The sequence below is a fragment of the Convolutriloba macropyga genome, chromosome 4 (assembly GCF_964194025.1).
Source record: "Convolutriloba macropyga chromosome 4, txConMacr16.3, whole genome shotgun sequence".
Taxonomy (NCBI): domain Eukaryota; kingdom Metazoa; phylum Xenacoelomorpha; order Acoela; family Convolutidae; genus Convolutriloba; species Convolutriloba macropyga.
In genome coordinates this window covers 12281756-12341121 of record NC_134471.1, presented here as the reverse complement: position 1 = coordinate 12341121, position 59366 = coordinate 12281756, and the positions used below count along the sequence as shown (strand labels likewise).

The 59366-nt window shown below is 35.9% G+C and overlaps 5 protein-coding genes across 5 annotated transcripts; 4 read left to right on the top strand and 1 right to left on the bottom strand.

Annotated features, from left to right (window-relative positions):
* Positions 1-3227: 3227 nt before the first annotated feature.
* LOC142338260 (uncharacterized) lies at positions 3228-10162 on the top strand. The gene is made up of 4 exons (XM_075387932.1): positions 3228-3330; positions 3736-3894; positions 4747-4913; positions 9800-10162. The coding sequence occupies exons 2-4, from the start codon at positions 3744-3746 to the stop codon at positions 10004-10006; spliced, it is 525 nt and encodes a 174-aa protein (XP_075244047.1). The 5' UTR covers positions 3228-3330; positions 3736-3743; the 3' UTR covers positions 10007-10162.
* Positions 10163-25368: 15206 nt separating this feature from the next.
* Positions 25369-37642, bottom strand: LOC142338259 (sodium-dependent glucose transporter 1-like). The gene is made up of 6 exons (XM_075387931.1): positions 36841-37642; positions 34967-35096; positions 34020-34175; positions 33776-33904; positions 32214-32327; positions 25369-25686 (listed from the first exon to the last, which is right to left on the bottom strand). Exons 1-6 carry the CDS (start codon positions 37096-37098, stop codon positions 25499-25501), a joined length of 975 nt encoding a protein of 324 aa, XP_075244046.1. The 5' UTR covers positions 37099-37642; the 3' UTR covers positions 25369-25498.
* A 14463-nt stretch (positions 37643-52105) lies between these two features.
* On the top strand, positions 52106-53749 carry LOC142337977 (uncharacterized). The gene is made up of 2 exons (XM_075387611.1): positions 52106-52878; positions 52966-53749. The coding sequence occupies exons 1-2, from the start codon at positions 52106-52108 to the stop codon at positions 53747-53749; spliced, it is 1557 nt and encodes a 518-aa protein (XP_075243726.1).
* Positions 53750-53902: 153 nt separating this feature from the next.
* LOC142337976 (uncharacterized) lies at positions 53903-55030 on the top strand. The gene has a single exon (XM_075387610.1). It carries the CDS (start codon positions 53903-53905, stop codon positions 55028-55030), a length of 1128 nt encoding a protein of 375 aa, XP_075243725.1.
* Positions 55031-55105: 75 nt separating this feature from the next.
* On the top strand, positions 55106-55669 carry LOC142337975 (uncharacterized). The gene has a single exon (XM_075387609.1). It carries the CDS (start codon positions 55106-55108, stop codon positions 55667-55669), a length of 564 nt encoding a protein of 187 aa, XP_075243724.1.
* The last annotated feature ends 3697 nt before the right edge of the window (positions 55670-59366 follow it).

The window sequence follows — 59366 nt, the reverse complement described above, 5'->3', positions numbered from 1 at the left end:
CTTGGCTAGCATTTAAGCTAAATTTGTCAAAATTCAGACTTTTTTCATCATAAATGGAAACAAACCTGTTTTCCTCAGCACAATTTTTCTTGAATTTTCCGGAATTAGACACTTTAAAACTGCAATCACATTCTTTGTTAGCTTAACAAAAGCGCCACTTGTACTTCCACTGGCTTTACAAGTCTTCTGGAATTATAGATTCACATATTTTCACAAATTTAAACTCAATAATTCACTAAAATGCATTATTGTTTTTGATACTTTGTTGTAAAATTGATATATTTTGCAACTATTTGAACAGTTGATTGTTTCATTCGACGCCTGGCAATATCAGGACTGATCCTGATCTCTACATGGATCCTTAAAAATAAAAATAAAAAAATAAAAGTTTTAAAAGCAAATCAATTTTTGACAGATACAATTAGCAAAAAATGGGATCCAATTAATATAAATTTTGGTTTCAGAGGTATGCTCATGTTTTTTATAGCTCTGGTCGTTGGTTTTTATAAATATTTATGGACTTCTTATGTTCTGCTTTCAATTGTTATGCTTTTTGTAGTCCAATGACTCATTCTCCTCAATCAAAGATCCAATTAGCTTTACTAGAAGGTATCAACGAACCTCGACAATGCTTTCAGTTGTTAACTAATGTCTTTTATCTCATTGAATATATATTTGTTTTTAAGAAAACATAGGTGAATGTGAATTTTTGAACTTTGCCACTATTTTATCTTTTTCCTCTCAACTTCTGACGTAGTCTCAGTAAAACCAGGCAAGAATTCAGTTCTTGTGAGTTATAAATTAATGTTTGTTATCTTTTTGTTTTTAAAAAATGGTTTCCTGATTTGAAATTATTTTTGAATTTTGGCATAGTTGCAGATTTTTTTTTGGTTCAATTTGATTCCTTGTCGAATTATAACATTATTGACTGGTCCAATTTAAGGTAAGCAAAGTTGGGAAAACGCACAAAGAAGCAAAAAAGCATATCTCAAATTGTTAATTGTTTTTGTTGATTAGTTTATGCTTTTTGGGCTCAGACACAGTTCTCTCGCAAAATTTAGTGGATTTTTTTAAACAAAATTTGCGTATGTTTTTCTTTCTTTTGTTTTTTACCACATATAGCTGATACTGGTAGGTCTCAATTGCTTTCCCAGGACGCTTAACTGAACCTATTTAAAGACTTCAGTTTAAAACTATTTGTTTTAGTGACTTTCAATTAAGCTTTTTAAAAAAAATACCAACTGTCTTCTTTTTGCTATCATTTTGGTCACCATGTAACTCAATCTCAATGATAAAAAGCCTCAGCTACTTTCATTGGTTCATACATTATGATCTCTGTTGCTTATATGTGTTGAATAATGGCTTAAACCATTTAATTTCATAAAAAAATTTCCAGATTTCTCTACTGTCCAATTTTTAAGTTTCTTTTCTGTCATTCTACGGAGTTTTTTTGTAAGGAAGATCTATTGATGTTCAGATGAGTGTACTCATAGTAAAGATATTGTACTCATAGTACCTTGAACACTGTTTGTCTTAGAATTTTTTTTTGAAGTTCTTTCTTCTGCCTGTATTTGTTGTTATTTCGTAGTCTCATTAAGAACAGGCGCAATGAACATCTTGAGGTGCTGCAACTTAATCCACCTCTTTTTTGAAATCTTATGCTTTTCGAAAATATTTGTTTTCGAAAACACATTTGGTGTTTTGCGCTTCGCTGTTTTATCAAATCGTTTTTTGGTCGATTTGTAGCCTAATCTCTGTAAAGACATGTCACAATCAGTTTCGATTGAACTATAATTTTATTGTTAGAACGGTATTAGCTTCCATCGTCTGTTTCTCGGCTTTGTTACTGCTGTTACTAGGAGATTTCATAAAATGTTTGCGATTTTTGTAAATTTGTTTTTTTAAACTATTTTTGTTTTCTTTTTAAATTATAACATTAATGGTAGTTCCCAATAGCTTTTAACTTTTGCACAACTTAACATTTTGAAAGCTGTGAGTGACAAGTGCATAGGTTAACGGATTCACTGCCATTTTGCGCAAATTTTATTTGAACTTTTTAATTTCGCTCGTGTTTGTTCTTCTTTTTGTACTCTTCGAAAGTGTATTTGTGATCTTTGCACCTTTTTGAATTTTTTGTCGACCTGTTACCTAGTAGCATTGAGGACAGGTAACTTTTCTTATGAAGTATAGGTTAATTTGTTTTGTTTAGGTTTTATCTGATGCGAGTTTGATTTCGTTATGATTTTTTTAATATAGACATCGAGTTCTGGTCATAATAATGTTTTTTTTATTTTCTTTTTTGTATTTTCTGTTAGACCTACATTCAACAAGTTTCATCGGTCCTCTAGCGTGGCAGTATTGTATTACATTGGTGCTTTAATGAACGATGCGTATGTTTTTAAAAGTTTTTTTATCTCTTCATCATTTGTTAGCCATTTAATTCGAGAATGTGGATGAGCGGAGTCGGAACATTATGTGCGTACGCACATTACCGAGCCTCCTCGTCTTAATTAGTTTGTTTCACTTTAATAAAAATCCTAATAAAAATAAATAATGAATTTTATGAGTACGTATTATTGCCATATGGAGAAAATAAAATATCTAAATTGCCAAAGTTGATTGTGTGGGTTTTTCTAAAAGGGATTATGCGGAAATTTTACAAAATGTGGATTTTTAGTCTATTAAATTGCAGATTACAAACTTTTATGAGTATTTTCCAGGATTTTCAAAATCAACGACTGCGAATACTACTCACAATAATGACAACATCTGCGACAAACTGTCGCTTATAAATTTACAGAAACTAACTAACTGAAATCCGGAATCCGCATGTATCTGATTTATCCCGTGTATTAAAATAGCGCGCTTATATTTCTAACAATTGGTGGAAAATTATCCCTTTGCAATTTGGTACTGGTTCTGCGCACTAATGTTTGAACAATGTCAACAACTGGTTTTTTATCTTTTAACCCTGATAAAAAACTTTCTCTGCTCAATAATCTCATTACTGCAATGCTCACTAATTTAAGAACCGATTGTGCTTATTTAAAACTTTTTAACTAATTCAGAAAGCTTTTTAATTTTTTCGCAGGCTCGAAATTGGGAACCTTTACTTCACACCGTTATAGTTCTTTTCACAAGCCAGAAATTTATAGAAGTCAAGACTTTATTTTTTTAATCATGAGTTGAACAATGAAGAAGCAACTTATTCACTATAAAATCAGAGTCAGTATGGAGAAATCCGAAGTGCAGACCTTTGGCGGTTCCATGTTGAGGACGGATGGTCGGCAGGCTACGATTCCGCCAAAATATTCCCTTTTGAGCCAAAAGGTCAGACGTAATTCACTCATTTTGTTCAACATAAAGCCCTAGCTGGGAGGTAGTCGTCACTAAATGACAAAAAGTCGAAGTTGGAATCGTTTCCAACCTTGACTATAGAGTCGACGAGACTCGTAACTATCAAAAGTCAAAAGTCTTTTCAGAAACCAGCCAATGGTATTTCGGATCTTTTCTGTTTGTGCCCCCAGCTTTGTGAGTGCATTTTTTTTTATTTTTTAACAAAAATATTTAGTATGTAAATTTATAAATGCAAGCAATGAAATAAACTCGAGAACTAAATTATTATTATTATTATTATTATTATTATTATTTATTATAACGGCACGTGCTCCGTGCATAACGTACTCGGGGGGGGGGGGGGGGGGGGGGGTTAATGTTTGATTGATAACTGTTTAGAGCCACAAATGGTGTTAGCTCTGGTGTTCCTCACATTAGCCTCTTTCACTCCTTTACTTCAAGTGGCTCTCTTATCCTGTCAACTGTTGGGCAATGCAAGCTCACCCTCATACAATCGAAATGTTGATTTGGTTCAACTTTGGGTTTCTATATTTACAGGTAAGTTTAAATTCTGCAGTAAATCGTTACAAAATTAAAAAGCAAAGAATAAATAGGAAAATTAAATAGACAAAAAAATTGACGGGTGCACGGGTTGACCGCACCATAAAGCTATATATGGATTCTATGCATGCTAACTTGGCAATCAAATTTCTGACCAAGAAAAAAAACTAATTATCGCTGGAAACACTCAATCACTCGAAAGGTTAATATCGCTCGAAAACGCTCAATATCTATGTTATTTTGGCAACAATAGCAAGATCACATGAGAAATTTTTGTATGGCCTGTATGGAACCATACATTGTTCCTGGATATGGTTCCCAGGAAGGGTAAACCCGGGTACCTTTAACATGCAAGTTATACAGCACCAGAATTTTCATGAAACTGATAATTAAAGGTTTTTAATTTGACATTTTTTCATGTACGTTTTTATGTACCTGACGGTTATGCTTTTAATTTGAGCGCCCCCCCCCACCAAAAAAAAACAAGCCCAACCCCCCCCCCCCCACAAAAAAATTAACGGTCAAGGACAGGGGGAAAAGTTGGTATTAGTAAAGACTAGTTTCTCTCCTAGTGCCCTGTCATTGACCTTTGATTTTTTTGGAGGGGGACACTCAAACTGAAAGCATAACCGTTAGGTTAAATAATTACCCGTAAAAAAATCAAATTAAAAACCTGTAATTATCAGTTGTATGAAAAATATAAAATGGAAAAAATACTATGTGGAAACAAGAAAAACCATGCAAACGGTTGATAATAAATTGCTAAAAAAACGGCTCATTACAAGAGGGAATTTACTCCAAATAAATTTCCTTGAGTCGTATTAGAGCCAAAGATAGATTTTGTTTCAGTTCTTTTCAACTCAATTGGGACTGGAGTTCTGTTTGACTATCTGAAACAGTCCTTCTCATTTGAGACTTACGGACCATCATCTTATCTCATATTCGTCTGCATTGGGTTATCAGCTTTCGTTCTACTCTTTTCGGCAGTCAGAATATCCACATCCAAACCTCAAAAGGAATAGAGCCAGATATAGTTTTCCTTCAATATATGTATGCTGAAAGACTCCTGATTCGATAGAGTGCGGGGGGGGGGGGGGGGTTCGGTGACATGAGTTTGCAAATAGCGATCCAATAGCTCTTTGAAAAACTCACACTCAATGTTTCAATCTTAAAGTTTGAAAAATGATATAAAAATATAATAATAATAATAATAAATTGTTTTCGGAACAGACAAACAAAAAAATGTATAAATTTTTACACTTTATGTATACACACTTACTGAACCGAGAGAACACCAAAAGGCAGTGTTGCCTCGTCATGTGGTGACTCATTAAGCAGAAAATTTAGCGTCTTGATTTATTTCAATCATTTGGTTCGGAAAAACATGAAGAGGAAAAAAACTCAGTAGAAACCTTCTAGCAAATCAGCACTGCCTAATATAAAGTTATCACGGAACCGATGAGCAAAATCTTTACAACCTATTACAGACAGTTTCACTATTTCTTCAATGAAACGAGGTTGAAATTTTAGTATTTTTACCAACAGTTTTCTGGCTCTTGTTGAAATGATCTTTATGTTAATTGGTCCTTCACACAAAAATTTTAAGTGTTTACGCATATTCTCTGTGTTTTAATTTTGTTCAAATCGTTCGTTCCCAAAAAAGCATTTTTTGGACTATGTTCATTTAACTCCCTTATTTTTTTAATAACTAATTTCAATAGCTCATATAAATGTAACTCTTCTATGTTATAAATTTTTGCTGCAATTCTGAAGTTTTCAATTGACTCAAATTGACGTTTCCCATATATAATTCTCACTAGATGTTTGCTTTGTTATTAAGTTTCCTGATGTCACTCTTTGCAGCTGTGCCATAGATTAAAACTCCATACTGTAAAAACGGTTGCACATAAGTCTTGTACGCAAAAATCAGTTGATTTTTGTGTAAGACAGTTCTCGGCTTATAGAATGTAGCACAAACAACATTCATTTTATGTCATCGGCGTAAAGGGTCATTGTTAGGTTCACTGTAGCCTCCGGAAGATCGTTTACATACAAGATAAACATTAATGGTCCCAAAATTGAGCCTTGAGATACACCTATTCTTAAAGGTAAAAATGAGGATTCAGTATCTCCGCAACGTATTTTTTGTTTTCTGTTTGTTAGATAGCTTTTTAGTAAGGTATTGATAGGTCCACGGAATCCCATTCTCCACAACCTTTCTACGGGAATTGAATGATCTACTGTATCAAATGCCTTTTTTAAGTCCAGAAAGATTGCATGTGTTGAAATTGCTGGTTTGTTCAAATTGTATCTGATTGAATCTACAACTGATACCAAGGCATCTATGGTGCCCAGTTTTTATCGAAAACCAAATTGATTGTTGTCCAGTTGATTTGTATGTTTGAGAAACCTGGTCAATCTTATGTAGATAATCTTTTCGAAGACTTTCGATATGGCAGGTAATAACGAAATGGGTCTGTAATTATTAGCTTCAGAAACATTTCCAGACTTAAAAATTGGGACATCAACTGCCCTCTTCAAGCATTCTGAGAATGTTTGTGCTTTCAGTGCTTTTTTAATAAGAAATGTCAGTGTGTCTAAAATCCCGAATATTAAAGACTGTATTACGAAAACACTTATCTCAAAACAGTCACTTGTGTATTTTGTTATTAGGGACATTACAATTTCTTCAACCTCATCGTTAGTAACATTTGGAAGATACATTGAGCAGCGCACTTGCAGAATTTTGTCAGGATTCCAATTGCCCTTACATTTTTTGTTCATTTTCTCTACGACAGAAGTAAAAAACTGACTAAATTCCAGGCACTGCTCGACAGTCAAATTTGGCTTTGATCCAGATTCTTTCCCGGTTAGAAGATTAAATTTTTCGAAAAAAGATTTATTATTTGACTTGCTTTCGGCAGCAATTAGTGTTTGAAAATGTAATTGTTTTTTTTGTCGATAATTTTTCTTAGCCGTCTTTTAACAGCGCAATAACGCTCCCAATTTTCAGTGAACTCTCAATTTTTCAATTTTGTATTTTTTATACAAAAGATGTTTTTTGTTAGACAAATTTTTGATTTGGATGTCAGCCCAATTTTAATTTTGTCCTGGTGTTTTAATTTTTTCTGGAATAAATTTATTCATCATTTCCTGTACTTTTAAGTTAAAGTCTTCAAAGCATGAGTGTATATCCTTCGTTTCAAATAATTTTTTGGACTTTTGTAGCTCAATAAGCGTTAGAAAATTCAGTTTTTCTTTCGATTCGCGGTTTTTCAGCAAATTCCAGTTTCGATAACGGGTATTTTTCCTATCTTCCTGTGTTCCGATTGCAACTCTCGGTACCGTTAGAGTATGATGGTCAGTTATTGATGTCTCTAAAATCTCTACTTGGAATTTTTTATTAGAGTAGACGACACCAATAACGGAACTATTCTGCTCAGTTTCTCTCGTTGGTTTATTTGAGTTCAAACATTGCAAACCAAAACAGCTAAGACTATTTTGTAGATTAGTTTTTCTGCTCGATTCCCTGATGTGATCAATGTTAACGTTACCACATAGAATAATTATGTCATATATTACGACAGAATTTGAGAGAACAACTTTCAAGCAAAAAAATAGTTCTACTTTTTGCCTGAAAATTTTAGCAGCTATTATTGATCTGCTAATCTGATTGAAGACTTCGCTTATTCATCCATTGCATGTCCGAAATCTTGCAAAGCCTTATCAGTGAAATCAAAATTGTCTCCGAAGCACTCTCAGAATCTTAAAAACTAGCTCGAAAATCGAAAAAAAAATTATTGAGTAAAACCTTCAAAAGCATGCGCGTCGAAATGAAAACTATGAAAACAACTGAAATCATGTGAATCGGTTCACATATATCTTTATGATTTTAAATTTTTATCCCTGTTTTCGAGCACCCCTAGATTGCTGGTTTGTTGGTGTTCGGATGTAAACAGAAATTACTTTTAAAAAAGGCAGTTCTTATCCATAGATGTTTCACAATAATAAAATCGTAGCAATAAAAAGATCTTTATGACCAAAACTTTGGAATCTAATTTTTGCTGGAAACCAAGCACTAGAAATAATACATCTAATTAAACTCAAGCAATATGCAAAATTACAACCAGATATTAAAATTTCGTAAGCTGTAGCCTCTAAATGTTGCTTAACTAACTTGCTTAACTAACTAGTTCATAAAAAATGATAAACGTTGCTGACAGACTTCGCAAAAGTTCAAGCAATGGGCGGAACCTTTCGTTTAAATTGAGAAAAAAAACACTCTCTGTAAAAACCTTGTAAACATCTAAAACATTTAAGACAAAAAAGCCACCATAAGCCTAGATTTTATGTTTGTGCCTCTCATTTGTGTTCTCATCAATTACCCTCTATCATTACCACAATAACTGCCTGTTCCCTAATTGGAAATTGCACAATTTTGGATGTAATTTTTGACAGTGATTTCTACATCTATTCATCCGAGAATCATCTGAAAAAAATATCATCGCTTTAACGTAATACTTCGTTGAGGTTACATTCGATGGCGGCAAAACAAATTAGGGAAAGATTTGAATTAGGGGAATTTTCCTTGGTTCTTTGATATAGTCATATTTTATTATTTGACCGATCGAAATAGAGTTAAAAATTTTTGCTCCAACTATAATGGATATAAAATTGAATTTTTCAAAAGTCTAAAAATACTGTCCAGATAAATCTTTTAAAAATTTACTTTATTTTCAGAAAACAGCATGCAGATATTTAGTCTTTCTGTTTGTGTATTTTGAGCAAAAAATTGATGGTTTTTATTCCAGGGATCATTACTCGAAATAGAAAATTATCATTCATGACTAATGGCAGCATCACGGTAGAAACAAGCACAGGCAGTTTTATTTTATAGTAAAAACGCTACCAGAATAAAATTAAGAGATGTTTATTATCACATATAAACAAATCCTGAAATTCTTGTAAAATTTTCCTCAGCCCCTCTTTTTAGAACCTTATTACATTATCAAATGTTTATTGTCCAAATGAACACATTTATTAAAAAGTAGTTGTTCTAATTTATTTTTTCCTGTTTCACAAGATGCTCAGTCTATTAATGCCCTTTAGCAATTTTGAGACTTCTTCGTCTTTTATGAAGTCATTAACATCGGGATATTTCGATAACTCACTGATTATTTGATCCAAAACATCAAAAAATACCCGTGTCTTAACACTGAGCCTCTTTTTTCTCTCGATAGTTGCCCTTGAAAACCTGCCTCTTTTTTTGAAGCTTCAAGTTGTTTGCCTTCTTCAAAAATTCCAATAGGATTAACTTTGGGTTTTTGAAAATCTGCACCAGGAATTTGCTTTAAACAATTGTTCTGTTTTTATAATCAACGTTTCTATATGAGAATGAAACCAAAATATACAGCAAAAAGAGAGATTCGCATACACTTTTAAAATATTGGAACAAAAATTTGAAGCTGAAAAAAAATTTTCCAACTTTCTAAACGTAAAATTGATGATGCAAAAAAGCAAAGAGCAGGTTTAGCTGTTACTCTTTGGCCAGCTTCGCAATAACTATCCGCTTCTAACCCCCAAAAAAGTTTTAGTATAGGTCCTTATGGAATTGTTAAATTTGAGACAAACCAAATGATCAGCTTTCAATATTTTTGCCTTGCGAGGACACTTTTTTTATCTAACGTCGTGGAAATTGGTTTATATTGATAGCAATCTATAAAACATAGCAGTCAATAATTTCTCTCAGAAGCTAGCATTTCTCAGAATCAGTACTTCTGAAATGATTGCACCGGCTTGAACTTTCAAGATCTCATCAAGAAATACAAATCCCCTTTTTGTAGAAATTAGCAGCTTTAAAAAAGCATAAAGGGAAAACTGACATCAAATTGTTGGATGAAAGAAATCTCCTCAGATTCGAAGACAAGCTCAACATGGAGGAAGCTCAATCAGTATGACGTCACGACCCAATTCTGCCAATGGACACAACAGCAGGTCTGGCACATTGGATAGCAGACGAGGAGGGGGAGTGGGAGGAGGGGGAGAAAACAATCAGAATAAGGTGCTTTACCAACAGATGCCAGGACACCCCAAAAATTATTTCACCTGATTAGATAGACATTGAATTAGGAAATATTGCGCATTTAATAATTTTTCTGTTCGCAACATTTACGCCATACTGATTTGAAGTGATTTTTGAAAGTCATTATCTCGTAGCAAGAAAAGTCTACTAAATAATATATTGAACATCTTCTCAATTTAAAAAGTTTTCTCAAAAGTAGTATTGCTGACAAAAACTCAATCGAAAGAGTTATTCAAATCTAATATCATCGTTCAGATACAGCAAAAGGAAATGAGCAAACCACATCAAATCTAGCTTTGTCTTCCAAAGTCTTTGTTTAAATTTAAGGTTGGCAACCGATGTAGTTTAATTCTTTAAAAATTTGAAAAAAAGTGGTCTTCGTGAGCTATTTATCAACCGATTTTTTTTCTCAAATTAAACAAAAAAATCAGCTTTGCCATTTTTCTATAATAATACAAACATTTTGCAAACGTAATCCATAATCTCGTAGTTTAATCATATATAAATAATGATAAAATACTATTGATTAGTAATAGGTTACATTTGTTGATTAGATTTAATGTTTTTTTGGGAGGAAGAGCGACGATAAAAAAAAATTGGTGTCCCAAAATATAACAATTGAGGGTATAAATAAAACATCAAGAATTTCAAAAAGAACATAATGAGGGTCTTTAATAACACTTGTTTGCCTAAACAGAATCCATTGTCATTAAAGAATTTCATTTTTAATAACATTCTGAGGGTCAGATGAAGATGTAGGTGAAAACATATCATTGTTTTAGATGGCTTTTACAGTTGTTGCGTAAAATATATCGAAACGATTTGTTAATATTTTAAATCATTACGTTCAATACTTTACTGTTCCGGTCCGCTTTAGTGGGGGAGGAACTATATACTCAAATGGGTTTTTTTTGTTCAGTAAGGTATGGCCGATCGGTATATTCATCGGAGAGAGTTGAGACTGGTATTATTAGAAAGCCCGTTCAGCGTAAAATATGGAAATAAAAAGATTTTTTGAATTTCTTATTATAAAGGGAGTTATTGAGATTTGAGGTTTTGTGAATAATAGACGGATTTCCGTTGTTTTCATTCACATTATCTTGAATTTTTGCCTATATTTTTTGTCAATTTTGCTAGAATATGCTAAGAAAATGTTCTAAAAAAGTGTTTCTAGGTATATTTTCAAAAGATAGAAAGGTGTTGATGAAATTTTCATCTAGTTTTTTGGCTCAAACTGACGCTGCATATTTCAAAAAATGAGACTTTTATCAGCGAAAATTGAAAGATATAAGCTTCTTTAGTCCACTTTGCTTAAATTTGACGGAAGTGAATACCATAAAAGTGCTGACAGTTTTCTTTAACTCAAGATAGGGCTAGTTTTTTTTTCTGCTCTCCTTCTTGGTTTTGAAATTTTGCCGATTTTAGCTAATATAACTCGATAATTATAAAAAAAACAGCATCATTTTTCTTTTATATATGATTTTTTGTCAAATTTTCTATATCCATTACATTGGGCACAATTACATGTTCGTAATGAACGAACAATAACAGCAAGGCTTGTTTTGGTCTGATTGTGGAATTCTAAAATCCAAAAATAATCCTAATTGTAGTCTCCGGCTTTCTTTACTTTTAAGCAAATTATCGATTTTTTGTGTTCATCGCGGAATAGAACAAAAATTATCAAAGCTAACCACTGACAGGGTCATTTGGCTTCAAAAACGATTATCAGTTATTGTTTTTACATTTTTACTCAAAAGCTTTTTGTCGTATTGACTTTTAAAGTCATTTGTTTTGAAATGAACAATGGATTATACAGATTTGCCTCTGTTGTTCCAATAGTTTTGTCAACTTCTAGCTTAGTTTCGGCTAAGACAGACTATATGATCTACTTAATTAAATTAAAATCTCCTTTAATGCTTCACGCTTTAATTAATTGTTTTCTGGCTTTGATGCCACTAGTTTCACAAATAATTTTGATTTTTAGACATTTGCGCAATTTTCAGCCTGTTTTTGCTATTTTGTCAAATTACCAAACTATTAAAGGGTCATTTATCAATTTAATGATTTTCAGAACGTAGGCACAACTGAACATACTTTTTCTTGACGCATAGGCTACGGTTTTAACGGCATTAACACATTTTTCTAGAAGAAGTTGATTGATTTCTTTTTCAACATGTCTTTAGTTGCCTTTCGCATTGTACTCGTTTGAGATTAACTGAAAAACAAGAGGTCTCAATGGCTTTTCAACAAGAAACAAATGAGCCGGTTTACTGACTTTAGTTGTTAGTTGATGGTTTTTATGACTTTAAATATAATTTTTTCAAGAAAAGTAAAAATAATATTTTTTAATTTATCTTCTTCTGTTGCTTTTTGTTCTTTTTCTTACATATTCTCATTGAAAAAGGTCACATATCACGTTGCTGACATTGCAAAATTACACATATCTTTAGTTTTATGTGAATTCTTTATGCTGTTAACGGCTTCGATGCTGCTTTTTTAAACAAAGTTCATGTTGATTCTTATTATTTTCGTCTGTATTTGACGTTTTCTTTGCAAACGTAGGACATATTCTGATCAAAGAGTTATAGAAAAGACCTTTTTAATGCAATTTATAGTTGAAGATTTTCAGAACCCTTAAACTAATCGATTTCGAATAAAAAGAAAGCTGTCGTTGTTTTTAACATTGTTTATTTCTTCTCTACTTGTTACCTAGTTGCATTAATGATTGGTCAAATGTCACTTTATTAGCTTTCACAAACAACTGCAACTAAACACTTCTTTTATTTAGGGAAAAGATTATGGTAATAACGGCTTCCACGCCGTTTTCTCACAAAATTTATTTGAGATTGAGTTCTTTTCTAAAACTGTTGTTTTTTTTGCAGTCGTATGAGCAAAAACATAAAAATGACAGGACCCAATGTTTTATCTTATGCAGTTATAATTGATCCTATACAATGTATTTAATGATTTCAGTTCATATCGAATGGATTTCATTACTTTGGAACCAATTGCTTTAAAAGAAGAGCGTAATTTTTAAGTTAGCCGCTTTTGAAGTTTTTTGTCTACTTGTCTTTGAATCTCATTAGGTACTGATTGCAAATTTTTACCGGTGATAAACTGGTTATTTCGTTAAGTTTATGTTTTATCTGAGAGTATTTAAAATTTGTTATTTTCTTTCTGTACAAACAGACATCGAGTTTTGGATGTTATTAATGTTTGTTGTTGTTGTTCGATTTTGTTGTTTGTCTTGTCTTGAATCCTTACTAATGACAAATATCCGAGCCCGCTAAGGCAATGGCGCTTTTTTTAGTCTGCTGAATTATTTGAGTTGGACACCATTTTTGATTCTTACACCATTTTTTTGAAGAATACTTGAATTTTTGAAAGTTTTCTATCCCTCCTCCTTTTGGTAGACAATTAATCTGAAGAAGTGGATGAGAGGGGTCGGAGCTTTATGTGCAAACGCACATTAGCGAGCCTCCTTGTGTTTAAGCCTAATTTAACAATTTCTCTAATTGTCCTCAACAGAAAACTGTTACTCTTAAACAACTGTAGCTACTTAAACTGTATTTATGCTGAATCTTTATAAATTAAAGCTGAAAAATAAGATTGCCCGTGAACTGAAATTTTAAAATTTGGCCAGAAATTAGTTTGTAATGTTAATTCCAAAATAAATGATCAAATAATTACCGGTAAATTTTTTTTCAACATTCATCTTCTAAGAACAAAACTTGTTCCTTTTTTATTTGTTTTCAGTATCATAGCGCTTCAACTTCTCTTACCACTTTATAATAAAAACCATTACCCAAATTTTCATCGCCGCTTTAATTTTTTAGAATTTTTATGATAAGTTCTTTTCTATGCGACAGCATTGAGTAGCTTAAAAAAACAGCAAGGTTTATCTAATTCCACAAAACGGAACTCACTCTATGAACTGTTGCAGAGGAGATAAAGTGAAAATTGTTGATATTAATGCATTATTGAACATGTTATAAGACATACAGTTGTCCGCAGAAATAGACCGTTTTTCTGGAAAAACCATTTATTGCAAAAATAAAGCCATTTAATAAATTACTATTTTGTATTGAATAAAGAGACTCGTTAATGTACATTCAAGTATACCGCTCCGATCCCGCTCATCCAGATTTGTAGTTTAATTGTCTAACAAATGAGGAGACAGAAATCTTTTTTCAAAATTTCATGTATTTTTCGAAAATAGTTGGCGTACGAATAAAAAAAGGAAGATTTTAAATCAAATTTCTTTATAATTTTAGGACTACGAAACAAGACAAAAAAGATAAATAAAAACAAATAGTATTGACATCCAAAACTCAATCGCAACTTTTCATAAAAATACCTGAGAAAAGACAAAATAGCATCAGGTAGAACCTAAACTAAGAAAATACGAGACCATTACCAAAAGTAGACAAAACTAACAAAAAGGGCAAAGTTTAAAAATACTCATACGTTTTTCGAAAACAATTTGTTTGGATATCAAAAAACATAAGCTATCAATAAAAAATATTCAATAGATTCATTTGTCTCTCTTGTTATTTCCTCATGGGAGGCCATTGATAAATGCCATAAAGTAAAAAAACAGCATTCTTTCAACGCCAGCACTGACATTAACGAAACTAGGAAACAAGTACAGAAACAAAGAACAAATTTAAAAATAATACTGCTTTCTATCTTTAAGAAATAGTAAGATCTAGACCAAAATCAACAAAAAGGCAAAGCTATTAAATACGTTTATTTCTTTGAAATCAATTAATACTAATGTCATGAAAACACTAGCTATCAACAGAAATTGATAAATAGATTCATTATCTCCTCCTTAAGAAGACACTGAGAACTGTCATAATCCAAAATGTGTCATAGGACTACAAAAAGAACGATTAGTACAGCCGAAAATCCAAAAGTCATTAAATTCTTTGAGAAGATCTCGTCGAAGCCGTCAAAATCATAAACCATTTACTAAAGGATCCGATTTTTTTTAGCGCCACGGGACATTTTACCTGTCAATACTGTGATAAAAATGCAAGACATGACACAGAGCATCAAAGATCGGCAAATTTACAAAAAAAGAATAAATTTCTGAGAAGACTCAAAGTGTCATAGTTTAAAATCAAAACTTTGCAAATGAATCCACACAAAAATATATAAAGTCGGTAGAAAGAGTAAGCGACATGTTTTTGACGTTAAGCTAGAATTTGACCAAAGTAAGAGAAAAAGTTTGCTAAAGTGAAGTAATCTATTCTTTTTCATTGTAAAAATATTTCTTAAAGTTAAAACCTCCAAAAGCTTTTGACTAAAAAATACCAGATAGATTAAATTGTACTTCCCTACAAAACCAATTGACGCTTTCATGAGTGCGATAATTGTAGCAAGATAACAATGAACTCAGGCAAAACAAAAATCTAGAGACCTTTACCTAAACTCAGTGTACAAGCCATAAAAACCATGAGATACTCACTGAAAAATCTTATGTGTTCATTGAGCCCATTGGCACATAAATGGGATCTGTCATAAATTGCGCCTTGGTTTGAATTATTCTGGTTTGCAATCAACATTAAAAAGACAAAAAGCAAAGATTTTTGGAAAATGACAGAGCCCGATTACAATCCAAATTTCTGCTGGATTGTAAAGATCCACGATTAGACTCAATCCAGGCTTCACACTGTTGCTTCTCTATTAGGAACGCAGATTGTTCTATATCTTATGGATAAATTAAGTTTGATAGAGAAGCCAAAATACCAAAAATAAATAACGCATTTCGGCTAAATATAGAGTTAAATTAGCAAAAAACTGTAATTTCACTCAAGAGCACTCTCAAAGGCAGCGCAAGTAAAACAAGCCCTCATTGGTGTTTAAAAAAGTCAGCAATTTTAAGGTATTTTAATCCGGAAAATTGAAACAAAATTATAAAGTGGACTAATGAAATTCATTTCGTACCAGTTTTGATGAAAAAAAATGCTGAATTTTGGAAAAATCAGCAAAAACTTTAGCCTAAAAATTGAATCAAGCAAATCATCAGCACTCATGCATTTTTAGAGTTTAAACTAATGAAACTATCCTTAACAATTTTGACATGTTTTTTTAAAGCAAAATTGGAAAAAATTGCGTAGAAATATGGAAAACGTGAAAAGATACAATGGAATTCAGTCAAACGCTCACAAAATTTAAATCCTCGAAAACTCCGTGAAAAAAAACGAAAATCAAAGAAATTTTTTTAATTAAAACTTCTAAGCTGGACGGGAGTCCTAATGATGCCACTCAAAACCCTCTACAGTGAATAAATCGATCGGTCAAAATTGACTGTACAAAAAACAAAAATATAATTAAGAGATTTTTGAATTTCGTTTTTTTTTTCACGGAGCATATCTCCGACTAAAAAGTCACAGAAAGTTATGAAACAAGTCGTCGATCAGACAAAAAAATTTCGTACGAAAAATTGCATAAAAAGACTTGCAGGACCAAAATAATTAGAGCAGAACGACTAAGGTTTCAGAACAAATAGCAACACATTTCGTCTGAGAGCAATGAATTAATATCGGTTTTTGAGAACGGCTGTCGGATTCTCAGCGATTTGAATATGAGTTCGATCGTTTAATTTTTACTTTATCTCTTTCAAACTTCCTATACAATCAATGAGATTCGAATCTTCTGATCGTCTTATATCAATACATGCATGGTCATATCAGCCAAAAACTGTTGCAAAAGACGAGGCAACAATTTGAACCCCAGAACTTACAATTTAGAAGTCAAACTGTCAAGATAGAAGTTGAACTCACCTTGAAAACTTGTCGACTGAAGGATACTTGGCAAGTAGCTCGAAGGAAAAGAAAGAATATGATCAATATTTGATTAATTTTTTATTAATTAGTTATTCTAACCAGCCAATTGAATCTGTCAAAGTCAGCAGAGCCTAACCTGAAATAGATAGATTGACACCAACCTTACAATAGCAGAGCTGTTTTCTGCCCCGGGACTGCCCCAAAATGTACACAATAACACAAATCAGCACAGATAAATGGGTTTGTCATGGAACATGGAATGGCAGTGGAGTCTTGTAGAGGTTATCAGGAATTAGATGGGGCTGATGATTTTGAATAAATAATCAAGCTTAGCTTCATTTATTTGCCCTGATTTTTGCAGCTACCTTCTTCATACAATTGGCTGCCCAAATTTAATAAATACTTGTCGAGGCTTGACTATCAGAAACTGAAAACCCACAACCGCGTTAAGATACATATCTTAGCTGAAATATATTAGGCACTATTGTTTTCTAAATTTTTGCAAAATAAAGATTAATTTCTGCTGAGGTCAAGTGCAATGCTAAAATTTTCAGCTGCCGCGGTCAAGAAAAACTAACTAGTTAAAATATGAACTAGTTTTAATTCAATATTTTTGTTATAAATTTGATATCCAATTAATCAAATAAAAAGTGAACAAATAAGTCAAAACTCGCAACCCTGTTACATTATCCCACCAATTAGGAATGTGAACAGTTTTTTCAACAGTTTTTTAAAAGAAAAAATTTAATTCACTTGTTATATAAAAGGTGCATAAAAGCTAAAACGTGAAATGCATTAACGTGAACCCAAATAGCGTTAATTAAACGCTAAAGACGTAAATGTCTTGCAAGGAAGATTTTCGGGGCGGGTTATTGTCTTCAAATTTCCATTTTCATTGAACTCTGGAAAAGACCCCTACTGAGCTTTACAATTTTGTCCCCCTCGCCCCTACAACCAATTTTTGCCCGCCAAGGTCGCAAAATGTCACAAAAATACTAAGCCATTAAATCGTGTTCGACTAAAAATCTTTTCGGCTAAGGTGTCCACAAAAATTGAATTTGATAAAATATCAAGAAATCACTACTTGATAATGGAAAAAGAAAATTGGGCTTCAAATAAACTTGATTTGAAAACACAGCTCAGATTGGGAGGATTTTTGCAATAACGACAGAAATTATTAACATTTTTGTTCACACGGGTATTGTGAACCAGAGCATAAAAAGGCAAGGTTAGATGAAAAGTTGACGTGAAACAAAAATGCCAATAAATTGCTCACTTTTTGCAAGCTTGATAGGTTTACAAACATCCACAGGGCAAAATTGGTTAATGTCAAAAAAAATAAACGTAGGAAATTATTGAATTCGGCTCTTATTAAGACGACCGTGTGAGGAAATAAGATTGATCGACTCCGTAAGCGTGCGCGCGTGAAAAATTCAACTCCTTCCAGAACCAACTGCTGAAATTTTGCCCAGTATTTATCAATACTTTTCTATACTTTTCCATCCACACCCAGCGATGTGGACTAATCTGGACCCAATATGGGTGTGTGTGTGTGTGTGGACAGTAATGAGATATAACTAGGTAAAGTGATGTATTACCCGTTAATTTTCACCTAATCTGTATTCATCAATTACCCCAAACAGGGATTACGGGTTAGGGAAGCACTGCTACCTACCAGATCAAGCTGCAGAGCGAGAAAACAAGTCTATTTTTAAGCCGGGCCCAATTTTGGGCGCTATTTTTTGGCAATATTTTTAGTAGTGAATTAAGAGCAAGTTCATGTTTTACAACAAGGCGCATGCGAGGTTAATTTGAATAATCAATTAATTTATAACAAACACAGTGAAGTCGAATTTGTTTTTGATGAAGTAGATCTTGATTTAATATTTGAAGTGAGGTTGAATTCGGGGTTGAATTTGACGGTATACAAACAGATGAAGGGCGTTTCTTTCTCCAATAAAAAGAGCTGAGACAACTTTTAATTCAAGCATAACATTAGAAGTGAACCGAGCCGAACTTAATCAATGCATATTTCATCCCGCGAGTGGGCTTGCGAAGATAATTAATCCACACATCACTAAATTTTGAAGCAATTAATTTTCATGAGCTGATTTAAGACCGGTAACAAAAAAGAAACCTCACTCGCTAATGAATTCTTTTAATGATTTTAGATGAACACAAAATTTGATAACTGAGCAAACTTTTTAACTTTGACAGACAAAAACTTGAACAAAAAATTTTGGTTTTAGCTGTGAAGTGAAAAAAGCACGCAACAGTTTTTAAAATGACTAAAAACCAAGTGAGCAAGAGCGACCTGCAACCCAATATCTTTATTACTAGCCTCTGTAAATCCAAGTATATCTAGATTTTCATTATCGATTCAGTACCATTTCAAAGAAATAATGGCTCATAATAGTCCAATATTGGATTTGTAGAGCTACATTCTGAATACAAATCTAAATATTGAATTTTTCAAAACACAAACTTGAATGACCGGAATATTGGGTAACGTTTCAACATAATATGCTAAATTCCACAGAACATTGGCCGGTCGAATCGGACATTAAAGGGTGTCCTTGTAAACCTTAGTGGTTTATAGTAGGGCATCAGACAAACTGCTTTGAGGCATGCACGGAACAACTTAGACCCAACTCAGGCTCTTATTGCCGGTTTTTTAAAACCCATTTTAGAATTTATAAAATATTGAATATTACCCATACTTGGCGCTTTGAGATACTGATTATGAGATTTTAAAAGGTCCCGACTTGGAGTAAGGGATGCCATAATGACCAAATCGCTTGACTCGGCCTGTCGTAACTTGAATTTTACCAAAATCAAATTGTTAATTGTTATACGGAACATATCACAAAGACCACCAAGCTAACCAATTCTGCCAATTGCAAAAGAGGAATTGACCAAAATCTGTCCAGTTGAAATTATCCTGCCTCGGTGTATGAATGGTTCATGTTAAAAAAAAAATTTGAGCTAGATCAGAAATAAATTTAGAAAAAAATGAGCGAAAACATTGAAAAGGAATGCGATTTAAATTTTTGCGTTTTGAGTTTTAGTGACAAAACTTTTATCGAACATCGATTTCACATTTCTTTTTAAAAAAGGTAGGTTTTAAACACAACTCATAATCTCCTTCTGATATTCATATAAATTACCCACCCTTTTGTCGACGTAATTATAGTAAGTTGATACTCAAGGAACAATTAGCAGTACTGCCAAAATCAAATTGCCCACGTTTTTCATAATATCAGCACCTAAGGAAAAAACAGAATTTGAGCACTTTCAGCACATTCCTTACTTGAAAACTTTACGTGCAATTTTATTGCTCACTATTGCTCATAACTGAGTCAGCAAATACGCTTCTTCATTTTTTTGCAATCCACTTATCAAGAAAAATCTTGGTTTCATAAAAAAAGATGCTTCATAATTTTGGAAGTAGAACAACTGAAAAGCGTTACACTGTCATTATTGCTAACGGACGGAAGACAATTACTCTTCAGATACATGATATCATTCAATCAAGTAATGTTGCAATATATTCCAGCTGCAATATTTGCTTCATCTTTAGAGTTGACAAAATTCTTAAGCGTTTTGACAGTTTTCCAACTGTTTTTTCCTATGTTGAACTGCTCTAGGGCAATGCAGTTTTAGTCTTGCTCCGTTCTTGCTTCTGTATCTATAGAAGCAACAAAAAATTAAAGTTACCCAATTGGCAACCCGTACCGAACCCCCAGAGCCCATCAGGCCTGATTCAGAGATTTTCCAGAGGCCAAGTCTTGGCAGAGAGATGCCAAAACTTGGGTAGCGGAGCCAAGACTTGAGATATCTCTGGGCAGAGAGAGGCCAAGACTTGGGTTTTTCTGGGCAGCGCAGAACCCAAGTCATGGGTTTCTCTGAGCAGAGTTAAGGTTGACATCATGAAGCTTCTTTGTTTTAATTTAATGAGGGCAATTTCTTTCTTTTATATTTGGCGCCCAATTACACTTTTTTCTGTAAAAAAATCATTTGCAGTTGAAATTTGTGAACTTTGCCCCAAGACTTGGGGCCTCTCTGGGCAGAGAAAATCCAAGTCTTGGGTTTCTCTGCCACGTCTTAGAATCGGTTTCTTTTCTTGACGTTCACCGATATACAAAATATCCCCATGATAGAAGTAAATACTGAGTTTTTTGTTTCCAAATAGGACCCATGCTTATGTATTAGGTCTCAAAAAAGACTAGATGCAAACTGAAGTTCAAGAAAAATTGTTTGCGGATTAACTGGATCAGATTACCCTGTGGACTTCTTTATACAATAAACAATCTTTACAGCTTTCACAGCTCAAAAATAGAACCTAAAATACAAGCCATAAGTTGTTAAGAAAGTAACCAAAAGATTATTTTAATTCATTTGCGGTCGGTTAAATTAATTCTGTTCTAATTTCTGTAGAAAGATATTTTTGAAACTTTGTCACCTTTAAGAATTCAGCAAGAATTTTCATCGCATATCTTCTTCTCCGACTTTTTTGTGTTTTGTGTATCAACAGTTGGGGAATTATGAGCTGGGTTTCCGTTGGTTCCTAAAATAAAAGAGACATTATTTCTTTTTCACATATTTTTATGTAACTGAATATCGCATCATTGATATTTCTTACAGTTTATGTTTTTAATCAAGGCGAAAAACGTTCAGCTCTAAAAAACCATTGCAAAATTAAAAATTGGGAAAGTTTTGCCCAGATAAAAGCAATGCTTACAACTTACGTTTCAAAAAAGACTAGATACAAACTGAAGTTCAAAAAAAACGTTTGCGGATTCCCTGGATCAAATTACCCTGTGGACTTTTTTAGACAATAAACCGTCTTTAGGACTTACACAGCTCACAAATAGATCAAAAATACAAGCCATAAGTTGTAAAGAAAGTAACGAAAAGATTATTTTATTTCATTTGCGGTGGTTTAAATTAATTCTGTTCTAATTTCTGTAGAAATATATTTTTGAGACTTTGTCACCTTCAAGAATTCAGCAAGAAATTTCATCGCAAATCTTCTTCTATGAGTCTTTGTTTTTTGTGTCAACAGTTGTTAAGAAAGTAACGAAAAGATTATTTTATTTCATTTGCGGTGGGTTAAATTAATTCTGTTCTGATTTCTGTAGAAACATATTTTTGAGACTTTGTCACCTTCAAAAATTCAGCAAGAAATTTCATCGCAAATCTTCTCCTATGAGTCTTTGTTTTTTGTGTCAACAGTTGGGGAAACATGAGCTAGGTTTCATTTGGTTCCCAAAATAGAGAGACAACATTTCTTTTTCACATGTTTTTAAGTAAATGAATATCGCATTATTGATATTTCTTACAGTTTATGCTTTTAATCAAGACGAAAAACGTTCAGCTCTAACAAAACCAATATTTGAATACTAAATTCAATATAGGGAAGTTTTTGCCCAGATAAAAGCAGTGCTTACAACTTACGTCTCAAAAAAAGACTAGATGCAAACTGAACTTCAAAAAAAAAAAGTTTGCGGATTAACTGGATCAAATTAACTCTTTTACACAATAAACATTTTTTAAACAATAAATAGTCTTTACCACTTACTCAGCTGGAGATAAAACCTTTGAATACACACCCACAGTCGATAAGAAAGTAAGGAAAATTTTATGTAATTCATTTGCGGTCATTTCAATTATTTCTGTTCTAGTTTAGGTAAAAAGTCATTTTTGAATTAGATTTTTGTCAAATTAAGGTTTCAGCAAGGCTTTTTGTCGCATATTCTCTCATCTGAATTGTAATTTAATTGGTGTCAGTGATTAGGCTTTTTCAATTGAGTTTCATTTGATTCCTAATAGAGAAGGAGCCACAATTTTTTCACAGCTTTTTATGTAATTGAATCTCTCAATATTGATATCTTTTTGTTAGTTATTCTTCCTTATGTATTACATCAAAAACTATTAATCCTGCATAAAAAACGTCTGTGGAAAATTGGATTACAGTAATATAGAAGCGGAAACGACATAGTACAATTAGTTGTTTTGTTGATAAGTAGTCAAGTACTCAACAGAATTCTACCAACATAGACTCATTGTGTTGACATTGTAACCGTCTGGCACTTCATATAATTGTACTACCCTAATTCGGCCTGTTAAAAAATTTATTGATTGGCAAACTTGAAAAAAAGTCAATATTTCAGGTGATATTGGATTTCCCCAAAAATGCGTAACCTAAAATACCATAGTATCCCTACATATATGAGTTCGTTGGATTTGTATTGTAGTGAGGAGTATCCCCATACATATTTTGTATATGGTTTTATGGAGCTGAGTGGGTCATTTTTTGCTCTATAGGCGCTGAACCTCGATTTTCGTCCAATTTCGGCTATTTCGGCGGTGAAATAATGTTGAAATTTTTTGTGTCAAGATTAAAAATTATAATGTTTTAGAAAGCTCAGTTGATGGAGAGTATCACTATATACACACTGTACCTTTTTTACACGTTTTGATGGTTTATTTGAGCGAGACGTGGAACTTGGTAGTCAAAATGGGTCATTTGACCAAATGAATGAGGTAAGTGGTGTTTTTTTTTTGCAATTGAACAAGTTTTTTGGGCGTCCTTTTTGTGTTTTCTGGACAGTATTTGAGTTCTTGAAGCGATTTGTATCAATTAATGGGGTCAACTCAACAATTTTTTTTTTCACGATTTCATCAAATTTCTGTGGATGTTGTTTTATGTGAAAAGACACAAAACATCATAACCTTCATGGTGAGGTGAGAAATTTTTTCCTACCTCCCCATGAAGGTTTTGCGTGACCCAGAACGTCAAAGTGGAGCAGAATCACCACCAAAAATACGCTGGCAACTCGGTTTCACGTTGTTTTACGTCAGTTCCGGATATTCTGGGCTTCGATTTTAGCCCAAAAAATGGGGTACAAAACAGTATTTTGTTAATATCTGCTAAAGTACTGGACCAAATTAAACGGGAGTGGTCGCATTTTGTTAGCACTGAAATCCTCTTTCTTGCAGTGTTTGATTGGTTTCTCAAATAGTCTATATCAAAAATTTATTAATGTTTGAAGTTGAAAAAAGTCGAATTTTCGGGCTGTTCTGGGTGACCCAAGTTTTCGGTACCACAAAACAGCTTATTTAAGTTATAAATTATAGTTCTTTAGCTTCGACAGAATGAGGGGAAGGCTCCCATATATATTTCTCATAGCATTTTAGCAAGTGCAGATGCCGAATTTTGGCTCTGCAGCCGGAGTACTCTGCTTTTTTGGTCATTTGGTACGGTACCTTTACTTTGGAATAACTCGTTCTAGAGTGAATCGATTTTGACGAAACTTTTTTTGTTAGACCCAGCTTGAGCTAAGCTTTGTTTATATCACTGGGATCCAAGTCAAAAAAAATTTTGACCTAGCTTGCTTAGGAAAAAAGTTAGATTTTCAAACGTTTTTTTCGTTGTTTTGCGAAATGTATTTTTGAAAATTATTTTTTTTCAAGCTAGTCAAGTAGTTGTCCAAATCTATTGTTACTACAAATCAAAGTTCTCCTATATCACTGGGATCCAAGTCAAAAAAATTTTTGACCTGGCTTGCTTAGGAAAAAAGTTAGATTTTCAAACGTTTTTTTCGTTGTTTTGCAAAATGTATTTTTGAAATATATTTTTTTCAAGCTAGTCAAGTAGTTGTCCAAATCTATTGTTACTACAAATCAAAGTTCTCCTATATCACTGGGATCCAAGTCAAAACGAATTTTTGACCTAGCTTGCTTAGAAAAAAAGTTAGATTTTCAAACGTTTTTTTCGTTGTTTTGCAAAATGTATTTTTGAAATATATTTTTTTCAAGCTAGTCAAGGAGTTGTTCAAATCTATTGTTACTTCAAATCAAAGTTCCCCTATGTCACTGGGATCCAAGTCAAAAAGAATTTTTGACCTAGCTTTCTTAGGAAAAAAGTTAGATTTTCAAACGGTTTTTTCGTTGTTTTGCAAAATGTATTTTTGAAATATTATTTTTTTCAAGCTAGTCAAGGAGTTGTCCAAATCTATTGTTACTGCAAATCAAAGTTCCCCTATTTCCGTCCAGATGAAACTTCGCACTGATCAAACGTACTTGACTAGCACGCTACACAAAGAAAACTTTTATGGAATAATCAAATTTTAATTAGTCTATAAAATCTTTATTCTATCGCAATCAAATTGTAATTCGTCTTCATACAGTTTTAAAATATTATCTGAGCAGAAAGTTATTAAAACTTTTTAACCTCTCAATTTCTATAAGACAAAATTTCAATCTTTCTTCTCTCCGTGTTTGCCCGCCAGGTAAAACTTATAAGACGCCAAAGGGTACAGACAAATAGTACAAAATGTCACGATATACATTAACCACATAGGGTCGAAATTGTCCATCATATAAGCTATAATAAAGGGCAAAACTATTTCACCACAAGACCCACCAACCATGTAAATTGCACCAATCCTTCCATTTATGGTAAGATATCGACTCGTGTAGGATAGGGCGGCTGGTCCGAGCGAGGCAAAACTAAGTGCAAAAATCATGGAACAAAAATAAAACGCATAAACATTTGAAACAATTGAAGTCGACAATGGAATTGAGGATAAAACAAGGAAAAAGACATCAAGATGCATTATAACGTAATCTGAAAGATACATGGAGTAAAAAATTGCCAGAAATCGTCCAAATGCAAATGTGAGCCAGAAAGTGGCTGATAAAGTAGTCGCTTCATGAACATTCATTTTAAGGTCGGATATAACTGCAAATGTGACCAGATAGCCGTCGTAAGCCAGTAGGACACCGAAGTAGAGTGCCAACAGAACGACTCCAATTGGTATGAAGCGGATTCGGAAATTGTACTCTCGGATCTTTTCCTCATGCGACAGTTCCTCCGATAGTGACGAGTCATTTTGTGACTTAGATTTCCTGAGACAGAGAAAGTTGTTATTTTAAGTATTGAAATATGTATTGATTTTCACGAAAATATTTTTTCCAGTTCCCCAGAGAAGACTTTGAAAATTAAGCATAATTTTTTGGGCGTATAGGGGAAACTTGGAAAACTTGTGCGTCATCGTAAGGGCCCTCACGGGTTGACCTCGTTATTCAAAAAGTTATTAAAATTGCTTCCTATTCTGACATCTAAGAAAAGTTGTAGTCATAGATTATGAACTAAATAGCTGATATATGATACTGTAAGAATAACGCCGCAGAAAAAGATCGCAGAGTTTTGAGTTTTTGTAAGATTTGCTGTTAGTAGCAATGGACCCTTGTTAGAGATGGTTTGCGGTTTTTAGTAATGAATTTTAAAAAATTTTAAAGCATATTCACCGGAATTCTTACGAAAATGAACTGCTGTACCCGGGTTCGAAGCTCACCTCATCAGTGTCAACAACTTTCTCTTCCTCTGCAAATCTTACATTTCTTAGAGATTTTTAGCGTTGACACATCGACCCTGATTTGCAAAAAAAACCATCAAAATCTCCCGTGTCACGCAACATTATTGTATCGCAACCTATACGCAACTATTATCTAATAACTGCAGTATCTCTCTGTCTCTTTTTTCCTTTGAGGGAAGCAGCAGTAAATGAGGAGGAGATAAAGTGCAATTGCTAGATTGATGATCCCCACTATGATGTAGACCCACTCGATACTCGAATGTTCCAGGTCAATGTGGGCGGCTTCGTCATCCAGGGTGTTTAATCTGGAAGATATTGGAACCGTTTCCTATCAAGAATTCAGGATTTTTCAGTCACAAGTCAAATTACCAGGATCATAGTAAAACATAGTTGAATAGTACCCTAGCTTATTTCCCAAGTACCGTGATTTACCCAAACTAGCCTATAAAAATCTTTAGCTGGCTTGAAGTTAATAAATGGACTTTAACTCAAGTTAAGGTAAAGTTAAGGTAAACTTTATCTTATCAACGGTTTACCTTAACTCCGTTAAGGTATAAATACCTTAACTTTATTTAGCGTACACAATTGTTGTCACGCTGGATTCGATTGCCATTTCTTTCGTATTCTGTAAAAGGTTCAATGTATGTGACATCTCAAACACAGGTAAAAATCATTTTTTTTTCATTTCTAATTGAACTGCCAAAAGTCAAAAACAGTCAGTGTCTAGATCCCAAAAAAAAGTCGGCCACAAAAAATCCAAAATTTTAAAATTGAAATTTAGGTTGCCACCCCCATACAAATTAAAAACATAGTTTTTGATTGGTGTAGAATTGTTCCCATGACATTCGTCGATTATATTTGTTTTACTAATCCGTGTTTGGACTATTCGAGTTAGTAGAAATTAATATTGCATTATAATAAATAACGAGGATTGATAATATGCTTTTCCGCATAAAGCTTCAACCAAGCCTAGGCTGTTTTTTCAGCTTTAGCGTCGAAGCTGCATGTTCAAATATCTAGCTATAGAATTTTTTTTAAGAAAAGAGATTAATTAGTTAGCGGATTCTCGATATAACAGAGAAACGAACAGTTAGAATTTTTAAAAATTAGAACTCATATAGGCCCGGGTCGAGGTTTTTGGGTAAATTTTCGTAAGAAATGCGGTGAATGCGGTGAGTTTTCGTAAGAAATGCGGTGAATGCGGTGAATTTTCGTAAGAAATGCGGTGATTGCGGTCAAATCAGATTGGTCAGGAAAAAAAGTTACTACAACTTTATTTAAAATTGACTGTATGTCACGTATTTAAAGACCGCGTGTGTCAAACAATTTCATCGACGTCAAACTAGAAAAAGCGGCGTACGGTGTTCTGAAATTATGCCAATCAACTTTTATTTATTTGTTATAGTGATTGATGCAGGGATTTCCGTTTTGACAGCAAAATGAAACAATTTAATTTTGATTCCATAAAAAGTTTTTGAGATTGCAAATTTCTCATTTGAAACTATAAATTTTTTAAATTTATTTTAAAAAAAATTAAAACAACAGCTACAGATATTGGTTATGAAACAAATGATCTATATTGACTTGATATCAAGCGGCCATGTGTATACAAATTGCTTTTTAGCACAGAAAATCAAAAAGAATTTGGTGAAAAATAAACAATTGCTGATTATCATTTCGTAGATAGATTTGAAGACCTTAGGGTTGAAATGATAATTGTACCGACTCACTATAGTGGGGGGAGGAACGATATATTTAAAAAGGGTTTTTCTTTGTTCAGTCAATTTTGGCAGACCGATATAATCATGGTAGAGAGTTGTGAGTGAGAGCATTAGAAAGCCCGTCCACCGTAGAAAATGGAATTATTTTTTTTTTGTTTTTGCCTTTTTCAGGGAGTTATCGAGTTTTAAATTTTGTGCATAGGAGACGATATTCGGTTGTTATTTCACATTTTCGGTATTTTTGATCAAATTTTTGTCATTTTTGCTGAAATATGTTAAATTTAATAACGGTAGAGGGATTAATTTCATCTTTAAAGATAGAGGAGGGTTACTGAATTGTTGGATTCAATTTTTTGGGTAGAATTTAAGCCAAGTTTCTCTAATCTCGGACTTTGTAAGCTTAAAAGGAGAACTAACTGTATTCCAACTGGACTTGAGAGTCTTATGCAGTTATTATTTTGCCAGTTTTTTTACAAATTTAAACTCGATATTTAAAAAAAATGCAATATTTTTTTTGAAACACTAAAAGATTTTAGTCAATTTTGTACTAAAAATATCAGGGCTGATCTTGATCTCACCTTGAACACTTACGGTAAAAAACGCGGCTTTTTAATTAGGCGCTCCTTTTTTTTCAAAATAAAAGATTTTATGTAAATTACTGACAAACTTTTCAAATCAGGGCTTATTTATTGACAAGTAATAATGACAAAAAATGAGGCCCAACAAACGTATATTATAATTTCAGAGATAAACTAATGGTTTTTTTTTGGCTCTGACTAATTTTTTTGTAAAATTTTTTGGACTCCTTATGTTTTGTTTTAATATGTATTACTTTTTGTAAACTAATTACTTAGTCTCCCCAATCAAAGATCCACTCGGTCTTTTTGAGGTATAGGTAACCTAGACATTGCTTTCAGTTGTTATCTAATGTCTCTTATGACCGTGAATATATTTTTGTTAAATTTTGTCTCATATAGTTTTGTTCATTCAAATATTTTTTCCCTTTTTTTGTATTTTTTGACTGATGGCTTCGACCATTTTTTTTATAAAATTTCTTTAAGAAACTGTTTAATTTTAGGGTTTATTCAGTCATTTCTCCGTAATCTTTTTTCTAAGGAAGAGCCGTTGTTGTTGAGAAGAAAATTAGTGATGATTTAAAGATCTTGAAGATAACATCTTAGTGTCTTAAATATAGCGCCTTGAACACTGTGGTGTCGTAAATTTGTTTGTGAAGTTCTGGCTTCTTGCTTTTTTGTCTTTTGTAGTCTCGTGTCTTAGTCTCATTCACACGAGATCCAATTGGCTTCTTGAGGTGTTGATTGTTAATCGATCTCTTTTTGTTGAAATTTTATGTCTGTAATGACTTTTGAAAACAATTCTTTTCAAAAACATTTTTGGATTTTTGAGCTTTGACGTATAAAGTTTTATTTTCAGACAATTTGTAGCTTAGTCTCTGTAAAGACTGGTCACAACCCGTTTCCAGTGGGCTCTAGTTTAATCGTTATACCTCTTTTACCCTTTTTTTTCTCAGCTTTATTAGTACTGATACTACGAGGTTTTATAAAATCAGATTTTTGTAAATTTTTACATTTTAAAAGATTTTTGGTTGCTTCCTAAGTTATAACATTAATAGTAGGTCCCATTAGCTTTAAAATAATGTGCAATTGAACATTTTTAATGCTCTTAGTGACAATATTGCTTGTAACGGCTTCACTGCTAATTTCGCGCAAAGTTGAAATGAAGTTTTAGTTTTGCCGGTATTTGTCCTTCTTGTTGTAGTCTTATGACCTACACTGGTTAATGACAGATCTCAATTGCTTCCTATGGAAATATAAATGAACCTTTTAGTGGTTTCTGTTAATATCTAATATTAATAGTCACTTTAAAATTAGTTGCTTTTCAAAATAGAAACCTATTTTTGAAGTTCACACCTTTTTGCTCTTTTTTGGCCTGTTACCCAGTCGATTGAGGTCAGTTCTGATATCTTTTATGATGAAGTATAGACTATTTTGTTTTTATTTATGTTTTATCTGATGCGGTTTTGATTTTGTTATGATTTATTTTAATTTAGACATCGAGTTTTGGTAATAATTAATGTTTATTGTTTGATTTTTTAATTGTCTTTTCTAGTAGTCCTATTAACAACAAGTTTTGTCGGTCCTATGACGTGGCAGTTTTTATTCCATTAGTGGTTTATTGATGTGTATGTTTTTGAAAGTTTTCTATATCTTCATTTGATAGCCGATTAAATGAAAAATGTGGATGAGCGGGGATGAAACTTTCTATGCCTACGCACGTTACTTAGCCTTTTTGTTCTTCTATTTTGTCCAGTGGGTCACGACTAACAACGGTTTCAAACTTATTTTTTTTCTAGTCGTAAAATTAATCAAGAGGCAAATCAATCAATTGTTTCGGACATTTTTTTTTTGAAATTTCTGATTTTCTAATGCAAACAATTATTGCATCGAGAATAAAATGAACTGTAAATCCGCTTTCTTGCAACGTTCAAAAGTTTTTCTTTTTCACTTTCAAATCCATTATTCAAAACAATCTGTAAATAATGGATATTTGTCGTTTTTAAGTTACCCGGGTCGAGGCCGAAAGGTTAACTTGTAAGAACTTGCAAGTTTCTGGCAGAAACTTAAAATGTTATTCAACGCCCTGCAAATTTTTCTTCCAGAAAACTTCCAAGTTCTTACAAGTTAATCATTCGACTTACAAGACTCTTAAAAGTTAACCATTCGAGTTAAAAGGCTATTGAAATTTAGCCGTTTAACTATCACGGTTCCTACAAGTTAAACATACATAACTTTTTAAATGAGTTCTTTGAATTTAAGTTGTTACCAGATAAAATTTTTGCGTAAACTGTAGTAAAAGCCAATAAAACATTGCAAGATATGATGGTAAATAGAAACTTCAAAAACAGAGAATCGGGAAAAGTGTGAGTTGAAATTATAAAAAAAATGTTAAAAAAATGAAGGGTCACAAAATTGTTTTGTGAAAATGATGACATATGAATTTGAAACTTCAATCAAAGTCAAAAAGTGTTTAAATTTTAGGAAGACTTTTAACAAAGCAACCGCGAGGAAGCCAAATAGTATCTATTGTTCATAAATTGAAGTGCAAAAGGTGCTCTTGAGTTCATAAAACTGAGAAATAAAAACTTTGTGTGTTAAATTAAATTAACCGATAAGAGTCGAGCTATACCGGAACGAACGTGCAAGAAACTTACAAACTGGCCATTCGACATAAAAGTTCCTGCAAGTTTACTATTCGATTTTCAAGTTCTCACAAGTTAACCATTCGACTTGCAAATTCTTACAAGTTCACCATCTTTTGCGAGAAACTTGCAAGTTCCCACAAGTTAACGATTCGAACTCGACCCGGATATACTGAACAGCAAATGAATTTGTGAATTTTTGCAGCTTATTGAGATCGCAGCTCACCAAAGCATTTCAAACAGACAGCTAGTTACTGGATGAGAATCAACTGATAACCACTCTTTTACATTGAGATGTTCTGCAAAACAAAAAAAATCAAATAAAAGAGAAACAGTTTAAGACTTTAGAACAGTTATGAAAAACACGGGCTTTTTTCATTTTTTTCATCACCGAACTTAATTTTTTTTTAAGTTTAAGAATTACTGCTAAAGTTGTTTATCGGTAAATTAAATGCTATTGATATTCGAAAACCATAGAGAACGTATTTAGTTACAAATTCAAAAGTATTTTGCGCAGAAATTTCCTTTTTGCGCAATTCAGAAATTTTGACTTTTATCAAACCCTAATGAATAGCTAAAGATGATTATCTTTAAAATCTGTAGAAAAAGGATGGTAGAGTAACCAATTGAACATAAATTTTTGGCAAGTTCAAGCGAGCTTAAGTTGGAACAAATTTAAAGCCATTGAAAAGGCAAGAAAAGGGGAAATTATGAGAAATTTTATGAGAAATTATGAGAAAATTATGAGAAAATTATGAGAAAATTATGAGAAAATTATGAGAAATTATGTGAAATTATGAGAAATTATGTGAAATTATGAGAAATTATGTGAAATTATGAGAAATTATGAGTCTTCTCATTTCCTCGGGAAACTAAAAAACTGAAAATGTCTCTCCAGCGATCAATCTAATGCATCACTGGCACCAGATTTATCTCTCCGTTAAAGATAACCAAACTAGGCTTAACAAAAAATTGGGCTGGCATAAGTTTTCTAACCCCGTTTCCGAGTTGAAAAACATTGGCAGCAATCTATAGATAGTTAATCCTAATTCTTACTTCACTCAGGAAAAAACGAAAGGAAACTGTTCCTTATTGATTTTTTGATCTCAGAAGAACCTGGAATAACACTTTGCGACACACTAGCTGACAGGTTGTTCAAACTGCCAAGAGGGTTAGTTGTTACTCGGGTTATTTGGCGGGTATTTGTAGGGGACCTCTTGCTTCTGTGAACTGAAATATAGAAAGGCATTATAACATTTTTGAACTCCTCTAAGCGTTGTCCTCCGATTATTACACGCAAAAGGTGATTTGGTCGCAAACTTCTTGAAGAAAAAAATAACCACCTTTGTGGGCTAAGTGACCTAATTTTTTTTTTTAAAAAAAGCGTACAAAAACTTTATTTGTCACCGGTTTCCTAATTTTGAATGTAACTTATTTTCTCCAACTGAATTTGAAGTTTTGCCACAGTCAACTGAAAGAGTAAGCTCGTCTGTACCCCTTTTCCAACGTCTGCATTATTTTAAATAACCAATTTTTCTTTTAAAGTTTTCCGCATATCTTTAATAAATCCTAATGAAATTTGGTACAATAATAGTTTTTGTTCACCAACCGGTCTTTACAATGTTTAAGTTGTTTAAGTTGTGATGTCATTGAAATGTTTTGGAACAAATAAAAAATACAAAAATGAAAAGGCGCCAATTCAATGAATGGTTAACTATTTAATAAAATCTCCCTAGCCGTTTTTTACACCCTGTTTTGGAAAGTCTTTGTCTTTATCTGGAATGACCAAACTTACTTACCATAAAAACGAACCATATATGGTAACTTACTTACCATAAAATGGACCATATATGGGAACTTACTTAACATAAAACGAACCATCTATGGCCCATAAAAGTCATGAATTGTTTTTGTTCTATGATCATGCTATGATTCGTAAGTTGCCATTTATGGCTTGTTTTATGATTAAGAGTTTTCAAAAATTAGTTTCACTCGTGAAAAGATTATAATCTTTTCATGTGGGGAACTTATTTGTGAAAACTCTTATATATCCTGGTTTCTCTCGGTTCATTGGTGGAAGCTGAAGTGCATGCTGAGCAGATAAATGGTATTTATATTATTTTTACAGCCATGTCCATGGTTACCCAGGCTTACCAAACTTACTTATCGTAAAACCAAACATATAAAATCCCTAAAAGTCCAAAAACTTCCGTTTAATGATCTTGCTATGATAGCAAAGTCTCCCCATAATATGTTAACTGTTATCGATAACAACTTTTTTATGGGAAGCTGAACTTAATAATTTTGAGGGAAAATTTGTAGCCATAAAACGGTCCATTTGAACATTTCTTAGAGCGTTTTATCGTAAGTACAATATCCTAGAAGAGAAATTTGGATTTTTCCCAGGTCGACATCGTTTGCAGTACACAAAACAAAGTATTAAAACCATTGCACACTTCAATCTGATGTGAATTCTCTGTTATGGTGATACGAAACCGCAAACTCGGGCAAATAAGAGCGCGGGGTCACTAAAACCTATCACTTATACATCTTTCTGCCAGACGCCTATTTGGTAACTAAAGTATCTTTTAGTTGAGAAGGGGCAAATCTCTTCTAGGTACAAGGGGAGGGGGGTGACGGCCGGACAGTTCTACTCTAGTTTATAAGTATTTATTTACTTTCTTTGCCCGCAAATGGTTTCACAAGCAGGGGTACAACTCCACAGCCCACAGCCACAGTGAAGTGCAATTGCTGCATTGGTGAACTGCTCTCCTTTCCCCACAAGTCTAACAGGGCTATGTTCACAACTGAAACATTCAGCAATTAAGAGTTTATAAAAATAACAGCTGAAACGTTCACTAAAATTATTGCTCGGAAAATTTACAATTGATGATCAAATTGAACTATATATAAGTTACGCACCCAACTCTAGTGCCCGCATGCAGGCTCCCCTGAAGAGGGAAGCAATGACTAGAGTGGCCAGAGTGGGCCAGAAGGGTACGGCCATGGTGAGGGAGGCAGCACCTATCAACACCACCAGGAGTAGCAGCCAGTGATCCACGTAATCACACGTCACACCTGAAAAAGATAGCGAAATCTTGATCAATTCCTGACGTAATACATGTATGATCCTTGATTGCATTTTTTGTTAACTAGATCTGATCCGGATTTGTTAACATGTCAATGAAAACTGTGAAAATGATGATCAAAGCTCGCCTCCAGTGTTTTTGAGCCCCAATTACAAATTATGCGAGCTCATATAACAAGTTACTATGAAAAAATAAAACCTGCGAGGGGGGGGGGGGTTAAATTTTATATAGCCATTTTTAGGATATATTCTACCTTCCCCCGTTTAGTGCACTAAACGGGGGAAGGTAGAATATATCCTAAAAATGTTTGAACTTTTTATGAGGATAATGAGAATAGTTGTTATATATAGTCAGAGTAGAGAAGCTAATACGTCTATTGCAATAATTGAATCCGATGAAAGGTATAGATTTACTTCTTTCGCCTTTTTTCCTTTGCTAATAATTCTTGTCAGAAGATTTTGTTCACAAAGTTCATGTAAAACTTCAATCCGAACATTGCTTCGTTATCATAGGAGAGACGTTGTATACATGCGGATACAAAATTTGCAAGTGTCTACGGTTCGTAAAATGCATTTACAATCACAATTACGAGCTATATGGTTGCACGCTACAACTTTGACAGTAGTATCATGGCTGGAGTTGTCTGTCGAAAAAAATTGGTTAAAAAAGTGGAACAATTAAAAAGATATAAAGCTAAAAAAAATTGACCGGAGTAATTGGGTTAAAACCTGTATTGTAAGCAGCCCGAAAATGGATATAAGTTTGCAGATATAGCCTCACCTCCAATGATGACTCCGATAATGAATCCAGTTGCTTGTCCCACAAACACGAGAGATACTTGTGATAGAGTCACTGACAGACCATAAGCCAAGTCAAGCAGTGTCGGTCCTATTATTGCATGCATTGTGCCCTGTAAAAAATTTAGTAGAAGTTAGAAAAATATTGATACATTTGACTCCATTTTTTAAATCAATTTTTAATTTTCTAATTACATTTTTTATTAATTACTTTTGCAAATCTCAGAAAAGTTTTGTCGCACAGATTTCTCTAAAAAATTTTGATTCACTTTTTATTAGATAATATTTTGATAAAGCAGCGCATTTTAGCATTTTTATTCTGATTTCCAGAATCTCTAATATGTTGATGAAAAATAGGAAAACCCTTCATCAGTTTCTTTTTTTTCCTAACAACTTTGCCTATTTATGCGAGTCTACAGCAAATAACAGGATATTAGGGCTTGAGAGGCACATCCTAATGACAGAAAATGAAAATCTTTTCCAAAGGTTTTTATAGAGGGCAGGCCAGGAGCCGGAGCCTCAAGCACGTTTAGAAAAATTACTCGGAAATATAACCGTGAAAACAGTTTTTAGAGGAACAAATATTCCACTGTTGGCTGAAACCTGAGTTTGAATTGCGCAGGATGATTATGAGAAATTTTGAACTGACAGTTTTAAAATACAAACAAAACTAAAAAATTTTTAAATATTGACGTCGTTTTTACTAAAAAAAGAGTTTTTAGCAAATATTGCAAGATGACATTTCAGAAGCTCAACAAACCTGAAAAAATAGTATTGTTCTTAAGCCGTTTAGGCATTGAATAAAATTATTGCGAAGTTGAGTTCCCGGCCCCAACGCCACGTCAATTTCAGTACTGGGCAAGTCTAATTCCAAGTCTCAATTTATTACTGTTTCAGAGCTATGATCATGTCACTTTTTACACTTGGCAGTTTCCACCTAAGACTTGGCGAGTCTAAATCCAAGTCTTGGCTAAGACCTGGCAACTCTATATCCAAAATCCAAAAGTTGAAAATAGGTTCAGAAAACGCCTAAATTAGTCAAAAAATTGAGAGAACTTGACCGTGAAATCGTCAAAAATAGCCGGGGAAATTGTCCAGAAATAGCCAGAAAATTGTCCAAAATAGCCGGGAAATCGTCCAAAAAGTCAACAAGAACCCGGGACAGCATGGGTACAATTAGAGTGGTTTTCTATACAATTTTCCTCTGATTAGAAACTCCAGACTAACTCACAAGATCTGAAATATTCTTCAATTTAAGTCCATCTTTGTCAAAATTGGACTGAAAATGCTGAAAACGGCCCAGAATGACCTGAAATTGGCGCTTTTTGGACCCACGGACTCTCCCAGGTTGGTAATTTACCCTTTGGTATGCCCCGGTATCATTTTACAGCACGCCTGGAAAGTGGCTTAAAATTAATCCTGAAAACGTGGCACGTGACAATATATTTTTTTTCGATTCAAATTTTTCAGTCACATTTTTTTGAAAAGTTTTTGTTTGACATGGGAATCAACTTGCAAGTGTTATACGAGTCTTGGCCAAGACTTGTCAGAACTGTAAGACTTGTAATAAGACTTGCCGAGTACTGAAAAACGATATAAGACTTGTATTTAGACTTGATTAGTACTGATATAGACTTGGAAGATCTTTTCCGTTTCTGCCTCCCAATACGTTATGCGCCCCCAGTAACAGAACACGTGCCATAACATGGTGAATTATTATGTGAAAACATGGCACGTGCGTCTGAGGGGTGCAAATAATATGCACCCACTAAGCTGGGGAGGGGGCACAAATGGAAAAGATCCGACTTGTAGTTCGGTCCGGGTTTGAACTAATTGAGGAAGTTCTCAAAATCTTACCATTCCGAACATGAGACAGCTGAGTGCGAACGTTTTGCAGTACTTTTCGAACCTTGGAATGTGGTTCGTTTCCAGTTGGGACCCATCATTATTATCCTTTTCGTGACTAACTTGAAACTCCTGGACATTTGTGACGTCACGGGTTGTTTTTTCGGATAGATCTTCTGTTGAGTCCAGTGCACTGTATCGATGAGCTGAACTGGCGATAGAATTGGCCAAGATTTTGGTCTCTTCGTCTGAGAAAAGTTCTTGCGACATTTTTTTAAATTCTTTTTTATTTCATGCGGTGACGAAGTGTCGGCACGACAATAGTGACGTCAGAACAAAGATTGCGCTCAATAGACAAAATATTTTAGGAAATTGCCACAACTAATTTAAATTTAACTGTGTGCATAACTCGATGATTTTATTAATTAATAAAATAACTAAAAGTAGAATAATCGCCTTGAGAATTTCTGGGGTAATTTTTAGCAGTAAAAAAGCTTTAGTATACCAAAAAAGAATGCAGATTGCGTTAGCGCTGCCGTGATATGAAAACTGCTCAATTTTATCAGAGTCTAAGTAAAACCAATTTAATCACTCCAGAAAAACTGTCGAATGCAATTACATATCACTACAAGTTAGAAAATAGTGAAAATAGTAAAATGTTTACATTTCACTTTCAAAAGACTTTACCCAAATTTAAAAACATTTGACCCAAGTCTAAGCAATTTGTCTATATTAATCGTGTTTTTTGTATTTTTTTTTGCAATTTGGTTTATCAAAATTTCACACTGACATAACATTTCACCGTGGAAATCAACGTTCCATACAATCACACGAATAATGGAAATGTGAACAAAACTAAATGTTTAATTTAAATATATGAGCAATATGGCGTTAAATTCCAATGATAAAGTTTTATGCGACCAAAAAGTGCAAAATCAATCTGTGTACTTCCAATTTGTTCATATAATTATTATTATATGTAGTTGAGCAGTTTCCACATTAGAGTTTTATTCCATATAGACATTGCGCACCAGTTGTGATTTAAACTTTGATATTGGACAAAGCAACTAATACAAACTTATAATCAATTTCAAATATTCCCTTATGGAAAATTAGTTTGTTTTAAGCATCGGTGATAAAATGAGGCTAAGGATTTTCATCAGCCACCATTTACAAAGTCTTTTAATGTTATTTAAACCGGAAATATTAGAGATGTTGAACAAAATTATTGCGTTAGGATGCGCGAAATTTTTTATTCTAGATCTTCTTCAAAAACTTGGAAAACGCAGGATAGATTTTACAGAAAAGTTACTTGAACTGCTTACGAAAATCAGGTAGGGATTGTAGGTCTAAAACTGGCATAGAATATTTTTATATTTTATGTGACTCTATGTCTGTTTCAGGGTCGGTACTCAAATTTGAGATAATTGTGAAATCCAGACGAAAAGTTAGGTTGAATTTTTAGGTTGAGAATGAAGACAATATAACTCCAACTACATATCAGTACTGGGAACGTATAAATCCAATTCAACATAAGGATCAGAACTTAATCCTTATAACTTCCAGACTATCCGTGATTTTCCATTTGAAATACGATTATCGGCCAGCTGATTTCTAAATAGAATTTGCAAAAAATCAGAATTATCATAATTTTTTATTTAAAAACGATTTGGTTACGCGTCGGCTTGAAGAGATTGATTGTGACAAGTTTCGTAGATGATTGATCGTGACAAATAAGTATGAGCAGTAGAAGATAGAGAAAAAAGTAGCATTTCAAGCCCAAAAATGCTGTTTTTGTCCAATTTTCAGTCAAATGTTGACAAAAATTGCGCAAAATTCACTCAAAATATGCACATTCAGGTAGCGCATAATTGTTCATCAAATTTTTTTTGAAACGGGAAACGGGAAAATGATTAAGAAAACTGTTGGACGAGGTGTAATTGTTCTTATCCGAAAGCAGCACTGTACCATTAATCAGTTCAGCGAAATCCTAAATAAACAAACAAAAGCGACTAAAAGTGATGAAAATGAATTTTTGCTTAAGGAGGAATATGTTATTATCCAACAACATATCACTTAGAATGAGTTTTACTCTCTCGATATCCGGACTAAATGTATGCCGAGAAAAATCTCGCTCAAAATAGTGAAAGACGTATTTAAAAACAACTTTGCAATGATCTCAGTAAAATAACCGATTATATAAAAATCTTTGAGAAAATTGAATGAGCTGAAATACTAACGACAAAAAGAATAAATAAACATTTTAAGCAGATAAAAAGCTTGACAAAATAAAGTGACCATGAAAGAAAACCCTTCAATGTTATTGATGTGAGCCTTGACAAAAAATTTTTGGGATGGGGACTGTTACGTGTTATATCCAAAATCGAATTAGCTGAAAACGGTGAGCCTGATTTACCAATCTGAAATCTTTGAGTCCATCAATCAAAATTTTGATTTCAACGGTTGGTTCGCATCAAAATGTATTGAGTAAAATCTTGAGCATGTCAAATACCTGGGGTGCAGTCAAAAGAAAACCCGCGAGCGGGAAATTAGACCTTTCACCCACAATTCTGTGAATTTGTTTTTTTCCTCCAAGACTGTACAATAGTTTCCTCAAAAACTGGCCCTCTGATGCATTTTTTACAATATTATTCTGGTATACAAAAGCTTTTTTTAAAGTCTAACAGGTGCTTTTTTTCACTGAGACTTAGCTGCCTACACAATCAGCTGGTCGAGCGAAGATTTTCACCGGACCATTTTCAGAAACTGACATTTCCAATTTTCTTGTTGATGATAAAAGTAGGAGTACATCTGGAGGGTTTTGTGAGCTAAAAAAATTGGTACGTCCGATATCCGACAGAGTTTTGGAATACGAAAGACTAATTCTGAAAACTAACTAATTCCATGGCTGTATTCCTGAATATTTATCTAAAACAAAAAAAGTTCTCTATAAGGATCATATGATTTTCAATATCCATTCTTCATCTCGCAATAAAGCGACAACGCCACAAAAATAGCTTTGATTAGAATTGGAAATATAATTGATCTGGTTTTTTTATGACTAGTAATGCTCTGTTTTTAAGAAATAAGTTTTGAAAAAAAAAGTTTTTCAGAAACATTTTAAAATGAAATTATCCGCAATCTCCGTATAAAGCTGCTCATTTCCACAGGTTCCATTCCAAGGATCATAGAAACCCTGATTATGCACACAGTAGCTTAAAAACAGTCTTCTGTGGTTTTCCCGTTGAGAAACTTGAACAAAGCTCACAAATTCAAATTTGATAATCAAACAAGTTTAAAAATATTAAGGCAGACCCAAGGTGTGCTCTTTTTACAGCCTTAGGATAAGAAGAGCTAGGGCTACTTAATTCTGCGCGCGAAGTAGGGTTACCAATATCTCTAAGACTAACCGACTCTGTAAAACACAGAAGATAAACGTCTATTAAAACTGTGATAATACAGTATAGCACCGGAGTCAAGTGTATACACATGGTGTATCTAAAATAACAGACTGACTAGAGTTAGTGGAGCATGCACTTTATATAAGAGAATAGTGTCGTCTCAGTCTCCGATTGGTTGGAGGTGTACATCCAGTTTTTCAATTGCTACATCCATCCGGGGTTAAGAGTTTTAAATCCGAATTTGTGAATTGTAGCAGAAACATGCTGGATCTGGCACCCCCGTTGTGTTGTGAAATGAGGAGTCAAAGTGGGCTTGTGACTTGTGCCGTCGTCTGAAATCCCTGTCAGTAGAGTGCTGACTAGTGTCGTCAGTGAATAGTCCACTCAATTGTGGAACCAGTGAAGCTGCCAGTTACAGGGTGTGCCGGCCAGTAACGTCACTCCTGTCAAAGTACTCAACTGTCTCTCACTGTCTTGTAGTGAGGGTTTGTTCCCATTTGGAGGATCACTTGTAGTCTGCAGTCTCCGTTGGATGTACAGGGAGATTTCTGTTTATCTCTATTTAGTACAGGGTTTTACCGATCGGATTTACCAGCTTACCTTCTGTTGGAAATCCACCCTTTAGCTACTGTGTGAGCTACCCTTAAACTTCCACTGAAATTCAGTGCGTGCTGATTAAGTTCCGACCGGAGAATAGAAGAAAAGAACTGATCCTAATTGTCAATTATGGCAGAGAAGAATGAAAGAAAGTAGTATATAGATGAAAGAAATTATAGAATTGTAAATAGAAAGCAAAGAAAAGAAAATGAAATTTTTTATTAGTTCAGTGCAAAACAGTGAGTCCGCGAGTTTTTGTGGGTCACTGAGCTCATTTTGGTTGGACTGTGGCCTACGTCCGGAACTCAAATTCGAAGTCAGGGGCCCGATTGTCAGGATCCCAGAAGAATTCCAGAAAATCCTTGTCTCGTGCGAAAGTGCACGAGCGACAAATCAGTGTTGCAGTGGGTTTGTAACGCCAAGAGGTGATTGAGAATTCGTGTTTCTTCTGGCGTCGGCTCTCTGTTCGCCAGCTTGTCCATCATCCAGTCCCTGTAAAGGCGATTGAAAGTATGCTCTTACATAAACTTTGTGGTGCCTCTCTCTACGTACTGGAGTTATTCGATGGGGACAAAAATCGGTGTTTGTAATTTTGTGTAGAGTAAAGAAAAAGCAAATTTTTATTGGAATAAAACTACAAATGGCGCTTTCACAATAGTTGGGGTAGCTGATGTAGCTGTAGTTTATGCAGTAGGCTGAAGTGAATTTTGTGCTGACATATTGAAGGCGCGAGTTTACGTGGACCAATGGATTCATTCTGCGAAAGTGGTGCTGGACAAAGAGCTAGTTGTGGATGATTTGTAACATCTTTTTCCGGTTGACTTTGTGCGTTTGGTTATTTACATCAATTTGTGTTGGATGCAAAAAACCAGACTTAAGGCAGAAAGGGTCGTTTTCTGGTAATTACGCAAAGGGGCAAATTCTCTCGTAAACATTGTTCAAATAATTGGTTTGACAATCTCCGAGGGCAGGGCGAAGAAGTACTTGGAAAGATGCCACAAGCTCTCCGTAAACCAGGGTTTTATAGGAAAGTGGAGGCACTCTAGAAAGAATTCCTTATCCCTTCCTTCCTCGACATACTCATTCTCTAGCTGTCCCAGTAAATATGTGCAAGCTGTTGGTTTCAATGTATGGTGAGGCTGCGTGACGACGTGGTTAACCTTTCAGGAACATGATCACAATAGTCTGTGTTGATGCCAAGAGGATAAGTAAACCCGTGGAACTTAAAGTTCGGGCCGGGTGCTCTGTGCAAAACTCCTTGTGTGGGAGTAAAGGGATTCACTCGTGCCTTGGAGTTTGAGGGCTGTGAGCCTCTTGGTGAGCTAGTTGTATACCTAGCGGGTGATTCTGACGAGGTCTGCATAAGTTTTAACCGTATGGGATAAATTTCGTATGTTGTTGGTCTGGGACGTCTTCGTGGAGAAGGGTCCGTGCAAAGGTAAATATCGGTCGATGTTGGCCGATCAAAAGGAGGTGGCTGAGGGAAGGCTGGTCGAGCTCTAGGTGGAGGAATTGTAGGTACTCCATGTACTTGTGATTGAATGTTCGTGGGTTGTGATGTTGGTGTTGGCACCACTGGTGGTAGATACACCAGTGGTTGGGAGCGTGTTCGGGGGCCAACAATTCCGCCCAAATAGGCCCAATTAGGGACTACTGTTTCGGATGTTGAGCGACGCGATTGTTCCGCAGCAACTTTGTTAGCCCAAGAAGAGCTGTGTAGCTGTGTGGGGGCTGGGGTATGGGCTGTGGCACCAATTGTGGCGATCATGACGTCGGCTGTGGCGGCTGTGGCGCCAAAGTAAAGGAATGCGGTGGCTGTGGCACCGGCTGGTTGCCCCTGTAGCAAGAGTTCGTGTGACAAACTCAGTGATACCATAGGTGCTGTGGGTGAGCGTGTGTCGCTCCCGATGTATAAATGCGGTTATCCCGATGACGAAGTAGAAGTGGCGGTTGAAGGCACTGGAGCATAGGTGGCCGATTCCTGAGACTATGGCTGTGGGGAGAACTGGGCCATCGTAGAGAGGGCCGGCGTCTAAATTTCCCATACTGCTTCAGGCACTGGAGGGGGCAGCACATATGGCGTGAGTGGCAATGGCAGGATGTTGTCGGCATCCAGTTTAATAGGGTCGTACGCTGTGGGGTCGACGTTTGGAGGGATAAGTGAACCTCCATACTGAGGAGCGGTATTGACAGCTGTGGTGTCACTAAAGCAAAAAGATGTTACATACGAGTACTTGGTAATTTTAAGATAAGTTCTTCCAGGATATCCTGATAAATAGGACCATCTTCGAAAGAATCTTTAGAGAGTGATATGGCATGTGATCGCTTGCGTTTACTAGGGTGGGAAATGTCCTAATAGAGTGATTGCAAATCTGGTTACCTGTTTGGCTCACTGGTAGTTCGTAGCATTCATAGAAGGATGTGGGAAGAGTAGAAGCTCTATGCTTATTCGAGTTATGTACGGGAGAGGAAATTTTCTTATAGAGGAAATTTTCTTATAGAAAAATTTTCTTTTGTTTTTCTCTAAATTTTCTGTGTAGTAGATTCAATTCATTTTGAGAGAGTGAGTGCTACGATCAACAGAGTGCTTTCGTCTTTGCATCGGCGAGGGTGGTTCATATTGTGAAGAGTATGATTGTAATGCATGGAAAATAGTTTGTGAGAATACTCCAAAAAATTGGGATGTTTTAATCTAAGCCAATGTGATATTAGGACCTAAAAGTGATTTGAGGTTATTCGCGTTAATAGCGAAACGAAATAGTCCTATTAGGCACTGTAGGAATTTAAAAAGAGTCCATATTTTGACTGTTTTTTTGATACGTAACAGGGATATCCAGAGACTCCTATGAAGGATTCTTTTAAATAATTGCAGTTGATTAAGTCACGCCAATCGAGACGGAGGAGTGTAAACTCCTTTCCGTCAATAAAGAGATTGTTGAAGTAATTGATGTATTGGCTTTGTAGTTGTGAAAATTGTTCTTGTAATTGTGCCTGTTTTGCGATTTTAACTATGTGTGCCACTTCAAACTTTTTGGCGGCGTCATCTACTGATTGGTTAAATTTCGTTTTATCTATTAATTCAGTCCAATCTCTTTAGCTATTTATGCTGATATAATCTATTGTGAGATTATCTACTTCCATAGATATATTCTTTATGGTTGATGAAATAGTGGAATTTTTATTTGTTTTATTTCTATCTATATGTGCTCTAGTAATGTCTTCTCGATGAATTTTCTCAATTAACTGTGCAAATGGAAGCTGTGGTTCCAATACTGCGGATTTGTGATTAACAATCTTTTTAAGAGCAATTCTAGTTAATTTTGGATCAATTGCTTTGACAAGTGCGTCATTCATCAGTGCATTTACATATCTGGAGCGTTATTAACGTATGCTTTTCCAGCCATTTGTTCAATTCTGAGTGCTAATGTTTTTATTTGTTCTCCTGGGCACGAGTTATGCTTTCTAATAGTAATTTCCTTTGTGTTTGAGATTGTTGATTATCAAAAACTCTTTTGAATTTCTCGGCAAAACTCTCACCAGTTCTTTTTTTTAACTTCTAGTGGTGGACTTGAATACCGCTGTCGTGCTGGGCCGATTAAAGCCGTTTGTATCATGGTGATTGGTTTTAGAAACTATGCTTTATGATACGGTGAGTCGAAACGTTCCGGTCCAGCTGTCGTTAACCTGTTTACTGTGATAGAGTTAGGAAATCTTCTGTAGTGTACATAGCGTCAGTACCATCAAATTGTCTTAAAGACTGCCTCATGGGTACTGACCCTCCTACATAAAGTTATATCATTTGTGTATTTCTTCTAACAACTGGCGGAGGTGTTTGGGTAAACACTGCTGAAGGTGTATGTAAGTAATAAGGGGTTGGAGCGTTTGTTGTCTGTTGAGTAGTTTTTGAATTAAATTGTCTGACAAAATTTACTAATCGTTCTGGGGTTAATTGAATATTTTGATTGTTAGTTGAAGCTGTTGAGCCTGTGTTTTTCAGATAACTGGTTCAGTTTTGAAGTTTTATGAATTCTGTCTTTGTTCTTTGTAAGCTGAGTAAAGGTGTATTTAGATCAGGTAGTAAGGGAAGAGTTGTATTTAGAGGATCTGAACTTTGTGCCAATTCGGGTGAGTTCACAGGTTGTCTTTGATTTTGTGAACATTTATATTATTAGAGATAGCGTTTATCATCTCATTATTATTATTGTTGTTATTGGAAATAAAGTCAGTATCTGTGGTTTCATTTAACTTTGAGTCCGTCGGCCTTGAATGTACAATGTTATCCATGTTTTCTATTGGTGATGCTTCAAGTGATGTATTTGTATTTTCCGGAATGTTTGTGAATTGAAGAGGTTGGTTTTCGGCATTATGGTTTCCATTTTCTATATTATATGATCAATTTTTTGTATAATTTCAGATGGTATTTCTGTGATACTTATGAAATTTTCTGGAAACTAATTTTAGTCATAAATGTTGTGTAGTGTTTCTGGTAGTTTATCCATTAGTTGGGGGTACGTATCTGCTATGTGTTTTGCGGCCGAAGAAATAGGTCTTCCTAAACTTTAACAAAATCTTCGTTTGTACCAGGATAGAAGTGTGAGTGAGTCTAATCTCCTCTTCGGCAGATTTTGCAAGGCTTATTTACGTTTTATAAGGTGAGTGAAACCTTCGAACTCTTTTTTAGCAATTTTGTGCAAGTTTTCTTTTCCTAACTTTGAATCAGCGGTGTTTAGTGTTGACGCTCGGCATTTTAGAAATTCAAATGACGATTTTCTATCAGAGGGTTCTAATTCTGTCAAAACTCCGATGAAAAAATTCAAATAGTGTGTCTGATAGTGGTTTATTTAAAAAGTCGTAAATGAGTGAAAAATAACTTTTAGTGAGAGGGTCGCAAAAAACAGAAATAAGACTTTTGTGAGTTGAGCTCGGTAGATTTCGATTAGATATGAAAGAAAAGCAGTCAGTGAGACTTGTGAAGCTTTGTCCGGTAAAGAGAGGAGAAGCAGTTGCTCTACTGCAAAATAGTGATATTTGAATTGTTTCGCTGTCTTTAAAGTTTAATTCATCTTGGTGTTGATATTGTGCAATTTTAAATGGTAGTTTTTCATGCAAAAGACGTTTGTTCTGTTGTGTAAGAACAACTAGGTGTAATTCGTCGGAATGTGTGTCCAATTTTGATGCCGTTTGGCCAGTTTGATGGCTCATTTTACTAATACTTGTGTTTTCATGTTTATTTTCTTAATAATTTGATGGGTATGTGTTCCCGTTTTCTAAATTTTAGGTGTAAAAAGAGTATAAACTAGCTCTAAGTTTTTTCTTAAGAGAGAATAGTATGTTTGTGAGCGTTCACTGGTTAAACCAGTTAAGGCAGACCCAAGGTGGGCTACTTTTACAGCCTTAAAGTATAAAGAACTAGGGCTATTTATTTCTGCGCGCGAAGTAGGCTTACCTATATTTCTAAGACTAACCGACTCTGTAAAACACATTAGATAAATTTCTATTAATACGGTGATAATACAGTATAGCACCGGATTCAAGTATATACACATGTTTATCCAAACTAACAGACGGACTAGATGTAGTGGAGCAGGCGCTTTATTTAAGAGAATAGTGTCTTCTCAGTCTCTGATTGGTTGGAGGTGTACATCCAGAAATACTACTGCTGCAATATAAAAAAGAGTATTCATAATGACTTTTTCAAATAATTAACCATCTGAATATGGCATTCACCATTGGATGCTGTCTTTTGAAATTAGAAAATTTAGGTTAAGAGGGTTTCAACTGATGATATACCGTTGACAAAAACCACGTTACTGCATAAATTTTGCCTTGTATTAACAATGTTGAAGCTTATTTGAACTATTTTGGCTGATGTTTATAACAATCAAAAACGCGATAACTGCGATAACTGCTTTTTTAGAAGACATTTGGAGTTTCGTGGAAACGAGATACGTTATACACAAAATCTGGTCTCATTTTACATTTTGCTTGATGAAAACTAAATGCTAAAATCATGAAGATAATTGATAAAAAAAGCACCGTCACTAACTCAAATTCACGATTTTCAGCTTGCATTTAGCCTAAAACTTTACTCCGCTAGGCTTTAAAATAATTAACGATTTTGTTCAAGGACAAAAGAACTTTCAAGGTCTCAACAAAATTGTAAACAAGAATTACCTCGTGCGTTAACAAAGTCACAAGAATTGTAACTTTCACATCGACAAGTTTGTTTCCGTTTGGATTCAAAAAGCTATACATAAGCAAAAAAAGCGTTGAAGCAGAGCTTCACTCGTAATCAAAAATATTGAAATGAACTTGTATTCATTTCTGGTCCGCCGAACAAAATCATAGGATATACCTTAGAATTAGAGTGAGCAAACGCACCCGGGTTAGGAACAGCTCACATTAGACATTAGATTCTCTATCGGGGGAGGTACATAAGACTAAGATAGGCTAAGTTGGGGTATCAAAAATAAGCTAATCATCAACAAAAAAAAGCGGACAACCACTAGATAACCATCCCCCTCAGTTCATTTAAGTTGATTAACTTAAATTTACTGACAGGTTGATTAACCTGGGTCTCGGAACAAGAGTTATCTAGTGGGGGAACAGATATATGCCAAGTGTTTTTTGAGTCATTTTCTTGAAAACCATGGAGGGTGAAACCGTCAAACTAGGTAGCATTAATCGTCCCCTCTGCGGTTCTAAGACTAAGTGTAACGTTTTTTGTGTTTTTTTTTGGTTGTCTTATTGGTCGGGGGGACAGATAGCTGGGGATTTTTTGGGTTTTTCTTTTGTTTACATCTAGCAACAGTCATCTGAATCAAAGACACCCAAACCAAAGAGCAACACAGCAAAGACAAAGACACAGCAAAGACCAACACCTCAAAGGCAACGAGACAGCAAAGAAAAAGCAACTAATTAGTTAACAAATCCACAGACAAACAACAAAGCACCACACAAAAGTCTTCAACAATGACAGAAAACCTTGAGAGATTGAAAAAGTCAAGAACAGCCCACCGCACTGTTGCAATCAGATTAAACAACGAAGCCAAAACAATTACAGAGAGACCTGGACAAAATGTCAGTGAAGAGGAGCTCATACGACTGGAACAAATCTCGGCATTGTTGACAAAAAAACAGTTGTACCTGTCAGACATGAATCAGAAAGTTCAAAACCTGATCGATGACACCGACAGACTCGACGAAGAAATCGAAGAATCAGAAGATTACGACGACAAGATAGGACAACATGTTGACCTAATTAACCGCTTTGTCATTTACAAAAGAACCCCACCTAGAAGTTCAACACCACGATTGGCAACTGGACCGGCCATCACCAATGTAAAACTGCCCAAGCTGGAATTGCCAACTTTTTGTGGAGACTACAAGGATTGGACTCCCTTCTTCGACCAATTAACCGGAGCAGTGACAAGCAACAGCCAGATAACAGACAGTCAAACGTTGCAGTATCTAAAAACATCAGTGAAAGCAGATGCCGCAAAGCTTTTGACCTCTCTCCAAATCACAGACGCAAACTTCAGTACATCATGCGACATCCTGAGGAACAGATACGACAACAAACGTCTGATTTTGCGAGCCCATGTTCACGCAATAGTTTCACAGAAACCGGTAACAATTGAAAACCCAAAGGCACTTCGAGATCTCATGGAGAAAGTCGAAGAACACAGATTAGCGCTAAGGAACCTTGGACAGCCCGTGGACGATCAGGACATCTTTTTCGTGTACCTCATTGCAGAGAAATTTCCCGCCGAAACGAGAGATCCCCAACGCTATCATGATATGAAAGACTTCATGGAAGAAAGAACACGCGCCCTTGAAGCAGCCACACAGCAGTCAGCATCAGCCATCGACAAGAAGCCCACAAGCAGCCCACATCTTCGAAAATTCCTTTCACATATAGCCACATCAGCGACCACAACGTGTGAATGTTGCGACGAAAACCATAAAAATTATCAATGCCAAAGTTTCAAAGCACTCTCAGTACAGGAGCGAGCTCAGTTGATCAAGACAAAAGGACTTTGCTTCAACTGCCTACGCCCAGGACATCGAAGTGAGCAATGCAACGGTTCAACGATAAGAAATACAAACGAAAGCACAACAGTCTTTTGCATTTGGAAGCCAATGACAACTCGAGGACAACTTTAACAGCACCAATAGTGACAACTAGCAGCACGTCACTACAAGAAGCAAGCAATCAAGCATCGAGAACAGTCAACAAAAGCAAATAAAAATTTACAGCCGCAGCACAGTCGCAGAATGAAGAAGAAGAAGAAGAAGTATTTCTTCCTACCGCAATCGTTTCAGTCGACAACAACGGAAAAGCAACTGATATCAGAGCCATTCTAGACTCAGGATCCCAAAGCAACCTCATCACGGAAGATGCAGTACAACGCCTTGGACTGAGAAAAGAGAAAGCCGACGGACGGGTTTTTGGACTCGGAGTTCAAGAAGTCAACGACAGCAAAGGATCAGTAAACTTGATTCTGAAAACGAAGGATGAAAACTTCATCAGCATCAGAGCAACTGTCTTAGCAAAACTGACCAGCAATCTACCTTCGCATCATGTGAATGTCAGCAGTTGGACAAAACTTCAGGACCTCAATCTTGCGGACCCAAACTTCAATCAGCCATCCACCGTAGACTTGATAATTGGAGCAGGACACTATGAAGAGTTGATGATTGGAGACAACAGAAACAAGGAGCCTCAAATCCAATTACCTACCGCCTATCTTGTTTTGGTTGGCTCGTGATTGGACGTGAGGGCCAACTTGAAAAGAAGAGTACTCAACTTCAGTCTTTCTTCATTTGTTCTGAGCCAGACAATTTACAGCGATTCTGGGAGATTGAAGAAATTCCGACAGCAACACAGTGGACATCAGAAGAACAGAAATGCGAAGATGACTTCAAAAGTACCACCCGACGCAACTCAGAGGGAAGATTTGTTGTGAAACTCCCTTTCAAAGAAGACGCCAAACCCCTGGGCGACTCGTATCATCAAGCGAAAAGAAGACTACGCAGCCTCATCTTCCGATTGGAGAAACAACCAGACGTATACAACAGATATAGTCAGTTCATTCAGGAATTCATTCAACTTGGACACATGGAAAAAGTTCCCAGAAAAAGAATTCATATGCCTGCAACAAACTGTTTCTACTTGCCACATCATTGTGTCATCAAAGCACTTTCAGTACAGGACCGAGCTCAGTTGATCAAGACAAAAGGACTTTGCTTCAACTGCCTACGCCCTGGACATCGAAGTGAACAATGCAACGGTTCAACTTGTAAGAAATGCAAACAAAAGCACAACAGTCTTTTGCATTTGGAAGCCAATAACAACTCGAGGACAACTTCAACAGCACCAACAGTGACAACTAGCAGCACGTCACCACAAGAAGCAAGCAATCAAGCATCGAGAACAGTCAACAAAAGCAAAGAAAAATTTACAGCCGCAGCACAGTCGCAGAATGAAGAAGAAGAAGAAGTATTTCTTCCCACCGCAATCGTTTCAGTCGACAACAACGGAAAAGCAACTGATATCAGAGCCATTCTAGACTCAGGAACCCAAAGCAACCTCATCACGGAAGATGCAGTACATTGCCTTGGACTGAGAAAAGAGAAAGCCGACGGAAGGGTTTTTGGACTCGGAGTTCAAGAAGTCAACAACAGCAAAGGATCAGTAAAATTGATTCTGAAAACGAAGCATGAAGACTTCATCAGCATCAGAGCAACTGTGTTAGCAAAATTGACCAGCAATCTACCTTCGCATCATGTGAATGGAAGCAGTTGGACAAAACTTCAGGACCTCAATCTTGCGGACCCAAACTTCAATCAGCCATCCACCGTAGACTTGATAATTGGAGCAGGACAATATGAAGAGTTGATGATTGGAGACAACAGAATCAAGGAGCCTCAAATCCAATTACCTAACGCCTATCTTGTTTTGGTTGGCTCGTGATTGGACGTGAGGGCCAACTTGAAAAGAAGAGTACTCAACTTCAGTCTTTCTTCATTTGTTCTGAGCCAGACAATTTACAGCGATTCTGGGAGATTGAAGAAATTCCGACAGCAACACAGTGGACATCAGAAGAACAGAAATGCGAAGATCACTTCAAAAGTACCACCCGACGCAACTCAGAGGGAAGATTTGTTGTTAAACTCACTTTCAAAGAAGACGCCAAACCCCTGGGCGACTCGTATCATCAAGCGAAAACAAGACTACGCAGCCTCATCTTCCGATTGGAGAAACAACCAGACGTATACAACAGATATAGTCAATTCATTCAGGAATTCATTCAACTTGGACACATGGAAAAAGTTCCCAGAAATAGAATTCATATGACTGCAACAAACTGTTTCTACTTGCCACATCATTGTGTCATCAAAGACGCCAGAAGCACAACTAAACTAAGAGTCGTATTCGATGCCTCAGCTAAGTCAGCCAGCGGAGTATCTTTAAACGACCGTCTAATGGTTGGACCGCAACTTCAAAAGGATCTGTTTGGAATTCTGATTCGTTTTTGGTTTCATCAGGTAGCACTATCTCCAGACATTGCCAGGATGTACCGACAAGTTCAACTTGACGATGAAGACAAGGATTTTCACAGGGTTCTGTGGAAAAATCCAAATGACACAGAACTGAAAACATTCAGAATGACAAGAGTGACCTATGGAATAGCATCATCTTTGTACCACTCAATTAGACCTCTCAAAGCCTTAGCAGACAGTTGCACCAACAGCAACCTCCGCCTTGCAATCAATAACGACATGTATGTGGACGATTCGCTAACAGGACCCTCAGATGTTGAACACGCCGCTCAATTGCAGGACGAAATCATCGCAACACCGAAAAAAGCTTGTTTTGATATACATCTAGCAACAGTCATCTGAATCAAAGACACCCAAACCAAAGACCAACACAGCAAAGACAAAGACACAGCAAAGACCAACACAGCAAAGACAAAGACACAGCAAAGACCAACACCTCAAAGGCAACGAGACAACAAAGAAAAAGCAACTAATTAGTTAACAAATCCACAAACAGACAAACAACAAAGCACCAAACAAAAGTCTTCAACAATGACAGAAAACCCTGAAAGATTGAAAAAGTCAAGAACAGCCCACCGCACTGTTGCAATCAGATTAAACAACGAAGCCAAAACAATTACAGAGAGACCTGGACAAAATGTCAGTGAAGAGGAGCTCATACGACTGGAACAAATCTCGGCATTGTTGACAAAAAACAGTTGTACCTGTCAGACATGAATCAGAAAGTTCAAAACCTGATTGATGACACCGACAGACTCGACGAAAAAATCGAAGAATCAGAAGATTACGACGACAAGATAGGACAACATGTTGACCTAATTAACCGCTTTATCATTTACAAAAGAACCCCACCTAGAAGTTCAACACCACGATTGGCAACTGGACCAGCCATCACCAATGTAAAACTGCCCAAGCTGGAATTGCCATTTTTTTGTGGAGACTACAAGGAATGGACGTCCTTCTTCGACCAATTCAACGGAGCAGTGACAAGCTACAGCCAGATAACAGACAGTCAAAAGTTGCAGTATCTAAAAACATCAGTGAAAGGAGATGCCGCAAAGCTTTTGACCTTTCTCCAAATCACAGACGCAAACTTCAGTACATCATGCGACATCCTGAGGAACAGATACGACAACAAACGTCTGATTTTGCGAGCCCATGTTTACGCAATAGTTTCACAGAAACCGGTAACAATTGAAAACCCAAAGGCACTTCGAGATCTCATGGAGAAAGTCGAAGAACACAGATTAGCGCTTAGGAGCCTTGGACAGCCCGTGGACGATCAGGACATCTTTTTCGTGTACCTCATTGCAGAGAAATTTCCCGCCGAAACGAGAAAATGTTGGGAACTTTCATCACGAGGAAGAGATCCCCAACGCTATCATGATATGAAAGACTTCATGGAAGAAAGAACACGCGCCCTTGAAGCAGCCACACAGCAGTCAGCATCAGCCATCGACAAGAAGCCCACAAGCAGCCCACAACTGTGAAAATTCCTTTCACATATAGCTACATCAGCGACCACAACGTGTGAATGTTGCGACGAAAACCATAAAATTTGTCAATGCCAAAGTTTCAAAGCACTTTCAGTACAGGACCGAGCTCAGTTGATCAAGACAAAAGGACTTTGCTTCAACTGCCTACGCCCTGGACATCGAAGTGAACAATGCAACGGTTCAACTTGTAAGAAATGCAAACAAAAGCACAACAGTCTTTTGCATTTGGAAGCCAATAACAACTCGAGGACAACTTCAACAGCACCAACAGTGACAACTAGCAGCACGTCACCACAAGAAGTAAGCAATCAAGCATCGAGAACAGTCAACAAAAGCAAAGAAAAATTTACAGCCGCAGCACAGTCGCAGAATGAAGAAGAAGAAGAAGTTTTTCTTCCCACCGCAATCGTTTCAGTCGACAACAACGGAAAAGCAACTGATATCAGAGCCATTCTAGAATCAGGATCCCAAAGCAACCTCATCATGGAAGATGCAGTACAACGCCTTGGACTGAGAAAAGAGAAAGCTGACGGACGGGTTTTTGGACTCGGAGTTCAAGAAGTCAACAACAGCAAAGGATCAGTAAACTTGATTCTGAAAACGAAGGATGAAAACTTCATCAGCATCAGAGCAACTGTCTTAGCAAAACTGACCAGCAATCTACCTTCGCATCATGTGAATGTCAGCAGTTGGACAACACTTCAGGACCTCAATCTTGCGGACCCAAACTTCAATCAGCCATCCACCGTAGACTTGATAATTGGAGCAGGACACTATGAAGAGTTGATGATTGGAGACAACAGAATCAAGGAGCCTCAAATCCAATTACCTACCGCCTATCTTGTTTTGGTTGGCTCGTGATTGGACGTGAGGGCCAACTTGAAAAGAAGATTCTGGGATCGATTCTGGGAGATAGAAGAAATTCCGACAGCAACACAGTGGACATCAGAAGAACAGAAATGCGAAGATGACTTCAAAAGTACCACCCGACGCAACTCAGAGGGAAGATTTGTTATGAAACTCCCTTTCAAAGAAGACGCCAAACCCCTGGGCGACTCGTATCATCAAGCGAAAAGAAGACTACGCAGCCTCATCTTCCGATTGGAGAAACAACCAGACGTATACAACAGATATAGTCAGTTCATTCAGGAATTCATTCAACTTGGACACATGGAAAAAGTTCCCAGAAATAGAATTCATATGCCTGCAACAAACTGTTTCTACTTGCCACATCATTGTGTCATCAAAGACGCCAGCAGCACAACTAAACTAAGAGTCGTATTCGATGCCTCAGCTAAGTCAGCCAGCGGAGTATCTTTAAACGACCGTCTAATGGTTGGACCGCAATTTCAAAAGGATCTGTTTGGAATTCTGATTCGTTTTTGGTTTCATCAGGTAGCACTATCTGCAGACATTGCCAGGATGTACCGACAAGTTCAACTTGACGATGAAGACAAGGATTTTCACAGGGTTCTGTGGAAAAATCAAAATGACACAGAACTGAAAACATACAGAATGACAAGAGTGACCTATGGAAAAGCATCATCTTCGTACCACTCAATTCGACCTCTCAAAGCCTTAGCAGACAGTTGCTCCAACAGCAACCTGCGGCTTGCAATCAATAACGACATGTATGTGGACGATTCGCTAACAGGAGCCTCAGATGTTGAGCACGCCGCTCAATTGCAGGACGAAATCATCGCAACACTGAAAAATGCTTGTTTTGATATACGAAAATGGACATCAAGTGTTTCGTCACTTGTTGAGCGATTGCCTTCCAGTTTTCGCGAAAGTTCAGACGAAATGATCATCAACAGCAACGACTACACAGTCAAAACCCTTGGAATAAAGTGGAGCCCTGTTCCAGATCATTTCACATTCACAGTCTGCCTAGACAAAGACTTTCCCAACACAAAGAGGAAAATATTATCGCAAGTCACAAAGTTGTTTGACCCACTCGGATGGTTGTCACCAACAACAATTCAATTGAAATCCTTCTTGCAAATTCTTTGGATGGATAAGTTGACCTGGGACAAAGCCCTATCATTAAACATCCTGGAACTATACGGAAGATTTCGACATGAACTACAAGAACTGGAGAAGATCAAACTTGAACGAAGAGTTTTTGCAGCACCTTCTTAATCATCTTTGGAGCTTCATGTGTTTTGCGACGCCTCAACCACAGCGTATGCCGCAGTTATCTACGTGCGAGAGCAAATGGACGACCGAGTGCACACACAAATGCTAACAGCCAAAACACGCGTTGCCCCAATCAAAACTTTATGTGTTCCACGTTTAGAACTCTGTGCAGCACCTCTTGGAGCTCAATTGTCCCAAGCAGTGAAAGAAGACATCATTGACAACCGTTTTCCCAATCCCAAAGTCTTTGCTTGGACCGATTCACAAGTGACCCTTGCCTGGATTAAAGATATCCCCAAAAAATGGAAGACTTTCGTTGCTAACCGAGTTGCCAAGACTCAGAGCATCATTCCTTCAGAAAATTGGAGGTTTGTACCAACCGAAGACAATCCAGCCGATTGCGCATCACGAAGAATTTCAGCCGACAAACTTCTTAATCACCAACTTCGGCGGAAGGGACCCAATTGGCTGCGTCAAGACGAGCAGTTTTGGACTTCATTGGATGCTAAACCTCTCTATAACGCCTCAACTGACGCTTTAGCCGAAGTAAACTCATCAGCCCAACTATCTCTAGTAATGCAGCATCAGCAGCAAGACAACAGGATATTAGATCTTCTCAGCCGACAGTCGTCAATGCATTGACTTGTAAGAGTTTCCGCTTACGTCAAACTTTTCACTCAACGACTAAAAGCAAGAATAAATAGAAGGTCAAGCAACAACTACAGTCAGTCGCAACCCGCAATTGATCATTCAAATACGTATGAAAAACCAAAACCAAAATCAGTTTCCGACAGAGAACAGCACGGGAATGTTCAGCTAAAGTCTTCTGACAACGACCAAGATCGTCAGCATCTACAACACACGATGAAACCCCGAGACCAATCTTCAAACAATTTCAAAGAAAAATTGTTCGTAACCAACCAGCAGGAAAACCCATGCGAAGATTCGAGTTTATCCAGCAACAATCCGGACGCACCTCATCTGCAGAATATCTGCTATCGAAACGATTCCCAACAACCACAGCCCTTTCTTCAGAGCAGCCATAAAGACCAATCCCTACAGCCAAACAATCATCACCGCAGTCAAGAAGCAGATTTGTACCCGCAGCCCCCTCTCTCTTTCGAGCACGCAGAACCAAAGGAAGAGAATTCTACGGAACGTATGAACGGACTTCAGCAAACAACCACTGAAATCCAGTCAACACCGACAGACTTGGTTCCACAATCCAGCAATTTTCTTTCAACACCAGAAGATTATCATGAATTGCACACCTTTATTAACCCGAATAAACAGCATCCGCACTTCAATAATCAATGTCTAAATGAAACGCAACAAAAACAATACAAATCAATGGAACAACAATCACAGAACGAATCTGTTTATCAGCTACAGACGGATTTATCAGCAAGTGTTTCATCGCCGCCAACAAGCCTTCTATCAACAGTTAAGAAGAAGAAGCAACACATGACAGCAAAAAGACAAATGGGTGTTTGTCATCAATTTTCCCCATCGGATCTCCGTTCAGCCAGGATAGCCCTTTACAGCATCATGCAACAACTCTTTCTGCAGGAATTCAAGTATATAAAAGGATCAACAATACCAGAAGACTCAACTTCAAACCTACCAGTTGAATCATCCAGTAAGCGTATCAAGAAGAACAGTCATCTACTCAGCCTCTCCCCATTCTTTGACAAAGACAACAACGTCATCCGCGTTGATGGTCGTCTTGCAAATTCGCCGTATAGCGTGGACAAAAAGTTCCCCATAATAATTCCAAAAACATCTCCACTAGCCGAGTTACTCATCCGAGAAAGTCATTTGAGAAACCTTCACAGGGGAACCCAGATGACCCTTTTTGCCCTCCGACAAACATTTTGGATTCCTGGAGGAATCGCCAGTGTTAAGAAGGTTATTCACAACTGCAAGCCCTGCGTACGATTTGACGCCCGCATACGCCAGCCATTAATGGGAGATCTGCCAGCAGAACGGATAGTTGAATCCTTTGCCTTCCAGTTCACTGGGATGGACTATTGTGGACCGTTTTACACCAAAGATTCTTCACAGAAACTGCAAAATTCATACGCAGCTATATTCATTTGTTTCACCACAAAGGCGATACACTTAGAGCCAGTGGAAAATCTAACCAAAGAAGATTGCCTCGATACCCTCAAGAGATTCACCGGAAGACGCGGTACTCCCCAAGCAATCTACAGTGACAATTCGACAACATTCATAGGAGCCCGAGGAGAACTCGAATTCAGGCGACTTCTTCGTGGTGAAGAGTTCAAGGATCTCATTAACAATTTTGCAAGCCAAAATCACATTGATTGGTTTACAATACCACCCAGGACGCCGCATTTTGAAGGACTGTGGGAAGCAGCTGTTAAGTCTATGAAGCGCCATCTCTACAGAACAGTTGGATCGACTAGGTTATCAACCAGTGCTTTCACAACTCTCCAGACTCAAATTGAGGCAATCCTCAATTCTCGCCCTTTAACAGCGCCCTCAACCGACATCAACCATCCCCTAGCTTTAACCCCTGGACATTTCATCATCGGAAGACCCATCACATCAATACCCGAGCCATCTTCACCAAAGAACAACACCTTGTCACGACCTTCACAACTCTCCTGACTCAAATTGAGGCAATCCTCAATTCTCGCCCTTTAACAGCGCCATCAACTGACATCAACGATCCCCTAGCTTTAACCCCTGGACATTTCATCATCGGAAGACCCATCACATCAATACCCGAGCCATCTTCACCAAAGAACAACACCTTGTCACGACATTGGAGAAACATAGACAAAATGATTCGTCAGTTCTGGAAGAAATGGAGTGTCGAATACTTATCTTCATTGCAGCAGCGGAACAAATGGAGGACAGAAAACGTACAACCAGCAGTAGACGATATTGTGATCATCAAAGAAGACAACACTCCCCCAATGTGTTGGCCGCTTGCTCGTATAGTACAGACATTCGACGGTAATGACAACATTGTTCGTGTTGTTGAAGTGAAAACACAAACTGGAGTTTACATCAGACCAGTCAGTCGCCTCATACCCCTTCATCGAGAAGAACCAGAAGATCGTGGAGCAGATTAAATCAATGAATTTTGAGAAAAACCCGACGATTCTCAATTGGTTTCATCACAGCTTCGACAACATGTACCAAATCAGTTTTATATGAAATTGATAACATTTCTGACAATTTTCACAAAAACCAAGTTGTCAGTTTCAACAAAATAATCTTCTTTGTACCCTCAAGTGTACTCGCAGGATAACAACAAAGGAAGCCCACAGATGTCACAATTGAACGAGTTCAAGGAGGCCGGGAAATGTTCAAGGTCAAAAGAACTTTCAAGGTCTCAACAAAATTGTAACCAAGAATTACCACGTGCTTTAACAAAGTCACAAGAATTGTAACTTTCACATCGACAAGTTTGTTTCCGTTTGGATTCAAATAGCTATACATAAGCAAATAAAGCGTTGAAGCAGAGCTTCACTAGTAATCAAAAATATTGAAATGAACTTGTATTCAGATTTATTTGTGCTTGTGAACCTAGAAACGGTTAATTTCAATTTTGGCTATTTGACTCCTTTATCCACAATTAGTATCGGGAACCAGATTTCTGAAGCTAATTCCAATTATGTTTTCTCTCGTTTTATCAAATCGACATTATCGTAGTTGTTAGAAACTGCAAACGAGGACAAAGGTGACACATGATGTTGAAAAGAGTTTAAAAAACATTGTCAATATTTTTTACGCTAGTCCAAAACCAAGCATCGTGAAAGTGGTGACGGACTTACACAAACTCGAAATAACTTTGAACAAATCTTGACTGCTGTCACATATTTCTACGCACCCTTAAAACCTTAATATTAAAATATGGTCTTCAAAAACAGTGAAAAAATCCAGTAATTTTATTTTAGACATGCAATATTTGCCACTTAAAGATTGTCCAACCATGTTTTCAATTTAAATCTTAAGAACCGATCGTGAACAACACGTTTTTTGGGTTAATTTGGCAATAAAATGTACTAACTGCAACGTGATTATCTGATTTCACTACTCGTTACCTTGCAACTGTTTACTGACGAGGCGAACTCAGCGTGAAGCCACGATAGCTTATTTGATAAGCTAGTGAAAGATTAATTAATAGGTTATAGTCCTATTAGTTTTCTAAACTAAAAATAGGGGGAAATAGGTTGTGAAAGAATGATCTCGCCAAGATATCTGTTTGTTTTGGGTTGATTTGTTTAGAAGCCCGAATTTGGTAACCTTGATAAGAAAATGCTTAGTGGGCTGATATACGGTTGATATATAATTAATATCGACA

Bases quoted from the DNA above. Each gene is read 5' to 3' on its own strand.
- LOC142337975 (XM_075387609.1), top strand. From the start codon at position 55,106: ATGGACGACCGAGTGCACACACAAATGCTAACAGCCAAAACACGCGTT.
- LOC142338260 (XM_075387932.1), top strand. From the start codon at position 3,744: ATGGTGTTAGCTCTGGTGTTCCTCACATTAGCCTCTTTCACTCCTTTA. The intron at 3,895-4,746 runs GTAAGTTTAAAT...ATTTTGTTTCAG, and splicing joins TTGGGTTTCTATATTTACAG to TTCTTTTCAACTCAATTGGG. The intron at 4,914-9,799 runs GAATAGAGCCAG...GTTGGATGAAAG, and splicing joins CCACATCCAAACCTCAAAAG to AAATCTCCTCAGATTCGAAG.
- LOC142337977 (XM_075387611.1), top strand. From the start codon at position 52,106: ATGAATCAGAAAGTTCAAAACCTGATTGATGACACCGACAGACTCGAC. The intron at 52,879-52,965 runs GTGAAAATTCCT...TCAATGCCAAAG, and splicing joins CCCACAAGCAGCCCACAACT to TTTCAAAGCACTTTCAGTAC.
- LOC142337976 (XM_075387610.1), top strand. From the start codon at position 53,903: ATGAAACTCCCTTTCAAAGAAGACGCCAAACCCCTGGGCGACTCGTAT.
- LOC142338259 (XM_075387931.1), bottom strand. From the start codon at position 37,098: ATGTCGCAAGAACTTTTCTCAGACGAAGAGACCAAAATCTTGGCCAAT. The intron at 35,097-36,840 runs GTAAGATTTTGA...AATTTTTTACAG, and splicing joins GCTGTCTCATGTTCGGAATG to GGCACAATGCATGCAATAAT. The intron at 34,176-34,966 runs GTGAGGCTATAT...TATCTTTTTCAG, and splicing joins TATCGGAGTCATCATTGGAG to GTGTGACGTGTGATTACGTG.